Genomic DNA, 70,414 nt, shown 5'->3' with positions numbered 1-70,414 from the left:
TTTATCAATGAAATTTATTTTTTCAAAATTAGATTTTAAGATATTTGAAATAAAGCAAAAGACATTATACATATACAATTTATTAAGAATTTAATTGAAAAATATTATATTTTACATTCTAAAAATATAATTAACAATTTATCTTTGTAAGATATGTTAAATAATATATTTTACTAAGTTCATATATACATAATACTTTGATTATAGAATTTTAAAAAAATAATGTAATATTATTTTTCTAACTCGTAATATTTTAAAATTATATTTCACCATACAAGTAAAAAAAATTCACAAAATATTCAAGACTATATTGTCACATAAACTATAGCTAAAACAATGCATAGTTACATTTTAAAAAGAAAAAAATTGCTTAATAATTTCGGGTTAGTAAGAATAGAATCGATGGAAAATTTTATTTTTCAAATATATATTTTTAAGGGAATTTACTTATTTGGTACCTTATGTTTTTGCAAAGTATCATTTTGGTACCCTCTATTTTCAATAATGCTCATATGGTATCCTGTATTTTAAAATTATACATATTTGATAACTTAGACTCAGATTTGATAGATAAAATTTTGTCAATATGATCAAACTGTCATCAGTTATATGTAATTAAGTAATTAAATTTAAATTTGGAACTTACATAATTGACAGCAGTTTGATTAAATTGGTAAAATTTTATTAATTAAATTTGAGTTTAGGGTACCAAATATGTACGATTTTAAAATACTGAGTACTATATGAGCATTATTAAAAACAGAGGGTACCAAAATGATACTTTGCAAAAACACAGGGTACCAATGGTTACCTACCCTTTATTTTTAATTAAATATTTCATAATAGACCAAACAAGAGTAACAGTTAAAAAGACAGAATATTTGCTTAAAAGATTTTGGATAGAATCTCATATCTTCCATCTATTCTCTATGGATGTTTCCTACTGTATTGATTTAATAAAACAAACAGTTTTGTAAACATTTTAACAAGAACACATGCAAATGATATTGAAAAGGAAAAAAAAAGTAATTTTTAAGAAAATAAATTGAAGAGTGATGGAACACCATATGTTTATTCATAGATTTTGAAATAGTGACTACTTATAAAAATGTCTTAGTACTTGTTACATGATAAAAATTATATTTACACACGTGGCATAAATGAGTCAGCAAAATTATTTTAGATTATTCTATGTATTATTTTATTAATATTTTTGTAACATAAAATTAGATAAATGAGTCTATATTCCAATTTAAATAATTATAATATTGTAATAAATGATAAGATATTTATAATATTTACATCTCCCAAATTACTAAGTTTATTCATATTCTTCAGTATAAATAGAGTTGGAGTTCATTTGTAAAGATACTTAAATGTTAATTCTCAGAGAGCATTATCTCACAATTCTCTCAATTTGTAATAATTTTTCTCTATAGTAAAAATAATGTGTATGCTGGAGATTATAGATGAACTACTATAAATTCCTTATGTTCTTTATTTATTTTCACAAATTTTACTTTGATTAGTTTTTTTTTTACAAGTCTTCTCCTAGAAGTTTGTGTACATTTGAATGACAATATCACACGTCAAAAAACTGGTACTAAAAGAAGGGTCTTGTTCCTATTTTCAAGAGCAAGACTTTAGATAAACACTAAACATTGTTCTTATTCTCAAGAACATGTCAACAACCACACCAATCATGTCACCAAAAGGTCGCAAATCTACTTGTCGTACCTATACAACTCCTCCAACTACGACAGGTGCAATAGAAGCTTCAACTGAAGTGTTAGTCACTGAGGCACGATTTAATGAGGTTGTTGGAGTTTAGAATTATTTGATTTATTAGATCTTGAATTTGAATGAACTAATTTTTGCTCTCAATAATTCATATGAATTTTCGAAATATAATGACTAGAAGAGCTAGTGATAATAATGATCCGCATAAAAGAGCTGCATAGCTCAATACCATCATACTTACGTGCATCATTAACCAATGGGATTGAAGAGCGAGTACTAATATTTCGGATTGATTCATTTCATTTGTATGAACCAAACCCTCAATACAATTATGCATCATCTTGATGCCATAAGTAAGCAAGATCTGCAAGAAGAACCAACAGGAGGAAACTGGCAAAATGAAGTTCCACCTGAGAAGTAGTGTGCAAAAATCATCCAATCCAATTAGAACCGACCGATCCAATTACAATCGACCGCTAAAAATTGGATACCCAATTATGATTTGATCGGATCAGATTTTAAAGATCCAAATTGGATCGGATCGGTTGTTGGATGATATATACAAAAATCCAATAAAACCAAACCGATCCAATTTTATATACATTTTAAAATATATTTATTTATTTAAGATTATGATTATAATTTATGTTGTATTAGTATGGTGTTGTATCACTTTGAACAAATTAGTCTTTCTATTTATAATATTATAAATTATTTGATGGATCTAATCCAATCAAATACATAAGCAATGGGATACATCAAATGGATAAAACCGATCCAATCCAATAGATAGTCGGATCGGATCAGATCAGTTGAGATAAGTTAATTAGATTGGATCAGTTGTAAAAATTCAACATCCAATGGAAAATTGGATCGGATCGGATAGGCCTAAAAACATTGGATGTGATCCAATGAACACCCCTACTGAGAAGAATCAAGACAACCAGTCTGAATGTTCGCAGGCAAATAGTTCAAAAACTAGTGAACAACACAAAAATACTGGAAAAGATCATGATGACCGCAAACCTGGAAGGTCTCACGACAAACACATACCTGAAAGGTCCCATAAAGATCGGGGACCTATAAAGTCCCATGATAATCGCCAACTTAAGAAGTCTCGTAATATGTTTCGGTCTAAACATGATGACCCACCTGCATGTGGATAAAATGCCTAAATGTTTTTTATAGAATAGGAAAGCATTGTGCCTCGCCCGCTGCACAAAAAAGTGATACGAGAGATCACTTGAATGAAAAAAGACATTCTCTTGAAAAAGTGTTAAGGGTTAACCAAAATTAAATACCACTGGAGAACCTAAGAACAACTTTGGATAAGCTCGCAACAAGAGAATATGAACTAGTTGTGGGATATAAGGACTCAAACTTTAGTCATACAATAAGGGAAGCAAACCTCCCTTCACACTTCTAGTTTTCACACGTTGACTTATATGAAGGGAAAACTAACCCTTAAAAGTATTTAACGATCTAATGGGCCATCAAAAAGTAGATGACTTCGCCAAATATCGGTGTTTAACAATTACACTCGCTGGAGCTACAGAAAGATGGTTTAGGCAACTCCTACATGGATCCACAAACTCGTGGGGGAAATTTTCTCAGACAATATCAAGCCACAAGGGAATTCTCTGTTCCGATTAATCACCATGGGTTACATCAGACAGAGACCAGGAGAGTCATTGGCGTCATACCTAGATCGATTCTCCCAAGGACGTGCAAAAGCACTTATGCTTCAAAAGAATCATTCTATGCTTTAATTGTTAGAGGAGTCCTTCCTCAATCACACTTCTAGAAATAGCTGCAAGGCGAATAATGTAGAACCCTTGGTCATTTTTACAAGATGGCATAAATATACCAACGAATAGAAAGCTTTATTCCTGCATTGGGAACCACGGATGTGAAGCCAAATGTCTCTCCACCCAAGAATAATGAAAGTAGAGTAATAAGAAGAATGGGGAAACTTGGACTAACAACCCAAAGAGGCAACGAGCAGAAGAATCAAAGAAAAATCCTGCCCCATTTCTTTGTTACACAAATTTTACAACTTTGATTTCACCAATAGAACATATCTAATCAGTCTCAGAGAATTTGAATCTTTTTAGTAAACTACCCTCTATGAGAGGAGAAAAAACAAAGCGGGATCCAAAAAAGTATTGTCATGTAACGACCCAACTATTCTAAACTTTGGACCATTAATGACTACTATACTAATCTTAAGAAAATGTACATATGAAATAACCATAGCTTTATTTAAAAACTGTAAAGTAAAGGTTAAATACATAAAAATTCATTTTGGATATGGGATCCCATTGTTTTGAAAACAAAACAAAACTTAAATAAATTGGTTACAAAATTAAGTGCGGAAAAATAATACATAGAAATCATAACTAAAAGACTTAAAAACTTCATCCTCAAATCGAATGCGCAATCCACCGATTCCATCCTGCCTCAATACACATCCTCAAGCTGCCAAGAATCTTTCCACCGCCATAACTATTTTCCTGCACATATAAACATAAAGGAATGAGCCTAATGCCCAGCAAGGAAAAACTACTAACCACATAAACATACACATAAAATCATATCATAACATATGCTAAAAAAACATATCATAGCATATACTATATAAGACTATACTAATAATGGCCATTATGATATGTGATAAACCATCTACGTCCCCTGTCTAATATTTGAGGTAGGGTAAATCATAACATAACATATAAAAACATAAACTTATCATAACATATTAAACATAACATAACATAAAAACATAACATATCATACAAACATACAAGATCTAGCCTATTTTCCTTACCAAAATACCGGGATATGAGAACAGTTTTGAGACTTTGGAACACTCCTAAAAACCATAAATGGAAGGGTGAGTATACTAAAGAGAATGAGATGAAAAGAATGGAAGAACTATACCATTAAGAATATACTTACCAAAAACCTTATGTTCAAGAACTTAGATTTCCTATCCAAGAATAAAGAATAAAGTTAGGGGCTGAGTAGAAAACTATAAGAACTTGAAGAAAATAATACCAAATGAACTAGAGTTTTGGAATACCTTGAATGATTTATGACCAATCTAAACCTTGAACCGAAATGTGTTATAAACCTTACTTCCCAAGTGTTTGGTAAGCTTAAAAATGATTAAGCTTATAATCTCCAACCCAAGTGTTTACACTCTCACAATAACCTAGCAACTTGTAGCCTCTGAACTTAGCTTGATGAATGAAAAATGCTTGGTGCTAAGTCCTATTTATAGAGTTCTAGGAATAAAAATCTTCTAATTATAATCCAAATTTAAATTTAAATTTAAAATAGAATCCTAAGGAATAAAAATCTTCTAATTATAATCCAAATTTAAATTCAAATTTAAAATAGAATCCTAAGGAATAAAAATCTTCTAACTTTCTAAATCCCGTAACTCTAAACTAACCTACAGTAAAATCAACATATCTGGAGCTGTAGGACTCCGATTTAGAATATCTTTATACCGTTAGAAAGCTAATTAAATTATCTACAACTTTTTAGAAATATTATTTTTCGAAATTCATAACATAACTGGGTCAAAAATAGGTCAGAAGTTACAGTACCCTAAAGTTACGAAAAATCTATTTAATTATCTAAATCACAAATAAATAATATATCTAAATCACAAATAAATAAAATTGTGAGTCTAAATATCATGCTCCTAACAGATTTTGGTGAAGACTAAGTCTTATATTTCCCTTATTAAAATAATGACTCCTTAATAATCATGCATATGACAAGTGTCATAATCCTATTGGCTCTATCTAAACCTTAGGTTATAATAATCATCATATTAATAACCAGCAATATTAATCAAACCTTATGTTATAATTAATATTCTTAAACTATAGGTTAAACTTATAAAATTCATAACTATTGTTAGGAGTTTCCAACTAAGTCCCGGCTTGAACCAAAATCCACAGTAATGAACATACTATAACTAATACTAGCTATTACTACTACTACTACTACTATCTAACTAGCTAAGTAAATTCTGGGACTCTACATGTCAATATCGCCAGGATATTGGACATGACACTAGCAAGTGTTATGTCCTGAAGAACATGGTTGAAGATCTTATTTGTCGAGGATATTTGAAGGAGTTTATCAACAAATAATAAGCATCTGATCCAAAGCAACCCACCAATGAAGAGTCAAACACAGAGAGGACAGTAACCATAGTAATTTGCATGATATTTGGTGGCCCGCACATTGCAAGATATTCTAAGCGAGCCTAGGACAGGTATGCCAAGGAAGTTCATCAAAAACTGCTCACAAATGTTTATCATTTAGAGCAACGACCACCCCATACAAATGCTTATGTAGTTGTTGCAAAAATAGCTAATAACACAATGCATCGAGTTCTTGTTGATAATGGAAGTGCAATTGACTTTTTGAACGCTTCCACATGTCAGAAAAAATAGGATTTTCTTAATCAAACCTAAAGCATGCTCCTACTCCATCATATGGTTTTATTGGATATTTCATTATACCTCGAGGATCATTAGCTCTCCCACTCATGGTATGAGAAAGTCTGCAATCTACTGTCATGACAGAGTTCTTAGTTGTAGATTGCTCCACAACGTTCATGTTGTGCTTGGCCACTCTTCCTTGAAAGCATTGTGAGAAATCACCTTAATGCACCATTTGACAATGAAGTTTCCAACCCCAAATGGTATGGGTTATGTAAGAGGTTTGTAGTAGAATGCAAGGGATTGTTACAACAAATCCTTTAAAATTGTAGATAAAGAAGGGAAAATACAACAAGCAATGGTCATTGAGCATGGTGAAGTAAATCAAGAACCTCAGGAAGGTACACGTGAACAAAGAGCACCAGGTGAGTAGCCTCCTACTAGATTTCTATAAGACATGCTTGATCCAAGAACACTGGATGAGCAACCTCCCATTGGACCTGTTAAAGACTTAGTGGAGATACAAATAAATGAAAATGACTAAACTCGAGCATTGAAAATTAGGAAGAACCTAAGCACTAAGCTTGCTGAAGCAATAACTACATTCTTAAGAGCCAATCTTGATGTGTTTGCATGGAAGCATGCTAATATGGTTAGAATTCATCCTGAGGTAATGAGTCATAGATTGAATGTGAATCCAGATGTGAAACCAGTTCGACATAAGAGAAAAGTTATGGATGAAGATCGTTATCATGCTCTTAAAGATGAAGTAAGCAAGCTCCTCGATAATGGATTTATTTGAGAATCATTTACCCTGACTGGCTTTCCAATCCAGTACGTGTACCTAAGCCTAATGGAACATCACGAACCTGTATTGATTTTATAGATTTGAATAAAGTATGCCCCAAAGACAATTTTCCTTTACCTTACATTGATCAACTTGTCGATGCAACATCAGGATATGCATTGCTGAGCTTCATGGATGCTTATTTTTGTTACAACCAGATACAAATGTATACTCCAGATGAGGAGCACACTTCCTTTATTACAAACAGAGGGTTATATTGCTATAAAGTAATGCCCTTTGGATTAAAGAATATTGGTGCCACTTATCAGCGTCTTGCTAATTGAATTTTCACTGGACAAATCGGGAAGACAATGGAGGTATATGTGGATGATATGCTAGTAAAGTCCAAGGAAGCAGTTGATCACATCTTTCACCTTAGTGACATGTTCAAGGTTTTGAGAAAGTATAGAATGAAGTTAAATCCACTTAAATGTGCTTTTGGGGTGAGCTTAGGGAAATTTTTGGGTTTTTTGGTGGACCAACATGGAATAAAGGTCAACCCTTAGAAGATTCAAGCATTACTCAATGATAACTCTACAAAATAGAGTTATTTTACCATATTTTATATGCTAATTGTTGCTTAGTTCTTGAGTTTTTAATTAACTTATTAAGTTTTTATGTAATTTTTAATTTATTAGTCTTATTGTAGTTCTCTAGATTTTTATATGTTTTTATAGATATTTTATTATAATATATTGTAATTTAATTATTTGAAATTTGTATTGTTAAGTTAGAAGTTAAAAGTGTAATTCTTGTGAACTTAAATGCTATATTAAATTAAGTTATAATCAATATTTTCAAATAATTAATATGATTTATTTATATTTGAAAATATTTGATTGTTATTTAATTTATTTTTATCTTGTAGGAATTATATTGTAGTTTTGGGAAAAAGAAAGAAAGAAGAGTGGCATTTATGAAAAATAAAAGAAAAAATTGGCACAAGGCCATCTCCTTCAGCAGGCCCACTCCAAGGCCCACGCCGGCCCAGCCTTGTCCTTCATTCAGCCCCAACTCCTCCAACAATCTACTCCAACGCCAGATGCATGCTGCTCATAAATCCTTCCCAGTGCTAGCCGAAGCATCCACGCCATCTCCTTCAGCTACATCACCCAGCAGCCACCATTATGCCAAGCATCAAATTCTGCCTAGCCAAGACCACTGTGGGCCTGTCTTCTTGTCCAGCCCAACCGGCCCAGGTCCCCAGCTCGCCCAGCAGGCCCCAAAGCTCCCCAGCCGCCTGTTACTGCCATACAACACCTCTTGAGCCCATCATTTTGCATTTTGTCCCCTATGACAAAATTGCCAACTTTTTACCCTTTTGTCTACACATTTTTCACCACAACATCATCATTACACCTGTTGACCCAAGATTTGGCCAACTGACACGGAGTCAAAATATGCTTGATATGAATGAATATGATGAGAAGAACGCAATGACAAAAAATGAATAACAACACGATATTTTTATAGTGGTTCGGCCCCAGGATCTGGTAATAACCTACGTCCACTTAGACTGTTATTGATATAGAATCAAAGGAGTGATCAAAGAACAAGGGTTCAATGAGTTTCACTAACCTCTGATGAACAATACAATATCACAAGGAGAATTACTATAGTCTCAAATAATTCGAAAGCTCCAAAGTCCCTTCCTTGAGCTATCTTTTGCTATTTATAGGCTCAAGGGGATTACAAAAGATTGTTACAGATATTCTTTCCTGAATCATCGGATACTCAGGAGATTGTGTGAGATAAATTCGGGATTTACAAAGATCTTCTCATAAATTTTGCTTTGTATGCGGAACTATCGACCAGACTGGTAGCAGGTAAGACTGGGCCGCTTACTGCTTCTAATGCGTCTTCTAGTCGATACTCTAGCAGAACGTTTCCAGGTGTCAGCCACGTGTCCAGGGATCACTTGCCACGTCATTAATGCTAATTTTTTGGATAAAATTTTCCCCCCAAGTTTATTTATCACGAGCAATAAATAAACTTTCGGACGAACGACTCTTCGGTAACCCCGCCTTGCGTGTTAGAACCCTTCGTGCGTTCTTGGAAACAGTAACCTACTCCTGTCTAATCATGTCTTTTCGGGTCCCCAGAAATATTTCGACGGCCATTCCGCTTCCCCATACTTTGAAAAAGGGAAACTGATGATTACACATTTTTAATGCCACAGACAAACTTATATAATACCTTCGAAATTTTCCTTTTCTTTTTACGCACGCCATTATCTTCACAAGAAACCCTAAAAACCAGAGCTTTACTCGTCCCAGGAGACCGTTTCTTCTGTATTTCCAAGACTCAGACCTAGAGTTCCTTGATCTCCGAAGGCCCTTTTTCCATCTCCACGATCATTTTCTTGGTAAGTTTTCGAATTCTTACGCTTTAAGTTTTCGTGGTGCATGCTTCTGTATGTTGACTGTATGAGTCCATCTGCTTCTGGTTTGAGATGCTTGTGAGTAGAGTGTTTTGTAGGCACAAAAGGTTACGAGTTAGTTTGATTAGTCAGGATCATGCTTTTAGGACGTAAGATCGAAGTTAAAATTTGACCTTTAGGCTAGTTGGAAAATAGGTTTTTCCCGCCCTAAGGGAAGTTGAAAAAAGCTTTCTTGAAAAACTTTTTACTTTCACCCTTTAATCCGTCTTTCAAACTGTTCGTATGGAACACTTTAGCTTTTTGTTAGAATATTGTTGTATAAAATCTTGTCTTTTTATACTCGTCCAACGTTATTCTAAAAAGCTTTTAAAAATTCTCTATCCTCACCTCCCCATTCTTCTGTTTGCAGACATTGATGCCAGATTTGTGGGGAGGTGAGCGGCCCATTGACGACGACCTTCTCACCCAGCTGCTCGAGGGTGAAGAACAACCGGCCGACCGAGTTCAAGAGATTCCCTTTTCACGGTTCTCTACTAGACCCCGTCCTTCTCCTCAAATGGCCCGTTCAAAATCATTAGGCAAGAAAATACCTGAGTCTGAAAACAGTCCAAACCATCCTGCCCAGCCTGATCCGCAGGCTAGGGCTCCCTCGACCAGTGGTCGAGAAAATCCTATCCCTGACCCTAATATCCAAACTAGGGCCCGCCCTCGACATCAGAATCTGCCTGATGTCGAGTGGTATACTGCTCCGACCAGTTCAGTGACCATGCGGATGGTTGCTAACTACTTTAGAAAATACCCTCTTACGGGGGTTTCCATTACAATTCCTTCCGCAGACCAAAGGGCTAATCTCCCTGGGGGCATATTCAGTGCCTGGTCTCGGTATCACTTAGAGGTGGGAGCTTACCTCCCTCTTCATCCTTTTTATGAGGGGGTGGCCAATTATTTCGGTGTCGCCCCCTTCCAAATTACTCCAAACGGATATAGAATGCTGGCCGCACTCTATATCCTGTACAAACTCAAGAAATGGCCAGAACCCACCCCTCATGAGGTCAACTATCTTTTTGACCTTAAATCCAACCCGCAACAATACGGAACGGGTTTCTTCCACTTCTGCCACCAGGAGACCAACCGGACGTTCCTGAGTGACACCACGCACATATCGAACGTGGGGCAGTATAGTAAGGAGTACTTCCTTACACAGAACATAACCAGCAACAACCTAGCCTTCGCTCGAGGAGGTAAGTGCTTGTCTTCGACTGGTCGATACTTTTAATCAAGTTGTTCTCTTTCATTTTTCTCAAACTGGAATCTGTCTTTCAGGCCCATGGTTACGTCCGACCCCAACACCAGACATGGTGTTGAGGTCCAATACTTTGGCCAGGATGACCGACACAGCAAAAAGCGTCAAGATCCTGGTCACTGATGAAAACCTGAGGCGGTCTGGCCTCCTGGCTCCTCGCCATGAAACAAGAGGGTCCGTGGTAGACGATGCCACTGCCGAGGGGATTCCCGAACAGCAACCTCCTGCGTCCCCTCCTCGGAGGAGGCCAACGGGGGTTACTATCAGGGAGCCCACGGGCAATCCAACCGCAGAAAGGCCTTCTGCTCCCCAAGGCAAGGGGAAACAAAAGGCCAAAGAGCCAGTTGTGGACTTGGGGGAGTCTTCTGATGAGAACGGTAACACTATTTTGCTTTTGAATAGTTTGCCAATTCCCTGTCACTTGTTTGACGGGGAGGGCAACTTTACATATACTCCAAAATTAGGGCCAGAATTCTTCATGCCAGATAGTGAATGTATGACTAATAGAGTCAATAGTATAGCGACCAGTAGTTGTAGCTCGGGTATTCACTTTGTGACCTCTTTTCTGTTGCATAACGAATTTTCATCTGCCTTTATCTTTATTCTTATGCATGCTTTTTCTTGTGTGCAGATATGGCTACTCTCAACGTCTTTGATCTATACAACGTTGAGGAGGAAGAAGAAGTTCCTCAGCTCTGAAGGAAGTCGTCGCGGAGGCAGGCCGGCGGAACAAGCCAGAGACCGGCCAAGAAAATCCGAACGGAGGACCCTCCCAAGGACATGCCAGCTGGGCAAACTCCAATTCATCCTCCGGTCCCTGCTGAGCAAGAGACTCCTTCCACTCCAAGAATCCATCCTCCAGCGCCAAAGAATCCTCCTCCGGCTGCACCCAGCAGAGAACAAGATAGGCGGGAAGAGAGCCTTGGGGCCAAACTCTCGGATTGTGCCGTGCGAGCAGCGAAGGACCGTATTGCGCACATCAGGAAAAACGACCGTGTCAAGGACACAATGGTCGAGGCAGAAAATATGACGGTCGACCTGATCCTGAACAGGACCTTGAATGAGATTTCCAGCGTAAGTACTTCTTTGCTTCTTAAGCCTTAGTCCTTTATTCTTCACGACAGGTTCTAACTTCTTCCTTTATTCACAGGCCTTGCTGTCTGCTACTACTGCTCGTACCCGTGCCTAGGCCTCCATCGAACAGGCTAAGGCAAAGGCCATTGAGGGGTATCAGGTGAAGGCAGCCGAGGAGCTTTTGGCTGCAAAGGCCAGGCACGCCAAGGAGCTGGAGGCTATGGCTCGAGAGAGGGAAGCTGTGGTGACAAGGTTGTCAGAGGTTGAGGCTGCAAAGGAAGCTGCTATAAAGTCGAGGAAGGACTATCAAGATGCTAGCCACACCCACTTTCGCGAAATCAGAAGGTTGGAAGAGGTGCTCAAACCCAAGGACGAGGCCATTGCCACTCTTGATGGCAAACTGAAGCAGCTGGAGGTTGAAAACTCGCAAAAATCTGGAAAGGTACAAGAAGACGACGCTTCGATGTTTCTACATTTTCTGGAAACACAATCAGGGAGCCGACTTCAGTTATCTTTCAGAGGAGATCAGGGCTGCTGAGCTGGCTCGCTGTGCTGCCCAACTGGCTGAAGAGGAGGCTAGAGCGAGGATTCCTGCCTCCCCAAGCCTGGCTGGTGCTGAAGAAGAAAGCGCTGCTGTCACCCAGAATGCTGCCAAGGACCCTCCGGCCCCAAATGCCTCTTGAACTTTTTCATTTATTTTTTCTTTCCTTTTGATTACACGACCCACGGGTCATGATGTAAAGGCAATATTTTCGTTTTAAACTTTGCTGCACGGGCAGTAAATCTTTTTTCTTTTACTTGAACAATTACATCCAAGCAGTGATGCTTGCGGTGTAAAAGATTGCACAATGCTATAATATTTTCATTTATTATAACATTTTTCCGTATGACCGAACTTAGCATAGTACTTTGGCATGATTTAACAAAATATAAATTTTGAAAAATACTCTAAGTACCCTAGCATGCTTTCACTCATTTTGTTCATGTGTTTACATACCTCATGGTACGCTTTGCTATCGATGTGCCTTATATGCCCCCCAAGTGATCGAGGAGCTTTAGGTCCTTGGTCACTTGCCTTGACCATGACCTGTTCGAACATTCTTGTTCGTGTGCAAAAATAATACTTGTAATACAGCAAAACAACACACGTAATGAACAAATACTTGTAAATATAAATTCACAAAGGTTGGCAAGAATGACTGGCTGTGCACAGTCCCTTATAATCTCGTATTAAAAATGGACTAAACATGTCTTTACGAGTGATTCTGAAATAGAATCTTACATATACGAGCGATTAGCCATACAACGTGGCTAACCCTCTTTGCAAAACTTGTAAAAAGTAAAATTTAATACAAGCCAGTCCTTTAAAAAGGAATGTTCATTGATAATACTTGCGCAGGTGTTCTCCATTCCAATAACGTGGAATGAGATCTCCGTTTAAGCGTGCAAGTTTGTAGGTGCATGGATGAAGGACTTCTTCAATCTGGTAAGGTCCTTCCCAATTAGCTCCGAGCACTCCAGCAGTAGGGTCGCGGGTATTTAAGAAAACTCGTCGTACCACCAAGTCTCCGACGTTGAATTTTCGTTCTTTAACTTTGGAGTTAAAGTACTGGGCGACTTTTTGTTGATATGCAGCAACTCGGAGTTGGGCCTTCTCCCGTATCTCGTCAATCGAGTCTAGGGATTCCATCATTAGTTGGCTGTTCTGGTCCTGGTCGTATGTGAGACGTCGATGTGAGGGGGGATCTAACTTGACAGGTAACATTGCCTCATATCCATAGGCCAAGGAAAATGGGGTATGTCCTGTCGCAGTTCGGTGAGACGTTCTATAGGACCAGAGGACTTCAGGCAATTGCTCCGGCCACGCTCCCTTAGCTTCTTCAAGCCTTTTCTTCAAGGTGTCTTTAAGAGTTTTATTCACGGCTTCGACCTGCCCATTCGCCTGGGGGTGTGCAACTGAAGAGAAGCTTTTAATGACTCCATGTCTTTCGCAAAAATCGGTGAATAAATCGCTGTCAAATTGGGTCCCATTGTTTGAAACTATCTTTATGGGCAGACCATATCGACAGACAATGTTCTTGATAATGAAGTCAAGGACTTTCTTGGTCGTGATGGTAGCGAGCGGTTCAGCTTCGGCCCATTTGGTGAAGTAATCGACCGCCACGACTGCGTACTTTACTCCGCCTTTCCCTATAGGTAGGGATCCAATCAAATCTATCCCCCATACTGCAAAAGGCCACAGACTTTGCATCTGTTTCAATTCGTTTGGAGCCGCTCGTGGAATCTTGGAGAACCTTTGACATTTATCGCACCTTCGTACAAACTCCATCGAATCCTCGTTCATAGTTGGCCAGAAGTAGCCTTGCCTTAGAATCTTTTTTGCCAAACTCTGCCCCCCAGCGTGATCCCCACAAAAGCCTTCATGCACCTCTTTCATGAGTTCCTTAGCCTTTTCTGGTGTAACGCATCTGAGTAGTGGCAAGGAATATCCTCTTCGGTACATAACACCGTCGACTAGTATGTACCTACAGCTCACCTTTGTAGAGTTCTGGCTTTGTTCCTATCTGTTGGCAGCGTACCATTTTTCAGATACTCCAAGAAAGGCGCCATCCATGTGTCCTCCATTCGAATCTCCATACTGGATTCCGTTGCTTGTATGCTCGGCTTACTTAGTTTTTTTACTGGCACAATGTTCAAAGTGTCAGCATCCTTTGCACTCGCGAGTTTGGCTAAGGCATCTGCGTTTGAATTTTGATCTCGCGGGATTTGCTGGAGGGTGTACTTCGTGAACTGGGCTAGTAGGTCTTTTGTTTTATTTAAGTAGGCCACCATCTTCAAGCCTCACACTTGATATTCTCCTAGGACCTGATTCACCACCATTTGTGAATCACTGTAGATATCAAGCGTCTTTATGCTCATATCCTTTGCCATTCTCAATCCAGCGAGGAGTGCTTCGTATTCCGCTTCATTATTTGATGCAGTGAAGTCGAACCTGATGGCGCAGTGAAATCAATGCCCTTCTGGCGTTATCAATATCACTCCCGCTCCAGCATGGGATTCGTTGGATGAACCATCCATGAATAGCTTCCACGAAGGAGCTTTGTCTTGAGGCTCGGGCGCTTCAGGCTGTTCGCACTGCTCGTTGGCTGGGAGTTCGGTGAACTCTGCAATAAGGTCAGCCAAGACTTGTCCCTTGACTGCTGCTCGCGGTGAATAAGTTATATCGAATTGTCCCAGTTCGACTGCCCATTTTAATAATCGCCCAGCTGCTTCCGGTTTTAGGAGGACTTGCCGAAGGGGCTGGTCAGTTAGAACTATAATAGGATGGGCTTGAAAGTAGGGGCATAACTTCCTAGAGGCCAGGATCAAGCAATATGCTAACCTCTCAATTGGTGGATATCTTAATTCTGCCTCAATCAGTCTCTTGCTGACATAGTAGACTGCTTTTTGTACGCCTTCCTCCTCTCGCACTAATATCGTGCTGGCAGCAACTTCAGTAATCGCCAGATAAATAAACAAAGTTTCTCCTTCAATTGGCTTTGATAAGATGGGAGGCTATGCCATATGGGCTTTCAAGGCCTGGAATGCCTGCTCGCAGTCTCCTGTCCATTCAAACTTCTTATTTTCCCTAAGTAGATTGAAAAAAGGGACACACTTGTCTGTGGATTTTGAAATGAATCTACTTAGGGCTGCGATTCTTCCGCTTAAACTTTGTACATCTTTGATCTTTTCTGGAGACTTCATGTCGATCAGGGCTTTTATCTTATCGGGGTTGGCCTCGATTCCTCTTGAATTTACAATAAACCCCAAAAACTTCCCTGATCCAACTCCAAAGGAACATTTGAGGGGATTTAACTTCATTTGGTACTTGTTTCGCACACTAAAGCACTCTTGTAAATCCCTCACATGCCCTCCTGCCTTCTTGGACTTTACCAGCATGTCATCCACATATACCTCCATGTTTACACCGATCTGCTCCTTGAACATGTGGTTGACTAGCCGTTGGTAAGTCGCACCTACATTTTTCAGTTTGAAGGGCATTACTTTGTAACAATATAAGCCCGTATCGGTCCGAAAGCTGGTGTGATCCTCGTCAGGGGGATGCATGCTAATCTAGTTGTAGCCTGAATATGCATCCATGAACGAGAGGATCTCGTGTCCTGCGGTTGCATCGACCAGCTGGTCGATCCTCGGGAGTGGGAAGCAGTCTTTTGGGCAGGCTTTATTGTGGTCTGTAAAATCCACGCAGGTTCGCCATTTGCCGTTAGGCTTGGGAACCAGCACTGGATTGGAGACCCACGATGGATAAAATGCCACCCTGATGAACCCATTCTCCTTTAGTCTTTCGACTTCTTCTTTTAAGGCTCTTGATCTGTCTTTATCGAGCAGCCTTCTCTTTTGTTGCACAGGTGGAAAGGTCTTGTCTATATTCAGGACATGGCTGATTACCGCAGGATCTATCCCAGCCATGTCTTTATGGGACCAGGCGAAAACCTCCTGGTTCTTTCGCAAAAATTCCACCAGTGCGTTCTTCGTGGTAAGCTCTAAGTTTCTCCCAACCTTTACGACTCTGGTTGGGTCTTTTTCGTTGAGTTGGACCTCCTCCAGGTCCTCGACGGGTCCAACATTTTCTTCAAAATCCCCAAAGCGAGGATCTAAATCTCCATCCTCACTTTGGGAAACACCCTATTTGGTGACTTCATCACCAGATTAGGCTTGTGTATCAACTGCCATCTGCAACCTATCTGAGGCAGCGCTCTTCGACGTCCCACTCTTCGCCTTTGTGATCGAGGCATTATAGCACTCCCTGACTTCCCTCTGGTTTCCCAAAACGCGTCCTACCCCCGCGTCTGTTGGGAACTTCATGGCCAAGTGCCACATAGAGATGACGGCCCATAGATCAACCATTATGGGCCTTCCAATGACGGCATTGTACGCCGAGGGAAAATCGACCACTACAAAGGTGGCGAGTAATGTCCTCGTCGCAGGCGCTGTACCCATCGTTACTGGGAGTTTGATCAATCCGGCGGGGGCGAGTCCTTCTCCAGAGAAGCCGTATATCGTTTGGTTGCAGGGCTCCAAGTACTTAACGGACAATTTTATGCGTTCCAGTGTAGATTTATACAGGATATTCACTGAACTTCCTGTATCGACCAGTACCCTCTTCACCATCATATTGGCCATCTGGATGTCCACGACCAGCGGATCGGAATGTGGGAACCTGACGTGTTGGGCATCGACATCAGAGAAGGTTATTTCACCCTCGTCTGACCGAGCCTTCTTTGGTGCACGGTCCTCCACAGTCATCATCTCGATGTCCTGGTCGTGGCGCAGAGTCCGAGCATATCGTTCTCTGGCCTTTCTGCTATTTCCCGCGAGGTGCGGGCCTCCACAGATGGTTAAGAGTGTTCCAGCCACGGGGGCAGGCTGTAAGGGTGGCGAGCGTTGGCGCGTAGACGCTTGCTCGTTGTAACGCCCTGGCTACCCCAGAACAGTTACGGAGAATGGTGAACCGGAAATTTGACCCGTTACCCGAGTCCTTTGGTTAAAAACATGATCTAAGTGTTATTAACAGGTTAAGGTGGAAAACCAGTAAAAAGGAAAGGGTACTTTTCATTAAGTAAATAAACTGCTCATGAGCCTTTTAAAATGTTTACAAGTAGTTCAAGTTACAAAAGTGTTGCTACAGTTCCAGATATACAATCCCCGCCGGCCTAAGCGGCAAAAATAGGGTAAACCCCTAGTCCCTCTGAGAACTCCTTGACCGTGGCAGTCAAGCGGCCCTGTATGTACATCACACCGCCCAAGCTCTCCACTCAAGGCTGGCCAAGCTTTTCCTTCCCTTTACCTGCACCACATAGCACCCATGAGCCAAGGCCCAGCAAGAAAACATAATAAAACATGATATAATATCAACAACGATCATAATAACCATTCAGGACTATCAGTCCAACAACTAGGTGACAATAGCCAAAAATCACAATAATGAGCATCGCTCTTTCTAGCCATGTGACGATAGGGTCACCAGGGCTTAACTGAGAAATGAATCTTTCATAAGTTGTTTAGGACAGGTGTATGGTGATTGGTCACCAACATAACCTTCCTCACGACTCTAGAGTCGAAACTATGGACAACGTCCCTTAGCCTTGTGACAGACAGTCACCGGGGTCATATACCTTGGCTATAATCATCTGGTCGTAGACCAGGCAAGCGCTTGTAAGTTTCTCGACCCTAGGGTCGGTCTGGCATTAATGCTATAGAGCCATTCAATGCGTGATTCTCGACTTTAGAGTCGGTCCCTGACTAGTCAGTGTCTCAAGCAGGTAAACAACGTTCAACAGCATTCACTAGCACTTAATATGCAATCCATGTCCACATATATCAACCAGCATGCCTCAGATATCAAATCAAACATGCCATATACCTGTACAGGGTGCAACTATATTCATACACTGTTTTCTTACCTCTGGTTCAAGTGAGAATAATTATATGAACGACCCCTGAGAACGATCAACCTTTAAATTCCTCGACGGTCACCTGGTCATAACCAAAATATAGGATTCGTAAATAAAAATGATAATTGAGGGTTCCCAAACCAAATCCCAGCCCCCGAGACCTCAAATACTACCCAACCGGGTACTAGGTCCAACCCCCAAGGCCTATGGTTTGAATCCCTAAGCTAAAAACCATTTTTAGCAAAGTTTGGCCTTATGGGCCGCGGCCCCAAAAATCCGTGCCGCGGCACGCCCCCAAGCCCTATCTTCCAGACGCGCATGGGCCGCGGCACACAAAAGCTGTGCCGCGGCACCCAGCCCAGTTCAGCCAAAACCCCACGCTCAAACCAGATTTCCCCCTGTGCGTTTTTCTCTCAAACTAGCCTCTCAAACCATCATAAAACCTCCTCCAAACATGTAATTAAACCCCCTTACAACATCCTTATCTCACTCACACCAAACCCCAATCAACTAACACCAAAAACCTCCTTTGATTCATACTTCCCACATCAAGAACATGAATTGAAAACTATAAACAAAAACAGAGTACCAGTTGTGATTAATGGAAAAACTCACCTTGAAACTTGTCTTGAACCTTCCACACAAGCTAACACAAGTCTCCAACCCAGCCCTTAAGTTTCCCTAGCTTGAATTATCACCAAGAACACAAAACCACCAAAGGAGCAATGAAGGAGATGAGGTACGGGTAAGGGAGAGGCAAAACCCTGTTTTTGTTCTGTTTTATTCTACAGCCTTCAACCACTAAACATCATATAAATCCTCCCTAAAATGACCAAAATGCCCTTATGTCATCTTAAGCCTCTAAAGTCACCCCAAGGGCAAAATTGGTACTTCTAGCTTAACCCGTTAATCATAATTAACGCTTCCCAATTCCCGCTAATCTCAATATCCTCGAACGCCAATATTTCACAACCCGTTACCCTAAAATCCCCGGTAACACTATAACCTTTAATATCACCCCGAGACTCACCCCGAGCCCCGAGCTCAGACCTGTTATGACCAAACCGATAAATCATGTTTAAAGATCGTCTCATGTCGAAACTATCGAACCAATCCACATTATAATGTGGTCTCACAATATATCATTATCGCACATACAAATATACAATTATACCCTCAACGGGCCAAATTACTATAATACCCCTGTAAGCAAATGTGGACTCACATGCATGCATTTAACATCATATGATAATATAATTCTCATAAACATGCATAAACACATTTAATGGCATAATTAAACAGTTATGGCCTTTCCGGCCTACTAATCCAGCCATTAACCATAATAGGGAATCCGGGGCATTACACTCGTTGCCACCCGGAGCTTCTCGTTGGGAATTTCCCGAGGCCTGAACGTATCTTCTCAAGTGTCCTTGTCTAATAAGGAACTCGATTTCATCTTTCAACTGGTTGCATTCATTGGTGTCATGTCCGTAGTCGTTATGATAACGACAGAACTTGGTAGTGTCCCTCTTCGAAATATCTTTCCGAATTGGGCCAGGTTTTTTGTAAGGCACACTAGAACTTGTGGCCTGATAAACCTCCCCCCGGGACTCAACGAGGGCAGTGTAGTTAGTGAACCGGGGTTCATAACGATTACCCTTGGCTCGTTTGTTGTCGGAGGTGGAAGGCTCGTTATACGGTCGTTTTCCACCATTCTTGCCATTGTCGTTCCCGTTGCCTTTGCCGTTGCCATTAAGTTTGGAACCATTGGCGGGTTCGGCAGCCTTCTTACCTTTGTTTAAGGGCTTTCCATCATCAGCAATGGCTTCTTCGAGCTTGATGTAGCGATCAGCTCAGTCTAAAAATTCTTGGGTAGTTCTCACTCCTTCTTTTCGGAGAATTTTCCATAGGGGAGAACAACGTTTAACCCCTGCGGTAATGGCCATCATTTTGCCTTCGTCCCCCACCGTTTTTTCTCCAGCCGCCGCTCGCATAAAGCGCTGGACGTAATCCTTTACTGACTCCCCATCCTGCTGGCAGATTTCAACCAGCTGGTTTGCTTCGGTTGGGTGCACACGACCTGCATAGAACTATCCGTAGAACTCCCTTACGAACATTTCTCAGGAAACTATGCTTGCGGGAGGGAACTTAAAAAACCATTCCTGCGCAGCTTCAGAAAAATGTTGCAGGGAAGATCCTGCACCGAGCGTCTTCAGACACTTTCTGAATGTCCATTTGAATTTCAAACTTGTTGACATGAGAGACTGGGTCTCCATACCCGTCAAAGTTTGGGAGTGTAGGCATTTTGAACTTGCTTGGGGTTTGGGCATTACCTATCCTCTGTACGAAAGGAGTGCCTTTCCTCCTATCGTGGTCGATGTAGGATGTCCTTCCCCCGACCAGCTGTTGCACTTCCTGGTTGAGGGCGTCTATCTGGGCCTATATAGCGACAAGAATCGCTGTGGCCCTTGTTGCCGGGGAGACGTTCTCGCCGTGCCGCTCGCGGCGATCGTTAAGTACGTCACGCAAATCCTCGTCTCTTCTCCGCTGCTCGCTACCCCCGAGCCGGTTGAAGACATTATTTTGTCTGGGCTGCCCCCTGGCATCCCATCTATTGGGTTGGTCATCTTGATGTACCTAGCTCTTGCCTTTACCTCTTTCTTCATTTCTTCGGCCAACGTCCCCTTTTCCTGAGTCAGCCTCATTATATCCATGGCCATCTCTGAACCTCGACTGGCTATGGTGGGATCGACTGTTCCCTCGATTTCCATTCCTGGCTGAAACGTTCCGAGCGTTAGAGGGCGCGGCCTGCGCTGGTCGTGGTGTCCCCGTGCATCATCGTGCCGTGGGGGACCCCGGACCGCAGAGCCTAACTCTAAGTCCCTCCTATTACCAGGGGGATACTGACCTCTGTTCGGTAGGTTTGGCTCATCGCCCCTACGACGTCTAGGACTACAAGGCTGATGCTCGGCCCTATTCTGCCTTTGTTGCGGGGGATCGTCGCGACCAGCCTGGGATGGTGGCTGCGCCTCAGGGTTCAACGGGGCGTCGTCATGGGGCGCTTGAGGCTGCTCGGGCCTTTGCGGACTCGAAGGCTGGATCGGTGGGCTTGGATTAGGACCCCTTTGGGGTGGCCCATTGCCTGGTTGGTTAGGTTGCGAAGCAAGTGCGGGCCGATTCCTTGCCAGCTGCAAGGCCACTTCGAGGGCTGCCATGGCTTCGTTCTGGCGGCGGTCCATCTCCGCCTGCCTTTCGCTTAGCTCCGCCCACTGCCGTTCAATCTCCTGCTGCTGCCGTGCCACAACTCCGGCAGCAGTCTCCTGACTGGCTCTCAGATTAGCCAGCTCTTCTTGCAACGCGCCCAGGGTACTCTTCAGCGTTGCATCATCCATCTCTTCCTCCTCAAAGTCCAGATGTGGCTCATCTTCCGCCACGCTTGCAGGAGGAGGAGGAGGTGGCGGGTTTGACGATGCAGCGGCGGCCGCCTGTCCAGTTTTCTTTGTAGCTTTCGCCATTGGTTTTCTCAGCAATGATATGTCAAGCTCTCAATGAAAGCACCAGAATGTTGACCCAAGATTTGGCCAACTGACACGGAGTCAGAATATGCTTGATATGAATGAATATGATGAGAAGAACGCAATGACAAAAAATGAATAACAACACGATATTTTTATAGTGGTTCGGCCCCAGGATCTGGTAATAACCTACGTCCACTTAGATTGTTATTGATATAGAATCAAATGAGTGATCAAAGAACAAGGGTTCAATGAGTTTCACTAACCTCTGATGAACAATACAATATCACAAGGAGAATTACTATAGTCTCAAATAATTCGAAAGCTCCAAAGTCCCTTCCTTGAGCTATCTTTTGCTATTTATAGGCTCAAGGGGGATTACAAAAGATTGTTACAGATATTCTTTCCTGAATCATCGGATACTCAGGAGATTGTGTGAGATAAATTCGGGATTTACAAAGATCTTCTCATAAATGTTGCTTTGTATGCGGAACTATCGACCAGACTGGTCGCAGGTAAGACTAGGCCGCTTACTGCTTCTAATGCGTCTTCTGGTCGATACTCTAGCAGAACGTTTCCAGGTGTCAGCCACGTGTCCAGGGATCACTTGCCACATCATTAATGCTAATTTTTTGGATAACAACACCCTATAATTTACCTCTACATACCATATTTATTTTATTTTATTAATCTAATCAATTTAATTAATTTAAATTGATTATTTTAATAATCTCATTTTGGCTATAAATATGGAGTTTCAAGACCATTTTAGGGTGCTTAATTTTTGGTTACCATCTTTTTTCTCCCATTTTCTCTCTACCATTCTCTCTTCCATTTGGGTTTTTCAAGAGCATTTTGCAAGTATGTATGTCTTTTATTCTGTAATTTCTACTCTAGTTATGTGCTTCTAATCTTTTTCATAAGATTATTAAGATCATGATGACGCAACTTGTAACTAGGTAATATTTATGTGTATGTTGATTTCCCTTGTAATGCAACAAAGTTTATGGGTTTTTCTTCTTCATATATTTCTTTCATCTTAAATATCTTGTATTTTAGATTGTTAGAACATATTTACACTTTGTTCTTCATTTGTGCATAAACATAATATTCTTTGTGTAAGATGTGTCATTAAATTGTACACATCCATGCTTAGAACAAAAATATTATGTTTTGCCTTATAAATAATGTTCATTGATTTATTTGTTATTTCATTAGATTGATTTACACTAAATGCTTTGAAATTATAATTTTGAAAAGTGAAGAAAAATCCTATCTTTTTAGAAGTAATTTGTGCTTAACATTATAAATCTATTTAGAAAATGATAGTTTAAATTATTTTAATTATCACTAAAACTTGGGAATCAATATACTAATAAATATTATTAAACTTACATTTTGTGGATTCTAGTATCTTAATAATCTCTTCTTTTAACACTTATTTTCAAATCATTATTGGTTTATTTTCATTATCTTAAATAGCTTTATTTTTCAATATTTTATTTTATGTTCATAATATTAAAACTCATCAATCTTTGGAACTAGGTTAGAATTTATTACTTTTGATTTAAAATAGTTTTCTTTTTTATTTTAGACAACTCCTTTGGGTTCGACCTCGTGCTTACACGAAAACTATTCTATAAATACGATTCGTGCGCTTGCGAGTATAAATATTTAAAACATACCCGTTTTGGGTTTATCACTCAACATGACTTCGCCTACAAAACCAAAGCAAGTTCAAAGCCTCACCGAAAGAGTAGCCACTTTAAGTCATTTCGTGTCTCGAGTAACTAATAGGTGCTTACCATTCTTTGACTCACTTCGAGTAGCTAAAAAGTTTATGTAATGCCCCAAATTTCCTAATAAGGTTTAGGACCTTGATTAGGAGGCCGGGAGGGCCATAATTGATTTATTATGATATTTAATGATTATATGCATGTTTACGTGAGTTACATTATTATATGATGGTGAATGCATGCATATGGGTTCATATGTTAAATATGAGGGTATTTTGGTAATTTGGCCTGTTGAGGGCATATTTGTAAATTGGGTGCATATTGTAATTTGTGAATGAAATTTCATTATTATGGAGATATATTCGAGGTATTCGACATGAGACGGTCATATATAATGGATTAGCGGTTTTGTCATAACGGGGTCAATTTTGGGGTAATAGAAATGTTTATTTGGTGATAGATTGGGAATATTTGAGATCATGATGGAATTCTGGAAGTTTCGACTATAGTGTCCCCGGGGGTGTTTTCGGGACCCCGAGCACTAGGTTTTATATAAGGTTACTTAAGCTTGAAGTAGCTTGACAGATAAGAACGTACGTTAGAAACTTCTCGTTCTCTCTCAAAACAGACCGTTTTACCGTTTGAGCCTTTTTGAGGAAATCTTGAGTTCTAGGAGTCGGAATCAAGCGAGGGTCGAGGCATAGCGATCCTAGGAAAGATTAGAAGCTTATTAACCGAAGGATTTGACGGAAAACAACCCAATCAAAGGTAATCTAAGTTTGAAGTTTTCAGTTTTTACAGTTTTAAAGCTTAGAATTGGACTTTGTTGATTGTTGAGTTTTTGGTCGGTTTGAGCTTTGGGTTTTGAGGGTTTTGGAGTATTGGGAAGCTTGGGAACTTTGATTTGATGATTGGGGAATGTTTGGGTATGTTTTTGAAAGATTTGGAGTGTTTAAAACGCGTTTGGGAATGGCCCAGGGTTGGGGGCCGCGGCTCTGTTCTTGTGCGCCGCGGCCCTAGTTCGAAGAAGCAGGTGTCAGAAAGTGAACCTTGCTGGGCGCCGCGGCCCTATATGGAGGGCGCCGCGGCCCTTACCTCAGAGAACCCTGGGGGCCGCGACCCAAGGTGCTGGGGCCGCAGCCCTTGCCCTGTTTTCGCCCCGTTTGCTCGTTTTGACCCCGGGAACTTAGTTATGGGCCTCGGGAGTGTCCCTACTACTTGGATTAGTTTGGATTGATCTCTTGGGGGCTAGACATTGGTGTGGAACCTTTGATTATCATGTTATTAATGGTGTTCCATATATGGTTATGATTAGGTGACCGCTAAGGACTAAAAGGTTGACCGTTCTCAAGGATCGTTCTTATATTGGTACTAGCTCGAATCTGAGGTAAGAAAACTGCACCCTGTGTATATGTATGACATGCATGGTTATTATGATGCATGTTGGATGATTATTATGTATGACATGCATTGCTATTCTTGATGCATGTTGGTTGACTATTAAATGTGACATGCATGGCTGTTATTAGCGCATGTTGGATTGCTGGATATATTTCGTATGATGCATGAGAAACATGCGTTTGGGACGTGCTTTATATACTGAGTATGATACTGTTCAGAGCTTGAGCCTCTGTGTTTATGCATGGCCCTAATAACACTAATACCTGTTTAGTAAGCATGCTAAATGCCTCGTTTATGGATATGGAACATGAAATATGTGATTGGTGGCATGTCTTACTTGTGATTGACACTGACTAGTCAGGGACCGACTCTAAAGTCGAGAATTTCGCATTGAATGGCTCTATGGCATTAATGCTAGACCGACCCTAAGGTCGATGATTATGCATTGAATGGCTCTATAGCATTAATGTTAGACCGACCCTAAGGTCGAGGAACTTATAAGCGCTTGCCTGGCTTACAACCAGATGAATATAGCCAAGGTACATGACCCCGGTGACTGTTTGTCACGTGGCTAAGGGACGTTGTCCATAGTTTCGACTCCAGAGTCGTGAGGAAGGTTATGTTGGTGACTAATCACCTTGCACCTGTTCTAATCAAGCTTAAGTCGAGAATCATGCATTGAATGGCTCTATGGCATTAATGCCAGGCCGACCCTAAGGTCGAAGAACTATTAAGCGCTTGCCTGGTCTACGACCAGATGACTATAGCCAAGGTATATGACCCCGGTGACCGTTTGTCACATGGCTAAGGGACGTTGTCCATAGTTTCGACTCTAGAGTCGTGAGGAAGGTTATGTTGGTGACTAATCACCTTGCACCTGTCCTAATCAAACTTAAGAAAGAATCACTTATCAGTTAAGCCCTGGTGACCCTATCGTCACATGGCTAGAAGGAGCGATGCTCATTATTGTGACTTTTGGCTATTGTCACCTATTTGCTTGGACTGATAGTCCTGAATTGTTATTATGACCGTTGTTGATATTATATCATGCTTTATTGGGTTTTCTTCCTGGGCTTCGGCTCACGGGTGCTACGTGGTGCAGGTAAAGGCAAGAGGAAGTTGGACCATTCTTGAGTTGGCGAGCTTAGGTGATGACGTGTACATATGCAGCTGCTCGTCCACCACGGCCGAGGTTTAAAGTGGAACTAGGGTTGAACCCTGTTTTGCCGCTTAGAACGGCCTGTTGTAAATGTTTTCTGTAATAGACTCTGAAACTTTATTTTCGGGATCCCAATGTATATATTAAACGTTCTAGTGAAACGTTACATCTTAACCAAAGTTTTTAATCCCTAAATCGCTAATCATACTTAGTTCACGATTTTGGCCAAATGACTCGATTAGCGAGTTTAGCACTGTTTACAAGGCACACCGTAACGGTCCCAGGAGTTGGGGCGTTACAACTTGGTATCAGAGCGAGCCAAGGTTTATGGTTCCTGAAGACAAGCTGGGCATGTACACTCATCACTGAAGATAGCTTCACTCAAGGGATGGTAATCATTTCTGTAGCTATGTGTATAGCTGTTTGAATAAAATGTGAATGCTTTACCTGTACATTGTATTAGGGAGCATGAGATTCTGATAGAGCCTGGCTCTTGACTATATGATTATATGCTCCGTGAATATTTATATGACTGTGATCATATGTTTGCCTGCTCCATGAATATATAATTGTGTTATTTGCATGCTGGGATTGGAGGCATGGTTTGAGTATTGGAAGAGCAGGGAATATGAGTAAAGTATGAATGCCATGGGCATGTTTGCAACACTGCAAGTAGACTATGATTGTGGTGTGGTAAGATTTATCCCGTGGGGAAAGCCCTTGATATGGTTATTGTGACTAATGGGTCAAGTTATTGACTGCAGATTCAATCAGCAGGTTTATATTCAAGGCAGGTTATGAGGCCTGGTGATAGTTATACAGGGGTTGGGAGTTACGGCCAGGGTATTGGTTCTTCGTCTGCAACTCTGAATGTTCAGCAGACGCTTACAGATTTGCAATTAAGATTGCAGAGGCAGGAGGAAGAGATCAGGTATTTGAAGCAACAACGGAGTCTGTTGGGTGGTACCTCTTCCTTTGCTATGCCAGGGGTGGCATCAGTTTCAGCTCAGCCTAGGGTTGAGAATAGATGGGAACTTCTCTGTGGAAGATTCCTGAAGTTTTATCCTCCAATCTTTGAGGGAGGCCTAGATCCATTCAGAGCTGAGCAATGGATGGGCATGATCAGCTCCATTTTTGATAATATGGGACTGGTAGGTCATGATAGAGTGATCTGTGCTACATGTGTATTGCGGGATGATGCCCGGACATGGTGGGAGGTAGTATCCCAGACACGAGATACAGCTGTGATGGACTGGAAAGAGTTTAGGCAGCTGTTTAATGAGAAGTATTATTGTGATGTAGCTAAGACTGCCAAGATGAATGAGTTTCTGAATCTTGTTCAGGGAAATGCATCAGTGACTGAGTATGTTACTAAATTTGATGAGTTGGCCAAGTTTGCCTTAGACATGGTACCCACAGATATGGTTCAGAAGAAAAGGTTTATTCAGGGGTTGAATCCTGGAATAGCTCAGGGCATTAGAGTTGCCCCAGTGCATGAAGTCTCTACCTATGCTCAGGTGGTAGAGAAGGCTCTTGCTGTTGAGAGCATCAGAGATGAGGAAAAGAGTTCCATGAGGCATGGAGCCCAGATAGTGGTACCTCCACTTATTGGAGCAAGTAAGAAGAAAAGCTAGCAGACTCGTCCAGTATGCACGCGGTGCAAGAGGCGTCATCTGGGAGAATGCCGAGCGAAAGCATGTTTCCTATGTGACATGGTTGGACATCTCAAGAAGGATTGCTCAAGGCTAAGGGAGCTTGAGCATATGAGGATAGACAGCTCAACTCCAGCTCGAGTGTTTGTTCCAGGGCGGTCAGAATCTGAGACCGAGACTAGTTCGTTGGGGATGACAGGTCAGTCTTTTTTGTTCTGAATTATGAGTTATGCTGGTTGGTTTTGGTGCCATGCTTTTCCCTTGTTTGTTGTATATAGAGAGGCATAGAGTTGCTATGCAGATCACATGGTTATGATGTGATGAGGAATGTAATACATTATTGGTAATCCAAGGGACGAGTTAGATTATGGAAAGGACTCATCGTTGGTTTAATGAGTTAGTTATGACTGGCTATGGTTGATCTAAGGTGTGGATCGGTTAAATAATTTTAGAACAGTTTTGAATAGCAAGGAAAGTATAGTAATTCTTGAGCTTGTTAGCAGAAAGTCTGGTGACAATTGGCACTGTGCATGGATTCAATATAATTATGATACCGGATGTGAGGGCTGAAGTTTGTGCAGGGAGGTGCATGTTGGCCTAAGGATTCAACTAAGGATGTTGGCCTACTAAATGTTATACCTTAAAAAGCTAAGTATAGATGAAGAAATTGAACAAGCTCTTCTCGTGGGAAACACTACCTCGTGGATGGATCTGATAATTGATTACTTGAAAAATGGTACTCTTATAGAAGATAAGGTCGCTGATAGAGCATTCTATCTGAAAGTATCTCGATATGTGTTATTCGATGATAAACTTTATAGACAAAGTTTTAGTCTACAACTTTTAGGGTGCGTAGGAGAAGAAGAAGCAACACGTATACATAAAGAAATTCATAAATGCATTTGTGGAAATCATTCAAGGGGGACAATCATTAGAAAATAAAACTCTTCGACAAGGGTACTTTTGACCAATTATGAATAAGGATGCGCATGACTTTGTGTGTAAATGTGACAAATTCCAAAGATTCTCTAATGTAAGTAAAACACCCCTTCAAGAGCTCACTACTATGACTAGCCCCTGGTCATTTGCAACATGGGGGATCGATCTAATAGGAGATTTTCCAGTTAGAAAAGGAGGTGTAAAGTATGATGCAGTGGTTGTGGATTACTTTACTAAGTGGGAAGAAGTAGTGCCACTTTCCACCATCACCGCTAAGCGACTGAAGACTTTGTCTACAAATTAATTGTTTGTCATTATAGAATACAACATTCTACAGTTTCAGACAATGGCAAACAATTTGACTGTGATGAATTTAAAAAAAAAATTGATGACCTAGGGATAAAGAAAAGTTTCTCAGTTGTCAATGGATCACAAACAAATGGACAAGTAGAAGTTGTCAACAAGACAATAAAGCATAACTTGAAGACCAAGCTTGAAGAACTCAAAGATGCATGGCCAGAAGAGTTACCAGAAGTCTTGTGGGCATTCAGCACAACTACTAGAACTCCAACAATGGAAATTCCTTTCTCCATGGCCTATGGATACGAAGCAAAGATATGGTGGAAGTTGGCATGAATTCATTATAGAAGGAAACTTTTGATGAAGAAAGAATGACGAATTGATGAGATGCCACCTTGACATGTTTATAGAAATAAGAAAACAAGAATTGTTGAGAGTAGCATTCTACTAGAAATTTGTAATATGTTACTTCAACTCAAAGGTCAAGCTTCGTGATTTTTCTGTTACTTGGTGCTGAGGAACATGATGCCCAATAACCACAATGCAAATGTTGGAGCTCTAGGTCCTAACTGGGAAGAACCATGTAATGTCCCAAATTTCCTAATAAGGCTTAGAGCCTTGATTAGGGGGCCAGGATGGCAATTTTTGGAAATTATGTGATATATATGTGTGTAATTATGTGAGTTATATGATAATATGACTAGATATGCATATTTAGGTGTATTAAATATGCATGTGGGCCCATTTTTTATTAGAATGACAATTTTTTTAATTTGGCCCGTTATGAGTATATTTGGCATATATGTGATATGTGCGTGAGACCACATTATTATGTAGATATATTTGGGTTACTCAGCACGAGACGATCTTAGGGAGCAAGTTAGCGGAGAAGTCACAACAGGACCTCATACCCGACTTAGGGTGAGTCAAGGGGTATTTTGGGTATCTAGTTCATTGACGGGTTATCAGGTAACGAGAATGAATATTCGAGGATATATTTGGTATTAGCGAGATGATGAGGTAATTCTTGGAGTTTTGGCCATTTTGCCTTCGATGACATTTTTTGTACTCAAGCCTCGGGATTCACTTAGAGTTACTTAAAGCCTAAGTAACCTCACAATTATACAAATACAGAAAACAGAGGAAAAATACGTTCTCCCCTTTCTCTCTCTCGGCTACACACTTTTTCTTTAAATTTCTTGAGAATTATTGCGATTTAAGGGAAATCGAGGCTAGTTTAGGCTCGGGATTGCTTGGGGAAAGACTCACCATCGATTGAGGAAACAGAGGTAACAATTTCCAGCCCTAAATCTTTTTGTTTTCTGATTTTCAGTTGAGTTTTTGGAGTTTAGAGTAAAGGGATATTTTGGGTATCTAGTTCATTAATGGGTTATTTGTTGGAAAAACTTATACAAGATCTTTATTTATTTTCATGTATATCTAATATTAAACAAATTAATACGAGAAAGCCTAAAACATGTTTCTAAAATTGAATTCAAAGAGAAACAAATAATATCATACTTACAGTATACGCAGCGGAATTAAAGAGTCCTTCCTTCAGTTTCTCTAACTCTTGTATCCTTTCTGTCGCAGAGTATTATCAAGAAACTGAACTGATCTTCTATTTTCTTCACGATCTTCCAATGTATCCTTAGAACCACCTAGACTAGTGTGGGCAATTCTCAACACATGAGATAGATATAGAGAGAAGAAGAGAAAACAACAAAGTGGCTTAGAAAAGGACTTGTGTTTAGAGAGAATATAAAACTATCAGAAAATCTGACTTGTGACTTATCTGTCGTCTCTTAAATCTTCTCTCTAAGCACTCCTTTTATAAACTCAATTAGGCCATTTAATTTAATTAAAAAATCAATAAAATAACAGCCATTTTGAAGCCCTAGGTCGAAATTATCATGGGCTATAGGCCCGTGAAATTTCCCATTTGATTATAAGCCCATTGGACTTAAAATCAAGGCATGTATTATCTTCTATTGATTTAATTAATTAAATAATTATTTAAATCCTTTATCAAATTAATTATTTATAATTTGAACCTTGATTTAAACTTATTTATTAATTTAGATACCAATTTATCTTAATTAATAAATCTACCATAATTTATCTTTTCTTCTCAAAATTACACAACTCTGTGAAACTATCCAAAATTGACCTGGTCAACTTTGATAATTCTAATTGATGATTAAATCAATTAATTGAGACTATCTAGATGATTTTATCCAAGGTACAATGGGGACCATGGGCCTATGAAATCAAGCTCCAATAAGTTATCATAAATTTAACAAATAAATTTACTAACTTATTAATTCCTCGTGACTCCACTATAGACTTGGAATTGCACTCTTGAATTCATAGAACGCTCTATAACAAATATAGATACGCTATTAATTATCCATTGTTACAACCATAATTGTCACTCAATCCTCTATAGACGGTCTACAATGAGATAGGACTAAAATACCGTTTTACCCCTCATTGTATTTTATCCTTAAAACACTTAGTTCTTTGTAAATGATATTTCAGTAAACTAATTTAATTACTGAAATGAGATCTCTATCATTTAACACCTTGAACCAAACTAAAAGGAAACCATCGTTTCACTTCTTCATCAGAAGCTATAGATGTTCATATCTATGATTAACACTCCCACTCAGTTATACTACCGAGTTCCCAAGATGTAAGTATGGGCTAGTCCGTAGGGTAAGCTGGTAACGAACAAGTCAAAGAACTCAAATAATACAATCAGTTAGAATACTAACCACTCAGAATTGAGATTGAATTGACCTATAGTCAACTATATGATATGACTAGAATAGATAATAACGGTATGTTTACTTATCTTATCAACTGTCAATATCGGTCCTGTCCGATGTAACAAATACATCCGATCTTATCTACTTTGCTAATGTCCTGGAAAGAACATAACACTGTAATGTGTAAGTAGATCATATCGTAGATTGGCAAGTCAGTGTAAATCTGGTGCACTGATTAATCTTAGGACTAACTTATTTTGAACATATAATCATATTTATATTCCACTGTGATTACGTCACTATAAATAAGATTAGCTATATGCTCGGGATTTAATAGAATTTTATATTAAACAAATAATCATGAAAATAAAACATGTGAGCAAAGTGATTAACCAAGTCAAAAAATGATTTCTATTCTTTTATTGATAATAAAATGAGATTACAAAGAATTTGGGTTTTAATTAGGGCATAAAACCCCAACATTATCAGGTAACGAGAATGAATATTCGATGATATATTTGGTATTAGCGAGATTAGGAGGGAATTCTGGGAGTTTTGACCATTTTGGCATTCGAGGACGTTTTTTATACCCGAGCCTCAGGATTCACTTAGAGTTACTTAGATCCTAAGTAACCTCACAATTATACAAATACAGAAAACATAGGAAAAATACATTCTCCCTTTTCTCACTCTCGGTTACACACTTTTTCTTCAAATTTCTTGAGAATTCTTGCGATTTAAAAGAAATCAAGGCTAGTTTAGGCTCAGGATTGCTTGGGGAAAGACTCACCATCGATTGGGGCAATAGAGGTAACAATTTCCAACCCTAAATCTTTGTGTTTTCTGATTTTCAGTTGAGTTTTTGGAGTTTAGAAAACTCAGCTCTAATGTTGGGATTTGAAGGGGTTTTGGCCAAGCTTTTGCTTGGGTTTTGTTGGGTTTGAGCAATTGAATTGATTGGGGGCTTTACTTTTGAGTTTTAGCTATGTTGGGATAGGTTTTTGGAGGGATTTGGCTTGAAGAAAATGAAGGAAAAACAAAGTTTGCAGGTTGAGTCGCGGCCCTGTTCTTGGGGCACCGCGACTCTCTTGAACAAAGGATAAGCGGGTGGCTGTGGGGCTTTTGAGTCATGGCGCCTGCTAGGGCGCAGCGCGACGCGACGCTAGTGCAGGCAGGGAAGAGGCTCGGGCCTCTGACTTGAGTGGGTCGCGACTCAAATGTTTGGGGGCTGCAGCTCTTAAGGGATTTTGGGCCTTGGGGAGGTTTTGAGTGCGGGAACTCAAACCTAAGGGCTTAGGATCAATCCTACTACTCGATTTAGTAGAGTTCGACATCCAGGAGACTAGGAATTGGTCCTGAAGCCTTTATTTGCTCATTTTGACTAGATTCTCTATTGGTTTTGACTAGGTTTTGACTAGGGGATCAAGACCAAGATTGTGCTCGAGGGTCGTTCTTAATATGCTTTGCATTCAGACCTAAGGTAAGAAAACTGCACCCAATACGTGATGTATATGATAGGGCTTGGCCCGCTTGTCAGATATGGTTATGGTTAGGGCTTAGGCCCCTGTAAATGAGCATGATTATATGTGATTGTCTGTGTGATTAGGGCTCGACCCCATTAAGGAACATGGTCATTAATGTGATTGTGTTTCATTGGTTGAAATATATGAATAATATGTATGCATACTTGTATTATCTGAAGTATGCTTAATGGTATTTGATTATCTGTTTGTTAAGTATGATTGTGAATAGGGCTCAATCCCCCCTGAGAATAAACATGATTATGAATAAGTCTGTGATTGATTGATTAAGCATGCGTGAATGCTCTATTTTAGGATAACTGTTAAAGAGGTATACTTGTTTGCATTATCTGATTGAAAAGTCTTGGCTTATAAGTCAAGGGTGGCAATAGCGCTCTAAGCACTGGTCAATATGGTTAGGCCTAACTAGGAGCGCATTATACGCTTGTCCGACCCAATGGTCGTGGAAAATTACAACGCCAAGTACGTTGGGCCAACTCTAAGGTTAGTGATACAGAGGATAGGGCACAAGTCCCCCAGGGTGACTCATTAGTCCCAGATCCTAGGGCGTTGGGCCCCAGTATGACTTATTAACCACTTATTCAGGGAAACAGGCCCTGTTATGACATAATAGTCATTTATTTATAATTGCATGCATGCATTAGTAGGTTATTACTGCTGAGCATGCTAGATGTGTATTTGGGAATCTTTAATTATTGTTCATGCACATGCTTAAGTTTTCTTGCTGAGCCTTGGCTCATGGGTGCTATGTGGTGCAGGTAAGGGGAAAGGAAAGCTGGACCAGCCATGAGTTGGAGAGCTTCCATGGCGGCGTGTACATATGCGGCTGCTCGTCCACCACGGCCGAGGATATGCCAAAGGAACTAGGGTTGTACCCCTTATTTTCCCGCTTAGGTCGGCTGGTTGTAACTTTTAATTAGTATATACCCCTTTTAAATTTCTATTTGTAATGTTTTGGGATCCCATGTGTGTATGAAACTTTCAAACGAAAAGTCAATGTTTCATTTGACCAAAATTTTTAACCCTAACCCTTGAAATTAACCTTAATTACACGTTTATAACCAAATGACTTGATTAGCAAGTCTGACACTACTTAAGGTACACAGTGTAACAGTCATGGATTAGGAGGATGTTACAAACCATATAAAATTTAAAAAGTTTGGCGACTAGGAACCTACCAACTAGCTCACCACAATAGAGAATCGATACCAAGAGCTTGGAATGCAGAACATCTCCAACGTTATTATTAGTATACTTGTTGTTTTTAGTTAGTTTATGTTTCTGAATAAAACCATTAGAATGCTACTTTGTTTTAATTTTTTCTTTAATTATTTACTTAAGACAATGAATTAGTTGAATTATTCCAAAAAGTTCAAAGTTTTATGTTCTTTCATTATCTCCTAAAACTTGGGGGCATACCATCTACATAGCTTATATTTAGTGACTTTGAAACTTTTACAACAATAATACACAAAGACAAATACTCCCTCCCAAGGAAAACAAACAAAAAAATAAATACATTTACAAGGTCTCTTGTTAACAAATGATGCATACAAGAATGACTTTCTTTTTACAAAATCTTTTTTGAGCAGATGATGCTCACTTGAAGGAATAAGAAAGATACTAGAGGGACTCGACCTTAGGGTGTCTTTGTATCTTCTAGGAAAAACTGAATATGCTCATAATCCCCCTTCGGGGTTTTCAAGCATTGCAGAAGCTGCCTTGCAATGTGGTGTGGCATTCTCATTTCATCCTTATATAAAGGTTGTATCCCTGTGAAGAAAACACCATGTGATGAGACTTCAATTGAAAATTATATGCAACCTCCTCAGGAGTAGATGCTTCGTAGCCAAGTTCACTATAAGCTACGAATAATCCAATCATGCATCTATGAGCATTAGAGGTCAATAAGAAAATAGCAACACTAAAGTAATCTAAAACAACCTCTATATAAGGATGAAATGGCAATGTCATGCCACATCGCAAGGCAGCTTCTTCAATGCTTTGAAACCCCAGATGAGGAATATGAGTAGATTTAGTTTTCCTGAAAAATACAAAGGCACTCTAATGTCGAGTCCCTCTAGTATCTTTCTTAAATCCCGGGGAGAAATGCTAGAAAATTCTCACAAGAAATATTATTTGTCTTGCCTACATAAACTTCCTCACAAGCCATTTCAACTTCATCTAAGATAAAAATTTGTTCATTGAAAGATTGTGTAACGCCCTAAACTCCATGGACCGTTACGGTGTGCATTTTAAACAGTGCTAAACTCACTAATTGAGTCATTTGGCCATAACCGTGTAACTAGGTATGATTAGCGGTTTAGGGTTAAATTTTTTTGGTTAAGATACAACTTTTCACTAAAACGTTTACCATATACATTGGGATCCCAAAAAACATAATTTAAAGATTAATTACAACAAAATATTTACAACCAGTCGACCTAAGCGGCAAAATAGGGTTTAACCCTAGTTCCTCTTTAAACCATTAGCCGTGGTGGTCGAGTAGTGGCATATGTTGTTGGTTTTTATTGATCAAATCAGAGATTATACACAGTGTTGACGCCGTTTTTCGTCAACAGATAAAAGAAGAGCACAAAAACTATGGACGACGATGGCCAAACGGAACAAACAAATCAAACACACAATTTTTTACGTGGTTCAGCAGTTAATTCTGCCTAGTCCACGAGTCTCTGTTATTAATCTTAAGATTATCTCTGAACAATTCTTTAGCATGAATTCTCCAGAGTTTTCTCTCAAGGATCAGAATTTTGGTCCCTTACAATGGTGTATGGCTTCTCTATTTATAGAGAAGGATGCAGAATACTACCCACATCTTTTGGGTAGTTACTCTTTTGTGAATAAAATAAATGCCTTTAAATGCCTTTAATCAGATAAAAAAGGAAACGTTCCTGAAGACCAGGAAACGCATAACTGACTAGATAATATCCCATGATTCTTGGGGATTTACATCAATAAATGAGGGTTACATCTCATGTTTACAATATTTGTAGATATTCAGGGTGGTCATAGCGTATCTCCAAGGCTTCAGCATCTCTGGTTTAACGTCATCTCGCGAGCCACTGACATCTCCCGAGCTAACATTGCTTCCGAGATAGTACACCGAGCTCAAGATCCCTGCTCCGAAGTTCCTGAAGATGAAGGTGTTCTCGGAGCTACCTTTCGAGATCGAGATCATTTCGAGGCCACCGCATTCGAGATCATATATCATACCTTGTAGGATCGATTTACAATCGTAGAGCATACCCTAACCCTCACAAGACCATTTAATGCGAACTCATCTTTCGAGGTCATATTTACTATGGCTCGAAATCTGGGTATAACATCTTGCCCCCTCAAAAGTATTTGTTCGAATCCTAGGAGAAGGAAACTTTTGAACTACTTTCTCTGGGAACCGTACCGTCATACGCTCTTGAAAACGGACACGTGCCAGATGGGTATTGCTTACTTTAGGTACTTGAGTACCTTGGGAACACGCCCACGATCGTCCGTCTGACAACTTTTCGACGCCATCTTGTCATTGATCCCCATCCGTTTGATCTAGTGAAAATTCCATTCGACGCTCCTGATTAATTCCATTTTCCCACCTATATAAACAAGACCCCCTCTTCGTCTTCTTCTTTACGTTTGTTCATCGTAAACCAGAAAGAAAAAGAAAAACAAGAGAACCAGAGACTTCCCCAAGAAGCTTCCGTCCCGTGCATGTTTTCTCGACCCAAGAAACAAAGAAATCCTGGTCTGTTCGAGTCAGTGAGTTCTTTCTTGCAACCTCTCCTCCAATCAACGATTTCGCTGCAATCACCATCACTGTGTAAGTATGCCATTTTTGTTTTCAACTTTTTACCCATACTGTTCTTGTTGTGTATGCTAGTTTACGTTCTTAGAATGATACGATAGGAAGTTTTGAACCAATGGGCTTTTATGCCTTCTAGATTCTCATTTTGGACGTTCGTCTCTGGTTTGTACCCAGTTTTGTTGTTTGAACGAAGTCTCAAATTTTTGGGTTTTGAAAATTTTAGACCATGTTTCTTGTATACTAAGTTTTCGGGTAAAAACCCTTGTTCTTGACAATTGCACGAAACCCAAAAATGCCCTTTCCTGGCTAACCGCCACCTTTCTTTCCCTTGAATTTCGGGATTTTTAGAAAATCATCCACGCTCCTTTTCTTTCCTGTGGAACACACGCTCTGACTCTTTAGTAAGGGTCTTAATACTTAGTTTCTTATCCTTACATCTCCGAGTTCATCCCATCGAGCTCGTGATTCTTGCATGCATGGCCCTCACCATTTTTTCTTTCTCGTTAGATGTCACAGAATCTGGAAAGACGGTGGGGGTCATTACGAGCAATCCCTTACGAGCCCAAATCTCCGAGCCCGGAATCGGTCTTTGCCCGGACCCAACGTCGGATAAAAGAATACGAGATCGCACGCGAGCAAGAAGACATTCGAGCCCACTATCGTCGCCAGATAGACGAGGTTATTGAAAAGAAGAGAAGAGTTCTTCGGGAAGCCATCTATCCGGAGCCCAACCCAGGACCTAGGCCAGTTCCCCTCGACCCTGCGTTAAAAGTCACGGTTGCATACCAACCAGGGGAACTCCAATTTTCCTTAATGGCGGAGCCTTCGTCTTCGCAGCCTAGGAGGGAGATGTTTGAAGCCGAGTTCTACCAGAGCTCGGTTACCACCAGCGACCAAATAACTGATATCTTGGCCCTCCATGGCCTTAGTTCGTTGGACACACTGAAGTGTCGAGCTCCGACTAGGCATGAACGGAGCTGTTTCGCCCCTGGGGGCCGCGATTCCAGTGTAAAATACGCGGCCTGGAGCCAGGAACATATAAAGGCGGGAGCTTTACTGCCCCTGAAGTCCTTTTTCAGAGACTTCATTGATTTCGTTGGGTTGGCTCCATTCCAACTCAACACCAATTCATACAGGGTGCTGTCTGCCCTGAGGTCCTTGTTCCACGAGCTGGAGTGGACAGGGCCTTCACCCCAAGAGATTTTATATCTCTTTTGTTTGAAGAGTAATCCCTCCCGAGCTCGGGGAGGAGATGGTTTTTACTATCTTTTGAGCTACCCCAAAGAGACGAAGATCTTTGAAGATCTTCCGAACCACCCTCCTGACTTCAAGAAGGCTTTTTTCTGGACAGACGGTCTGTCCCCGTCTCGACATCGTTCGTTTAGGCGGATTCGTAAGTATTCTCGTTACCTTCTATTTTTGAGCTCGGAATTTTTAGCCCTTAAATCCATATTTTGTTGAAGTGTATCTCGCCTTTCAGCTAACTTTCAGCGTCCCACCCCCGACGAGACAATGAAGGGGCACAGAGAGACCTTGCTCCGGCTCCCTTACGGCAGGAGATCTCTCTCATTTCTACTACATGAGGACAAGCTACGAGCTTGTGGGTTGTTGGGACAGGGCCAGTCAACCTCTGACTGGTCCAGTAAAAAATATGAACGCTGGGAGGAAGTGCCACTGCCCACAGGCATCCTTCCTCCGAGGAGGGAAAGGAGGGCCCTTCTCCCAATTCGCTCGAGAAGTCCGCGGTCGGGGAACGAGACCAATGACGAAGCCTCGAGTTCGGACTCAGATGGAGGTAAAACCCTTCCTACTTCGCGAATGTGGTCCCCCACTTTATTAAAACACAGGCCCAATAGACTAGTCTCGTGCCCACAGGATAGATACCACTTCTACATATGGAGTTGGGTAGACGACTGTGTCCATAGGTTTGATAGTGGGCTCGGGAAATACGATACCATGTACACCATAGACGAGGTGTGGAATGGGATAGCGGTGCAGTACGGGACCAGTGACTATAGGGACCTCTCGAGGTTATCCCCTACTTATAGGGAAGGCACTCCCCCCGCCTCCTCTGAAGACGGGGGAATTTCATGGTCCCCAAGCTCGAGCTCGGGGGAGAGTTCCAGTTAGGTTTTTTCTTCAACTGGTTTCCATCTTTTTTCAAAGTTATTATTATTGTTTAACTCACTGTCATTGCGCAGGTGCCATGAATCCCGACCTCGACGCCGTGCTTTTTAGCGATGGGGGAGCTGGCGCCCAAAAAAGTAAACGCCCGAGGATACCAAAGAGATTCGACCGACCGTCCAAGGTACCTAAACATCACGAGACGACTCCCTCGGCCCAGATCACTGCGAACACCTCCAAGGAACCGACTGCCCAGATTGATGGGTCAGGCCCGACTGCTTCCATCTCGCTGCTTCCCACCGAAACTCGGTTAACAGTTGTTCGGCCCCCAAAGAAACCTTCTACCTCAACGGTTCAGCTGCCAATGGCCCGAACCCACACTGAGGAGTATGTACTTGATGGTGCCGCTGGGACAGAAGGGGCTTTACTCAGCTCGGACGTCCTTTCTCGGGTAGGTCAGAGCTTTTCTGGCTTCGGCGTCGACCACTGGGATCTCGTGCGCAAGGCTTCGGACTGCAACACTCTTTATGAGAAGAGTATCGAACTCACCGCCGCGGTAGCCTTCTCAACTCTATTTTAAGTATTTATGCCTTAATTCGCAATTCTGATTCGTTCTTTGTGTTTCAGGCCCTTGTTGTTTCAGCACAGCTCAACTATAAACTGACCAACGAGGTGCAAACGAGCTTGTCTCTGGCTCAGAAGTCGAAGGATCTCGAGCTTAAGATGGTTGACGAGCTTAAAGAATCAAAATCTGAACTTGAAAAACTGAAGACCCGTCTCGAGGAGCTGGAAAAGTCAAACGCTGAGCTCGAGAAGGCCAATGCCAATCTCGAAGAGGAGAAATCTGCAACCCTCGACCTCATGGAGCGCGAGAAGGTCCGCCTCCTGGACGAGTCTAAGGAGCAGAAGGAGAAAGCGGTCGACCAGGCCATGTACAAACTTTGGGCCGACAATGCCGACCTCGACACCAGCTTCCTGGGCCCTCTCGAAGCCACATATGTTGAGCGGTGGAATGCCCGCCTCGAGGCAAGTGTGGCTGCGCGAGAGGCGGCCCAGCAGGATAGCCATGTTATTCGTCCTGGAGGATCTGGTGATACTGATGTTGAAAAGGCCAAGGATACTCCTCTCCCTTAAATCCGATCTCGGAGAAATCAGTTATTGGGGCTGCCTCCCCTTATTTTTGTAACTTTTAATTTATGCCCATGGGGCTGATACAATTTATTTTAACATTGACTTTTATATGCTTTACATTTCTTGGCTCGAAATATTTTGCACATTTTTATATTGATGAGCTAGTTATGTTTATTTAATTCATACAAACACAATTTGGATTTAGGCTCGAAATTCGATGCATTCATGCATAGTTTATTCGAATTATCCGCTTCCGACCTCGTTATTTATCAAGGTCGGATATTACTTTAACCATGAACTGAAAAGTACTTATGGAATGTAATATGAATGATTTGGTTATCTTTTTAGTCACTTTTCCTCATCCTCAGTATTTTGGCTCCGAGGTTAAGAGTTCGAAACTATTTTTCTAAGATATTCCAGCCTCGACTTTGACTTATCTCGCAATAGGTTTAGGCTCCCATTTATCTTCGATCGATTAATTTGGCTGGTTTGTTCCAAACCTGTTAAGCTTGCACATCTGGTTAACTCCAAACGTTTTAGGTTTTTGGTAATTCGGTTTTGTCCGAACTATCTAAGCTCGCTCGGTTAAGTCCGAACTATCTAAGCTTGTGTATTTGGTTATATCCAAATACTTTATATATTTTTGATAACTCGGTTAAGTCCGAACTATCTAAGCTCGCTCGGTTAAGTCCGAACTATCTAAGCTCGCGTATTTAGTTATATCCAAATACTTTATATATTTTTTATTTTTTAAGCTGGTGGTATGTATACCAATGATGCCCCCTTAATATCCTATGAGTGTGACCATAGGTTATTAAATTAAGAGAGATTGCAAAAATAAAAATAAATTACATGTGAAACAAAGTAGACCTTTCATTTGATGAAATTCAAAAATAAGCTAAATACAGATAGAATATCATGGTTACAGGCGACACTTTTTACACTATTGATAATATGGTCTAAGGTGTTCGCCATTCCATGCTCGAGGTATCAGGCTCCCATCTAATCTCGCAAGTTTGTATACACCAGGCCGGATGACTGATTCTATCTGGTATGGTCCTTCCCAGTTCGGCCCGAGCACCCCAGCTGCTGGATCTCGGGTTGCCAAGAATACTCGTCTCAAAATCAGGTCTCCTACTCCGAACTTTCGATCTCGAACCCTCTTATTGAAATATCTCGTGGTTCGTTGCTGGTAAGCCGCATTTCTCAGCTGAGCCTCTTCTCTTTTTTCTTCGATCAAGTCTAGGGTTTCCTCGAGCTGAGTATGATTGGAACTTTGATCGTAAATCTGAGTTCGGATCGTCGGAATTTCGACCTCGATGGGCAACATCGCCTTGTAGCCGTACGCTAGAGAGAACGGAGTATGTCCTGTCGAGGTCCGAGCTGTAGTTCTATATCCCCAAAGGACTTGGGGTAATTCCTCGGGCCATCGTCCCTTTGCCTCCTCCAACTTTTTCTTTAGAGAACTCTTGAGAGTTTTGTTAACGGCTTCGACCTGACCATTCGCCTGAGGGTGAGCCACTGACGAAAAGCTCTTTATTATGCCGTTCTTGTTACAAAAGTTGGTGAATAAGTCGCAATCGAACTGGGTTCCGTTATCAGATACAATCTTTCTTGGTACTCCATATCGGCATACGATGTTCTTTACCACGAAATCAAGGATCTTTTTCGAAGTCATGGTCGCCAATGGTTCAGCCTCCGTCCATTTTGTGAAGTAATCAACGGCGACCACAGCATATTTAACTCCGCCTTTGCCAGTTGAGAGTGATCCTATGAGGTCGATGCCCCATACCGCGAAAGGCCATGGGGATGTCATCATGGTCAGTTCGGAAGGTGGAGCTCGGGGGATCGTGGCGAATCTCTGGCATTTGTCGCATTTTTTCACGTACTCGAAGGAGTCCGTTTTAATGGTTGGCCAGAAATATCCTTGGCGTATAATTTTCTTGGATAGGCTATGCCCCCCGGTATGGTCTCCGCAGAACCCTTCATGAATTTCTTCAATGATCTTCTTAGCCTCGGGAGGAGTTACACATCTAAGCAGCGGCATGGAGTACCCTCTTCTGTATAACCTTCCATCCAGAATGGTGTAACGGGGAAGTTGATACATCAACCTACGAGCTTGATTTCGATCTTTCGGAAGAATCCCATTTTCGAGATAATCGACTATCGGACTCATTCAGGTTGGTTCTGTTTCAATCATACACACATATTCCTCGTCTGGCTCAGTAATGCTGGGTGCTGATAGTTGTTCTACGGGTATAACATTCAGCTCTTCATTTTCGGCGGAAGTGGCGAGCCGAGCTAAGGCATCTGCATTTGAGTTTTGTTCTCGGGGAACCTGCTCGATTGCATAAAACTCGAAATACTCCAATGCGGATTTTGCCTTCTCCAAATAAGCTGCCATTTTTGTGCCACGAGCCTGGTATTCTCCCAAGATTTGATTAACCACGAGCTGGGAGTCGCTGTAGCAATGTATGGCTTTGGCCTTTAGCTCTTTTGCTATTCGTAGTCCCGCGAGTAGAGCCTCATACTCAGCTTCATTATTAGATGCCTTGAAGCCAAATCTTAAAGCAGAGTGAAATTTGCTCCCTGCAGGAGTGATCAGAATAACTCCTACCCCCGCTCCATTTTCATTTGACGAGCCGTCGACGTAGAGTTTCCACAGCTCATGGGCCGTGGTTATTACCTCGTCGTCGGCTATACCAGTGCACTCCACTATAAAGTCTGCCAAGGCTTGTGCCTTAATGGTCGTTCTCGGATGGTAGGTGATCTCGAACTGTCCGAGCTCAATAGCCCATTTAAGGAGTCGACCAGACGCCTCTGGTTTAGACAAGACTTGCCTTAGTGGTTGATCTGTTAGTACATGGATAGGATGTGCCTGAAAGTAAGGGCGAAGCTTGCGAGATGAGTGGATTAAACTGAGGGCGAGCTTCTCCATCAGTGGATATCTTGATTCTGCCCCCAATAATCTTTTACTGATATAGTAGACGGGTTTCTGTATTCTCTCTTCTTCTTGAACGAGCACCGCGCTTATCACGTGTTCGGTAGTTGAGAGGTATAGGAACAGTACTTCTCCCGTCTCAGGCTTCGATAGGATGGGTGGTTCGGCTAAGTGCTTTTTGAGCTCCTGAAAGGCTAGCTCGCACTCGTCTGTCCATTCGAACTTCTTACTTCCTTTCAATAAGTTGAAGAATGGGAGACCGCGGTCCGTTGACTTCGAGATGAACCTGCTCAGAGCTGCCATCCTGCCATTCAAGCTTTGAACATCTTTATGCTTCCAAGGCGAAGGCATATCGATCAGGGCCTTTATTTTGTCGGGATTAGCCTCGATCCCACGAGAGTTGACAATGAAACCCAGAAATTTTCCTGAAGACACCCCAAAAGTGCACTTCTGAGGATTCAACTTCATGCTGTACTTTCTGAGCACGCCAAAGCACTCTTCGAGGTCATCAACATGGTTCTTGTTAAGTTGAGACTTTACAAGCATGTCATCAACATAAACTTCCATGTTGTTCCCTATTTGCTCTGAGAACATCATGTTTACGAGCCGCTGGTACGTGGCTCCGGCATTCTTGAGTCCGAATGGCATGACATTGTAGCAGTAGAGCCCTTTATCTGTGATGAAGCTCGTATGCTCTTGGTCGGGGGCGTGCATGGGAATCTGGTTATATCCAGAATAGGCATCCATGAACGACATCAGGCCATGCCCCGCCGTGGCATCCACGAGCTGGTCAATTCTTGGCAGCGGAAAACAGTCTTTCGGGCAGGCCTTGTTGAGGTCCGAGTAATCAATGCAGGTTCTCCACGTCCCATTGGGCTTCGGGACCAACACTGGATTGGCTACCCAGTCAGGGTAAAAAGCGTCCCTGATGAAATTGTTTGCTTTCAGCCTGTCAACTTCCTCCTTTAGTGCTTTCTTTCTATCCTCGTCCAGCTGTCTTCGCTTTTGTTGCTTCGGGGGAAAGCTTTTGTCTATATTCAATGCGTGGCTCGCAACATTTGGGCTTATCCCCACCATGTCTGAGTGTGACCATGCGAAGACATCCTGGTTTTTCTTGAGGAAGCAAATTAATTGCTATTTTGCTTCGTCTTGGAGGTGTTTTCCGACTTTTACTTTCTTCGAGGGTTCAGCATCGTCGAGCTGAACTTCTTCGAGCTCTTCCAATGGTTCGAGGTCAACCTTCTCCTCGATCCTTGGATCGATTTCCTCGTCAATTTCTAAAACCGTCCCATCCTTATTTTGTATGATAACGAGTGCTTGAGCGTTCGTTTGTTTCTTTCCCCTCAAAGAGATTCTGTAACACTCTCTCCCTGCCAATTGATCTCCTTTCAATGTTCCGACCCCGCTCGGAGTTGGGAACTTAAGGGCTAGGTGCCTTACAGATGAAACCGCCCCCAGCCCGACCAGGGCGGGTCTCCCGAGCAGTACATTGTAGGCAGATGGTATCTCTACTACCACGAACTCCATCATCTTGGTCACCGAGACTGGATAGTCTCCCAAGGTCACAGGGAGTTCGATGGACCCCATACAGGCGGTTCCTTCTCCAGAAAAGCCGTACAAAGTGGTTGCACAAGCCTTCAGGTCGTGAAGGGAGAGTCCCATTTTCTCTAGTGTTGCTTTATAAAGAATGTTAACTGAGCTCCCATTGTCTATGAGAACTCGGCGCACTCTTTTGTTGGCAAGCTGCAGGGTGATGACTAGTGGATCGTGATGAGGGAACTGGACATGGGAGGCATCTTCCTCGGTGAAGGTTATAGGTTGAGTTTCAACCCTTTGGCTTTTTGGTGCCCTTGGTTCGGGTTCATAAGGAGACCCGTCCCCCGTCTTCAACTCATTCACGTATCGCTTTTGAGCATTTTTACCCCCTCCTGCGAGATGAGGCCCTCCCGAGATGGTTATTACATCCTCTCCATCAATCGGTGGGGGCCTGTCATCTTCCCGAGACCGGGAGTTATTATTCTGTGCCGCCGGAGGCGCGGCTATTCTCTGGCTTGCAGTGGTCTGTCCAGTATTCTGGTTTTTGACATACTGCCTGAAATAACCTCTCGAGATCAACCCTTCGATCTCGTCCTTCAGCTGTCGGCACTCATCAGTTGTGTGTCCGGTATCTCTATGAAACCGGCAATACTTACTGGAATCCCTCTTGGACTTTTGATTCCTCATTGGGTCCGGACGCCTGAAAGGGACCTGGTTTTCATTAGCCAGGTATATGTTTTCCCGAGACTCGTTGAGCTCGGTGTGCACTTTATATACGGAGAAATACCTTTCTCCTTTCTTCTTCTTTCCTCCATCAGCCTCGGGGTTATTTCCCTCGCTCTTTTTCCTCTTGGAGGGATTCTTCGAGGTAGGCTGTGGAGCTGCTGGGTCAGCCGAGGTTGAGGTGGAGTTAATGTTTATCGTTGTAGTTTCGGTCTGCGAGGTCGCCTTGAGCGTTGACCTCGCCTCCTCTACATTGACAAATCTCTGCGCCCGTCTGTTAAACTCGGTTATCGACCTCACCGATTTCCCTTGCATGTCATCCCAAAGGGCACTGCCGGGTAAAACACCAGCTCGGATAGCCATTAGGTGCCCACTGTCATCCACATCTCGAACTCGGGCGACCTCAAGATTAAATCTTGTCAGATAGCTTTTCAGTGGTTCGCCCGGCTGTTGTCGGACGTTGGTCAAAGTGGATGCCTCTGGTCTGACTCCCATCATAGCCCGGAACTGCTTCTTGAAGTCCCTAGACAACTGATCCCATGAGGTTATCGAGTGTCTCTTGTACTTCTCGAACCAAATCTTGGCAGGTCCGGCCAATGATGTTGGAAACAACATGCATCTGAGCTCGTAACCCACGTTACTAGCTCTCATAATAGTGTTGAATGTACTCAGGTGGCTACATGGGTCGGTTTTTCCCTCAAACGCTGGGACGTGAGGGATCCGGAACCCTTGGGGAAACTGAGTGTTAGAAATATTGGGAGCAAACGGCTCGAGCTCCTCATCAGAGTCCTCATATCGACCATTCCCTCGTTCATTCTTTAAAAGCCTAAAGGCTTTTTCGAGCTGATCAATCCTCTCTTGGATTGGGTCCTTAAGCGGTGCCTGGAATTGCCAGTCATTGATTGTGATGCCAGGCTCGCGTCTCCGTGAGGGATCTCTACGCCCATTTAGGTGATTCCTTAGGTCCGGATTCGTCTGATCTCCCTTCCCCCTGCTCTGATTCAGATGATTCCTCAGGTCGGGACGGGTCTTGCGGCTTCCAGTATTTTTGCGACCTCGGTCGCGTTTACTGACGGACCTGGTTTCTCAGGACTCGTCACTAGTGAAACTTATTGATCGGTCTTTTCGAGATGGGTTCTTCCCATGTCGCCTTGTCTTCGCAGTGCGAGACCGGGACGTCTGACTTCTCTCAGATTGTGCGCCTCTCTGCTCCTGGAAAGTCTCCCTGTGTCCTTGCCTACCCCCCGTACGCCCTTGATCCTGATTCTGAACAGGTTGAGCGTTTTTGCGGGGAGGTGAAGGATATCTTACAGGAGATGGTGGGAACCGTATAGGTGACGGTGGCTGCCTCCCTTGCTTCGGCCTAAAGGGTCCAGAATTTGCCCGAGATGGGCCAGTCGCGTTCGGTGCGCTACCAGGAATCTGAGTCCGAGCCTCGGTAGGAGCTCGGTTATTCTCAGTTCCTGCAGGTGCTTCCGCAGGTGGATTAGGCGGGACCCGAGCTTGGGTACTCCTCTGGGGCCTAGGAGGAGCGGATGGCTCTGCTGGTGCCGGAGGTTGAGTCGGCCTCCTCATGGCAGCATCTTTTCGTGGTCGTCCACGGGGCCTCCGGGGAGGAACATGCACGTCCCTTGGAGGAGGGACTTGGTTTTCGCGCGAAGGCGGGGGCTGAGCCACCTGCGCCTCCGTGGCTATCCTAGTCAACTCCTCATTACGTTTGTTGGCTTCTGCCAACAACTGTTTCAGCTGCCGATTCTCCAATTCTACAATAGGGACATAACGCTCAGGATTGTAGTACATGTTCTCATCCCTCGGTTGTGGAGGTGGTCCCCGGGAATCAGAGGACCCACTTCTTTCATCGGACTCCGGGTTCTCCATTGGTTGTTTCCCAGGACGTCTTGGGTAATTTTCTTCAGGAGTGTTCTGATTGTTTGCAGCCATGAATCTCTCAGGGATGAATGCTTGAGGCTCTCAATGAAAGCACCAAACTGTTGACGCCGTTTTTCGTCAACAGATAAAAGAAGAGCACAAAAACTATGGACGACGATGGCCAAACGGAACAAACAAATCAAACACACAATTTTTTACGTGGTTCAGCAGTTAATTCTGCCTAGTCCACGAGTCTCTGTTATTAATCTTAAGATTATCTCTGAACAATTCTTTAGCATGAATTCTCCAGAGTTTTCTCTCAAGGATCAGAATTTCGGTCCCTTACAATGGTGTATGGCTTCTCTATTTATAGAGAAGGATGCAGAATACTACCCACATATTTTGGGTAGTTACTCTTTTGTGAATAAAATAAATGCCTTTAATCAGATAAAAAAGGAAACGTTCCTGAAGACCAGGAAACGCATAACTGACTAGATAATATCCCATGATTCTTGGGGATTTACATCAATAAATGAGGGTTACATCTCATGTTTACAATATTTGTAGATATTCAGGGTGGTCATAGCGTATCTCCAAGGCTTCAGCATCTCTGGTTTAACGTCATCTCGCGAGCCACTGACATCTCCCGAGCTAACATTGCTTCCGAGATAGTACACCGAGCTCAAGATCCCTGCTCCGAAGTTCCTGAAGATGAAGGTGTTCTCGGAGCTACCTTTCGAGATCAAGATCATTTCGAGGCCACCGCATTCGAGATCATATATCATACCTTGTAGGCTCGATTTACAATCGTAGAGCATACCCTAACCCTCACGAGACCATTTAATGCGAACTCATCTTTCGAGGTTATATTTACTATGGCTCGAAATCTGGGTATAACACACAGCGGAACAACAATCAAATTATCACTTTAATCCCAAAAGATTTCTAGATCTACTTCTTCACATGCATATATATATTGAATGAAGGACATGAATAGAAAAATTACCTCAGGTCCTTCCTTGCTGCTATCTTTTCGTATGGCTAAATCCTCGAGATCTCACACCAAGATCTTCCAAAATGTTCTCAGGCACACAAAGAACGAGTGTGGGCTCGCTATACAAACAATAAGCAATAAACTATTTATCAGATGTTCTCAACACATGAGATATGATAAAGTTTGGACCTAGGTTTTGTGAAGAACAATGACTTTTGATTATGACACTGTTCTCTTTCTCTGAGGGAGATTTCTAGATATTTTTCTATCCCTGAAAAGTTACGTTCTGTGAAAAACTAATATCCTATATATTAAAATATTTGTTATTTTAAACAAATTCAAAATAACTTATCACTTATCAGATTTTTGTTTAAATAATAATATTTTAATCATATTAAAATATCTCATTATTTATTTAATATTTAAATAACTAAAATTGTGGAATCAAGAGACTGAGTACACTCTCTTATGCGTGTAGTGCCTTGCACTGTGCCACACGTGTACCACATACCTGTGATGGCATGTGATTTTTCCCAATTTTTATTATTATTTAAATACCAAAAATCCCAAAAATAAATTAATTCAAAATTAATTATACTTTTGTTAAATCAAATATTTAATTAATTAATTACACATAATTAAGTAATAATTATATTTGATACATAGAAAAATATTTTACTTATCACATAAGTCTTTTTTGCCCATTTTTGTATTTACCTTTGTTAGTGTTTGTTTGAGCCATTTCGGGGACCATAGACCTATAACATTAAGCTCCAATAAATAAACTAATAATTAAACTCTTTGATTATAATAGTTAATTTATTAATTCTGATATTACTCCACTATAAATTTAGAATTGCACTATTTATGTTATAGATATATTTTTACAGAAATCTTTTCTTAAGTCGTCCATTGATATAACCATCTTTCAATAGTTCAACCCTCTAGTTAATTAGTTCATAAATTAGAATGGAAGAATTACCATTCTACCTTTCTAATTTACTTCTTATTCCTTAAGTACCATTAATTCACTAGTGAATAATTAATCTATAATCTAATTATAGATTTGAGCTCAAAATCATTCAGTTCCAGAATTAACCCTTAAGGGAACTAATATACGATCTGTTAGGAAAGATTAGATTATGTATTGTTGATACATGTTCCCAGCCATCCATGATATTAAATCTCCAAAACAAAAGTCATTAGCCTCATTCTTTGAAGAGACCTTAACGAATGAATCAAAAGATTTAATAAACATGAACAGGAGTTCATGAACACTCAGGATTTAGGTTGATCTATAAATGATCATCAGTTATGATATGAATTACAAGTCTTTATTATTAAATGGTTTTTGGATAAAGACTTTAATTCATATCGGTCCATGTCATATATAATCATATTATATAAAGCACTTTTACCGAGATGTCTTTCCACATCAATAATTCGAATCTAGATTATTTATGTCATTATGATACTCAGTAAACCGTACTTACAACTCCAATTAAAGAATTTCATAACTTTAATTTGTTGTTGTTGACTATTTTTATTCATTCATGTGATCTTAATTCTCTCATACTAATACAAGATCACATCCTCAATAATGAATATGGAATTTTTCTGATATTTACAAAATTATTCAAACAATAATTTAACAATCAAAATATGACAATAATAATAAACCATTGTATTTATTTATTCACAGAAAAAACAAATGTCTTTACATGCTTTTAGGACACACTCCTAACATATGTACACATCGTCACCTAAGCTCTCCAACTCAAGGATGGTCCAACTATCTTTTTCCTTTACCTGCACCACATAGCACCCGTGAGCCGAAGCTTAGCAAGAAAACTCAATATGCTCATGAACAAGTAATAACATGTTACTAAGTCACAACAGGCATGCCTAGCTGTAATGACCCAACTACTCTAGACTTTGCACCATTAATGACTACTATACATAGACTCTAATCTTTAATAAAACTCACAAGTGAAATAATCATTACTTCATTAAAACTTGTAAGACAAATGTTAAACTACATAAAATTTAAAGTAGGATATGGGATCCCAGTGTTTTTAAAATAAAAACATAACATAACTTTAAATAAATGGATTACAACATAAAGTGCGGAAAATACATATAAAGCATAATTTTTAAAAGACTAAGAAGTGACTTCATCCTTGAACCGAACGCTCAATCCATCCATTTCCATTCTGCCTCAATACACAACCCCCAAGCTACCAAGAACCTTTCCGCCGCCATAGCTAATTTCCTGCACATATAAACATAAAGGAATGAGCCTAATGCCCAGAAAGGAAAATCTAACACATAAATCATATAAAATTCATATCGCAACATATACTAAAACATATCATAAACATATGTCACATATACTATAATGGCCATTATTACTTGGGGCTCGTAAACTAAACAAGTCATATGCCCATTAGATTTGCGGGGCTTACTAGCTAAGCAAGTCATATGCCCAAGTCTACAAACATACATAATATAACATAACACATAAATCATACGATAACATATAACATAACAAATAAAATCCTATCCTATTTTCCTTACCAAATATACCGGGATATGAGAACAGGATTGGGACTTTGGAACACTCCTAAAAACCATCAAAGAAAGGTGAGTATACTAAAGAAAAAGGGATGAAAAGAATGGACCAACTATACCATCGAGAGTATACTTACCAAAAATTTTACGTTCAAGATCTTAGATTTCCTAACCAAGAATAAAGAATAGAGTTAGGATTTTGAGTAGAAAACTATAAGAATAACACAGAAATGAACTAGCATAATGAATACCTCGAATGCTTCTATAACTGAACTACACCTCGAACCGAAAAATACTATGAACCTTACTTCCCGAGTGTTTATTAAGCTTATAAAGTTAAAGCATATAGTCCCAACCCAAGTGTTTAAGCACTCAAAAATAACCTAGCAGCTTGCAGACTCTGAACTTAGCTTAATGAATGAATAAATGGCTGGGTACTAGGTCCTATTTATAGAGTTCAAGAATGAAAAGATCTTCATTTAACTTGAATAAAATAATGGCTTTTTAAGTGAAAAATATTTGAATTATCGTTCAGCAGAGGCTGAAGACTCGGTCAGAAAGATGCTGGACTTATCAAGAGGTTAAAGATTAAAATGAGCTCGGTTTTAAAAACATTCAAAAATCCTTCAAATGAGTCGATATATCGCCTAGGCTAATATGCCCGAGGCTCGTCGAGGTGTTCGTGCGAAGCTACGTGTTTTTCGTATCCCCGTATGGCGATATATCGCCCCTTATAGCTGCGATATATCGACATACACTGAAATATTAAACACGAAATTGCACATTTTCAGCCTAATTTGAATTGAGTAAACAGCCTTGACTAAGTCCTCTAACGATTTCAAAGCTGCTGACAGACCCTAGGATATTCAAATATTACTCTTAATAAACTCATTCCTCAAAAATACTTAATTATCATTAAACATACACAAGACAAGTGTTACTATCTTATTGGGTCTATCTAAACCTTATAATATAATAAATATCACCATCAATATCAGTCATATTAATCAAACCTTAGGTTAAAATTAATATTCTTAAACTATAGGTTAAACTTAGAAAATCTACAAGTGTTACTACGAGTGTCCAACTAAATCCCGGTCTGAACCAAAATCCACAGTCATAAAAATACTACAACTATTACTATTGCTACTACTATCTAACTAGCTAAGTAAAGTTCTTGGACTCTACACTAGCAGTAATAACCCTACTCATGCATGCAAGCAGGTACAAATAAATGTTTGTGAAGTCCTGCGCTCTGAGTAGATGACTAATAAGTCTGCTGCTCTAAGGTAGATGACTAATAAGTCTTTCTAAGGTAGATGACTAATAAGTCATTCTCCGAATAGATGACTGATAAATCTATCTCAGTTAGATGACTGATAAGTATATCTCTGTATGGATGACTAATAAGTCCATCCCGGTTAGATGACTGATAAGTCTATCTCGATCAGATGACTTATAAGTCTATCTCGGTTAGATGACTAATAAGTCCATCTCAGTCAGATGACTGATAAGTCCATCTCGGTCAGATGACTGATAAGTCTATCTCTGAGGTCACATACCCTCCTAGCCATGTTACGTGTAGGTCACCTTAGCCTTTTGGCTCTGGCTCTAAATAACTAGCCTTTAGACTGGACAAGCACTTTTGGTTTTCATTGAACTTAAGGTCGGTCCGACATTAATGCTCATGATGAGTCATTCAATGCTGATGTCAATTAGATCTAATCTTTATCGGCTTGCATTAAACACGCTAAGACCGTTCTTGACTTATGAGTCAACACCATACGACCAATGCTCAGTACTACTGCCGAACTTGACTAATGAGTCACAGCTTCACGGTCAATACTGACACCAATGCCGATCCCTGACTAATAAGTCAGTGCTTTCTCAATAAGGTAATGCAAACAGACATATATCATATGTAAAATTTTCAGATATAAGGCATTTAGCATGCTTAATCAATAATTAGAAGCATAATTATAATCATGCACAAATACAGAGACTCAAGCTCTGATCAATCTCAACTTCAACATTCATGCCATGCCCTAATCTCATGTATCTTATGCATCACATACTGGGTGCAGTTTTCTTACCTTTGGTCCAAGCACAAGTTACCAATAAATGAGCCACAAGCATGATCCTGATTCCAATCCCCTAGAGATAACCTAGTCATAACCATAATATAAAACCTCATCAAAATGAGTAATAAATACTTCCAAACCCAACCCAAGCCTCCGGGACATCGAATCCCACTCACATGGGTAGTAGGATCGATCCCAGGTCCTTAGAGTTAAGTTCCCACGACCAAAAACCAAACCTGGAAAACTTTTCCCTTAACCGCCGCAGCCCGCCTCCAAATAGAGCCAACCTCCTCCTTCTTCAAGCCTGGGTCGCAGCGCCCTAGAACAGGGCCGCGGCCCAACCACAAACCAGCCCAAAAACCTTATTTTTACCATTTTAAAACCTTCCAAAAACCTACCCAAACATCTCCAAATTCCAAAATAAAATTTCCCTACACATCCCCATGATCCAAAACCAACAAAACCCAAGCTTCAATTCAATCAAAAACTCATCAAAACACAAAATCCAATTCAAGCTTACAAACTTTAAAAACTTAGAACTTACAACTTGAATCACCTCTGATTGAGTTGTTTCCCAACTAAATCCTCCGGCTAATAAGCTTTTAATCTTCCATAGAATCGCTATGCCTCGATCCTCGCTTGAATCCGAGTCCTAGAACTCAAGTTTCCTTTGAAAATGTGATCGGATGTTGAAAATGGAACTTTGAGGGAGAGATAACGTTCTGAACGTTCTTTTTATTTCTTAACAGGTTACTTCAAGCTTAAGTAGCCTCAAGCAAATCCTAATGCTCGGGGTCCCAAAAACGCCCCTGGGGTAAAATAGTCAAAACTTCCAGAATTTCTCTTTGATCTTACTAACTCCCAATTTATCATCAAATATTTATTCCCATTACCCAATATCTCGGTAATGTGCTAAATATCCCTTGACTCACTCCGAGTCAAGTATAAATCCCGTTGTGACTTTCCCACTAGCTTACCTCCTAGGATCGTCTCGTGTTGAGTAACCCTAGCATAATCAAATAATAACGAAGCACCACACACATGCCACATATGGCCAAAATATGAAAATCACCCAATTAATCAAAAATGAGTTCACATTCATATTTAATACACCTAAACATGCATATTATCATTTAATTGCATAATAAATCAATTATGGCCCTCCCGGCCTCCTAATCAAGGTCCTAAACCTTATTGGGAAATTTTGGTTATTACAGATTGGTCAACAACAGCATGACCATCATTAATCCAATCAGACATATGAGATAATAAAAAATGGCAACGTTAGTACACAAAACATAAGAAGTGCACACATGAGTTTTAAGCAAAATCAAATTACAAGCTACTATTCTCTAATTTGAAGACTTGACTAGAAAAAACCCGAGCATAAACATTTTGTGTCTTGAATACAAGAGCTTTGCAAAGTGAGAAAATTCATGACAAAGACGAACCAGTGGTACAACTACATGTTTGCTGAAGTGCAAACTCTTCTCTACAAAATATACTAAGTGTGGAGGTGCATTTTTCTTAAAAAAAAATATTTCCTAAAAAATGTTAAGTGAATAAGAGCTTCGCGGAAGTCCCACCAACATTGTCAGAGAAGCTTTTCATTAATTCAATAAATTTTCTTTACTTTTTCTATGAGAAATATTCATATAAATATATATAGTATAAAATATAGATATATGCATGTATAATATATATATGTATGTATGAATATCTCTTCTATATAAAAAGTGTATTGATAATAGAAATTATTAGTTTTAACGGTTTGTTTTGTTAACTTTAACTGTAACGTCCTGGTTACCCCGAACAGTTACGGTGAACGGTGAACCAGAAATTTAACTCGCGACCCGAGTCCTTTGGTTAAAAACGTGCTTCTAGGTATTATTAACATGCTAAGGTGGAAAACCAATCAAGAGGAAAGGATATATTTTATTTAAAACATAAAATTGTTCATGGGTCCATCAAAACATTTACAAGTTATTTACAACTCAAAATGGTCATTACTGTTTCAAATTTACAACCCACCGACTTAAGCGGCAAAAATAGGGTAAACCCTCTAGTTCCTCTGCGAACTCCATGGTCGTGGTGGTCAAGTGGCCGCATATGTACACAGCACCACCTAAGCTCTCCACTCAAGGCTGGGTGAGCTTTTCTTTCCCTTTACCTGCACCACATAGCACCCATGAGCCAAAGCCCAGCAAGAAAACACAATATTGCAAGAATATAATATCAACAATGATCATAATAATCATTCAGGACTCTCAGTCCAAAATAAAGGAGTGACAATTGAAAAGTCACTAAGGTGGGTTCCGTTCCTTCTAGCCATGTGACGATAGGGTCACCGGGCTTTACAAATAAGTGATCCTTTCACTAGCTTATCAAGATAGGTGCTTGATGAACTAGTCACCAATATAACCTATCGCATGACCATAGAGTCATAACCATGGGATTCCGCTCCCTAGCCATGTGACAAGTAGTCACCTAGGCCTTAGGCCCTGGCTCTAAGTAACTAGTCCTAGACTAGTCAAGCGCTTATAAGTTTCATCGACCTTAGGGTCGATCCAGCATTAATGTCCCTAGAGTCATTCAATGCTGATATCGATTAGATTTAATCTCTAATCGGCCCTGCGTTCAGGACGCTTATGCCGTTTCTGACTCTCAGGTCAGTAATATGCGACCAGTGCCGTCCCTGATTAATCGGTGCCATACACAAGTAAGCAAGCTCTGCCAAGCATTTAATATGAAATAAATGTCCACATTTAACAATCCAACATGCCTCAACATCAATCATGCATGTTATATACACAGGGTGCAGTTTTCTTACCTCTAATTCGAGCGAGAAATAAAACAAGAACGACCCCTGAGAACGATCGACCTTTTGATTCCTTAGCGGTTACCTAATCATAACAAATTATAACCTCCATTAATGAAAAACAACCATAATAGGATCTTGACCTAAACCCACTCTCGGGACCTCGAAACGTACCCACATGGTGAGTAGATTCGATCCCGGGCCTCAAGGATTGAAACCCCGAGCCAAAAACCCTTAAAAACACTCAAAACGAGATTATGAAGGAACAGAGTAGCGCTACAGTGCTACTCACTAGCGCCCCAGTGCTATTCTCAGAACCACAAACCGCCCAAGACAACCCTGGGTAGCGCTATAGCGCCCCCTTGTGGGCGCTGTAGCGCTACACCCAGCCAGATCCACCCCTGAAACCTCTTCCTTCGACTCCTTCAATTACAACTCGATTCAAATGCTTCCAAACCTCATTTTTGGTGCCAAGTGAACCCAAAAACCATCCCCACCAGCCCTAAGCATCACAACCACAAGAACCCTACCCAAAAACTCTCAACAAAACCAATCATCCAACCTAGAAACCTCAACTGAAAACCAAAGCAAGAACAGAGAAAACAAGGAATTTTAATGGCTTGAAACTTACCTTGAGTTCAGATTATGATGCTCTTCAATGGTGGAACACACTCCCAAGCTCTCAAGACTTATTTCCCAAGCTTGATTCCCCAACTTAAGCTCAAAAATCCAAAGAGAAAATGAGAGAAAATAGGTACGGGAGAAGACTTAGAAATGCTCTGTTTTTCCCTTCCTTCTACAGCTTTCAATGGCTTAATACTATCCTAGGGGTGAAAAGACGAAAATACCCCTAGGTCAAATAAGGATTTCTAAAGGCTCCCAAGGGCAAAATTGACATTTTCCACCTATTTCGTTAATCATAGATCACGCTCTCCAATTCCCGCTATTCTCAAAATACTCAAACACCAATAATTCATATCCCGTTACCCTTTAATTCCCGGCAACGCTCTAATCATTAAAATCACCCCGAGACTCGCCCCGAGCCCCGAACTAAACCTGTTATGACTAAACCGCTAATTTATATTCAAAGATCGTCTCATGCCGAATAGCTCGAACAAATCCACATTATAATGTGGTCTCAACAATATGTCACCAACATGCATACAAATATACAATTACGCCCTCAACGGGCCAAATTACCAAAACACCCCTGTAATGAAATGTGGACCCACATGCATGCATTTAACATCATATTATAATATAATTCACATAAACATGCACATTATCATTTAATGGCATAATAAAATGGCCCTCCCGGCCCATTAATCTAGCCATTAAACCGCATTAGGGATTTCAGGGCATTACATTAACATAATATTCTAAATACTTAACATAATATACTTTTAAAACTAACTAAAACTATATATTTATTAATTATATTAATATAAATTCAAATATTATAAAAATATTATTATTATATTAATATTTAATATACGACTACATATATAATAATTATATTTGTTATCCCCATTTCCTCTCAGGGTTTTGGGCCCTCGCCCCGGCCCATGGTCAGAGGGGGCCGGTTCGGTATTTGGGCCCAACCCGCGGACTACGGACTGGGCCTGTGTAGAAAGGTCCGGGAAGTGCCTCCGGGTTCATGATTCGGCTCGAACGGTCCCGGCACTGTCCGGAGTGCCCCGGATCATCGCGGCCATCGCGTCCCGCTCCCGGGCCCAGAATGGTCCGGGCCCGAAGTAAACGCAGTGGGCCCAAGGTAAACTAACCTGGACCGCTTCATCCCCAGGCTATGGGCCAGGCGTCCAGGACACTGAAGCCGCCTCATTTCGCGTGGGTCTTGTCCCCCCACTTTTCACCTGCAGAAAGGGTCTCCTTGGGATTGTCTGCTGGCGTGTCAGGACTGCGCAGCCAAGTACTCTGACCGGTCTTGTCCCCTGAATCTGCCTCGTGATTCGAAGTGGTCAGAGCCAAAGTGCCGTTTTGTCGGGAGAATCCTTGCATCTCAGGGTAACTAATTGGGCCTGAGCTGGTTTGGGTTTGATGTACTATATATCTTTTTAGCTCGGACCTCTACTAGGAAGGCCCCCTGTACACATATTCCAAATGGGCCCGGGTCAGGCCCGGCCCAAACCTGATGTCCCCCTCATTCTATAAATATAAGTTGTAATGCTCCATAGAAAAGGGGGAGAAGGCAGAAACTCTGCTGAAATACAGTTAAACAACTCCATTGTAAAAGCTTATTCTAGCTCTAATACAGACTTATATACAGATTCGTGGACTAAGGCTAGTTAACGCCCCAACCACGTAAAAACCTTGTGTCGATCCTCTATTCTCTTTATTATAATCAGTAAATATCCTTCTTTATGATAGTTGCCGAAAATCTCGGTTAACAGTTTGGTGCTTTAATTGAGAGCTGAAGGAAGCTAGCGCCAACGTCAGGCCTTTACTACGATGGTGAACACTCGTAACACCACCTTCTCAAGCCTTTGCTACGATTGGAACATGGGAGGAGATGACCAAATCTTTCTTTCTGAAACACTTCCCCAGCCATAAGACCAACAGTCTAAAACGACAGATTTCCACATTTTCCCAAAAAGACAATGAAACGTTCTATCAAGTCTGGGAAAGATTCAAAGATCTTTTAAATCAGTGCCCGCACCATGGCTATGAGAACTGGCGCTTGGTCAGTTACTTCTATGAAGGCCTCACGAGTCGTGAGCGCCAGTTTGTAGAGATGCTATGCAATGGTGAATTCCTCGAAAAAGAGGAAAGGTTTCAAGAATCATCCATATGCTTGCTTAGTTACTTGGTTACTTGATTTAAAAATACACAAGTAAATAGTTCACATCCCAACATTTACTTGGAAAATCTAACATTAAAGTCCATAGTTTTTCTAACAAAAGTTCATTTGAGTTATAAAGTTCTTTACTTTAAAAGTACAATGTTAATCTTATGAAAAATCTAAAAATGACAAAATACCCAAAGGCAATAATGTAATAGAAGATTAGACATAAAATTATGTATCAATATTACTTTTACTAATTAGAAGCACATAGAAAGAGCATGACTAATCCTATATACTATTAGCATAAGTAAATAAAGATAGCAAAATAAAGATAGAGATGAAAGAACATAAATAACTCAAATATATTACATTAAGAACATAGTAAATCAAAGTAGCAAAATAACATCACTTGCATATGGAATCATCCCTAACCTTCCTAGGAAGATTAGGCCATTATGCTCATGATTCTCACAAAATTCTAAGAAGAAAATATGAGAAGAAAGTGAGTAGAAATTTTGCTATAGTTTCATTACTCTAAAAATTACATTCCAAATGTGAAGAAAGTGTCCCTATTTATAGATGGGGAAAAGGACTAAAAAGAAATTAAACAACAAAATGGGGTTTACAAAATAAATCTGCAATATTAATAATAAAATATGATTTTGAAAAATCAAATCTTATTATTAACATTACCCTAGCTATTTTGGTGTATGGTCAAAATGTTCTTTTTCTAAATACCACAAAAAGATGAGTTTTAAGCTCAAAATAGGAGTTTTGCAAGGCCCAAAGTGCTTGAAATATTGGGCTGGGAGCACTGTAGCAGCTGGGGGGAATTTGGGCCGAAATTTGTTGGGAGAGGGAGCTGCTGACACACGCGTCAGGCGCAGCAGCGTGGCAGGCGGCGCTGTCAGGTGGCAGGCGCTGCAGGCGTCAGACGGCAGGCGCAGAGGTCAGGCGGCAGGCGCAGAGGTCTGGGTGGCAGGCGGCTCGGTTCGGTGGCGTGGCGGCGCGGCTCGGCTCGGTTGAGGCTTGGCTGCGGGCTGCTGGACCGTGGGCCTCCATTGGGCCTCAAATGGAACAAAGAAAAGGAAGTTACTACAATAATATCATTTTTAGCACTCATTTTTCAAGTTTAATTCTTTTCTATATTTTTTTCTTTTAATTAGACTCAAATGCATTATAATTCATATAAAATATTTTTAAATTAAATTAAAACTAATATTTTCCATTTAAAGAATATATCATAATAAATTCAAGAAAATATTATTTAAAACTTAATTTAATTTGAACTTAAACTTGATAAAATGACATCTTTTGAGCACTAATCACAACCCCCAACCAGCTTATTGCTAGTCCCTAGCAGTTCAAGCGAAAAAGAAAATTGTCAAGTTGAATAATCAAGTCAAACCAAGCAAAATCATCTAAGCATTTTCAAATTATCAGCAAGAAGTCAGAAATTACTATCTAAGCTACTATAGTTGCGATTTCAGAGTTGTGTGTGTGTGCACCAAACCATATTCTTTTTCTCACAAGTCATAACACAAATAGTATCGACAAATCTCAAAAGTATAAAGATCTCAACTCCAAATTCCTCACGGGCATTGAAAGTATTGTATGGGAAGGATTACACTCTTGGAGTTGGAAATGTAACAGTTTACGCTCAAATGAGAAAAGATAAACTTTTTAGGACAAGCAATTTGAACAAATATCGATCACAAGATAGGCAAATCAACTTATTGGAATTCAAATGACAAACAACCTTTGGGATTTACATGAGAAGGCTCTAAGAGCAAAATGACAACTAACTAACAATGATAAGAAAGTGAACTATAATGATAATAGTTTTTTTTTTTATTTATTTATTTATTTTTATTATTATTATTTTTTTTTTCAACAACTACAAAGTAATAGAAAGAAGTGTTGCTCTTGTTCTCTTTTTTTTTCATTTCTTTTTTCTTTTTCTATTATTTTTTTTTCTTTTGTTTTCTTTTTTTTTTTAAATTTTTTTTTCCATTATTTTTTTTGTTTTTTTTTGACAAGAGACAACACAAAAATAAAAAGGAAATTACAAATACAATACAATAAATAAACACAAATTTATTACAAAGACTTTTCTTAAATGAAAGATATCCCTTTAGTAAATGTCATGTCTTAAATTCCAAATATGTGACTTTACCAACTCAAATGATCAATAAAAGTTCAAAAAGTTGTTTTCTCAACTCTCACAACTCACCAAGAAATGAAAAACTTTAAACTTGAAATTTCTCTCAACTATTTATGTTAACAACCAATTTATTTATCATATGTTTGGAAAGTGCACAAAATAACTCTGAAAATCACTTCTTAATAGCTTAACATAGTAAAAACTGACTCAAACCAACAAATTATACTCATGCTTGGATAATTTTGAGAAAATTTGACTTAAAAATTCAACAAGACAATAATGTTTCCCAAATGACTGCTAATGACGTAACAATAAGATTTTACAAATGAAAGCCAATGCATGTTCACCACCCCCAACCAAAAATCAGACAGTGTCCTCAATGTCAAAATGAATAAGCAATGAAAAAGATAAAGAAAGAGAACACCTGGATGATGACCATGTCCATGAGGTGAGAGCGAAAATAGCCTGGTAACAAAACCCCAAAACAAAATACAAGAACGAAAAGCATACAAAAATAAAAGAAAGACAGAAAAATAAAGCTAGGGAAAAATAAAAATAAAAAGAACAACAACAAACCATTCAGAACGTCAGAGTGTATAGATTGGGTCCTTAAGAAGGACCTCTTCAACACGACTCACACTCTCAATGTAATGCTTCAGTCTTTGGCCATTGACGCGAAAAATTCTCCCATCGGTTGGGTCCTCAACCTCCACCGAACCATTGGGAAATACTTGCTTCACTACAAATGGACCAGTCCATCGCGATCGCAGTTTACCGGGATGCAAGTGCAAGCGAGAGTCGTACAGATGCACTTTTTGATTTGGCTCAAAGTGTTTTCGCAGGATTTGTTTGTCGTGAGCGATTTTCAATTTTTCCTTATAAATCCTGGAATTGTCATATGCATCGTTTCTCAACTCCTCAATTTCGGACAACTGGAGTTTGCGATTGATACCTGCGGCATTCAGATCAAAGTTTAGGGCTTTGATAGCCCAATATGCTTTATGCTCGAGCTCGACAGGTAAATGACAGGCTTTTCCAAAGACGAGCCGATAGGGAGACATCCCAAGAGGGGACTTGAAAGCAGTGCGGTATGCCCAAAGAGCGTCTAGAAGTCGTGTAGACCAATCTTTGCGGTCGGGATTTACCGTCTTTTCCAGAATGTGTTTTATCTCCCTATTGGCTAACTCGGCCTGACCATTGGTCTGTGGATGATAGGCATTTGCAACTTTATGAAGTACACCGTACTTGCGCATAAGAGCCTCAAAGGATCGGTTGCAAAAATGAGTGCCTTGATCACTGATGATAGCGCGAGGGGTACCGAACCTTGATAACACATTTTCTTTCAAGAATTTGACAACTGTAGCGTTATCATTGGTTCGACATGGTACAGCCTCGACCCATTTGGAAACATAATCCACAGCGAGAAGAATGTAAAGGTAGCCAAAAGAAGGTGGAAACGGTCCCATAAAGTCTATCCCCCAACAATCAAATATTTCGATGACAAGAATTGGGTTCAAGGGCATCATGTGCCGACGGGATAAGGATCCTAAATTTTGGCACCTTACACAAGAACGACAAAAATCATTGGTGTCTTTGAACAAGGTGGGGCAGTAAAGGCCGCATTGTAAGATTTTTGCAGCGGTTTTCTTCACAGAGAAGTGACCGTTGGTCTTATGGCTGGGGAAGTGTTTCAGAAAGAAAGATTTGGTCATCTCCTCCCATGTTCCAATCGTAGTAAAGGCTTGAGAAGGTTGGAATTACGAGTGTTCACCATATGCTTGGGCATCACTTGGGCAGCTGGGTCTCTTGGGCATCACTTGAGCTTTGGCGTTGGGAGCAAGGCTTGAGAAGGTTGGAATTACATATAGAGGAGCTTCAGTAGGCGTGAGATTGAGGGGTGCAAATGCTGTTGGCGGCGACGTGGCTCGGCAGGATTGGCTGGCAGGGAGGTTGGCAGGGAGGCTGGCAGGCGGTGGCTTGGCAGGGAGGCTCGGCGGCTCGGCTCGCGGCTCAGCTCTCAGGCGGCTCGGCTCGGGCTGGGAAGGAATATGGAACCGTGGGCCTCCATTGATTGGGCTTCAAATGAAACAACAAAAAAAAAGAAGTTAACTACAATAATATCATTTTTCAGCTCTCATTTTTCAAGTTTAATTCTTTTCTTTTCTATATTTTTTTCTTTTAATTAGGCTCAAATGCATTATAATTCATGTAAAATATTTTTAAATTAAATTAAAACTAATATTTTCCATTTAAAGAATATATCATAATAAATTCAAGAAAATATTATTCAAAACTTAATTTAATTTGAACTTAAACTTGATAAAATGACATCTTTTGAGCACTAATCACAACCCCCAACCAGCTTATTGCTAGTCCCTAGCAGTTCAAGCGAAAAAGAAAATTGTCAAGTTGAATAATCAAGTCAAACCAAGCAAAATCATCTAAGCATTTTCAAATTATCAGCAAGAGGTCAGAAATTACTATCTAAGCTACTATAGTTGTGATTTCAAAGTTGTGTGTGTGTGCACCAAACCATATTCGTTTTCTCACAAGTCATAACACAAATAATATCGAAAAATCTCAAAAGTATAAAGATCTCAACTCCAAATTCCTCACGGGCATTGAAAGTGTTTTTATGGGAGGGATCACACTCTTGGAGTTGGAAATGTAACAGTTTACGCTCAATTGAGAAAAGATAAACTTTTTAGGACAATCAATTTGAACAAATATTGATCACAAGATAGGCAAATCAACTTATTGGAATTCAAATGACAAACAACCTTTGGGATTTACATGAGAAGGCTCTAAGAACAAAATGACAACTAATTAGAAATGATAAATAAGAAAATGAACTATAATGATAATAGTAAATTTTTTTTTTTAATACAATTACACAAAATAATAGTAATAGAAATATATATACTATTATTTTTTTTCTTTAACAATTACAAAATAATAAAAGGAAGTGTTGCTCTTGTTCTTTTTTTTCATTTATTTATTATTTTTTTTCTTTTTCTTCTTTTTTTCTTCATTATTTTGTTTTGTTTTTTTTTGTTTTTTTTTTGACAAGAGACAACACAAAGATAACAAGGAAATTACAAATACAATACAACACAAACTTATTACAAAGACTTTTCTTAAATGCAAAACATCCCTCTAGTAAATGTCATGTTTTAAATTCCAAAGATGTGACTTTACCAACTCAAATGATCAATAAAAGTTCAAAAAGTTGTTTTCTCAACTCTCACAACTCACCAAGAAATGAAAAACTTTAAACTTGAAATTTCTCTCAACTATTTGTGTTAACAACCAATTTATTTATCATATGTTTGGAAAGTGCACAAAAGAACTCTGAAAATCACTTCTTAATAGCTAAACATAGTAAGTACTGACTCAAACCAACAAATTATACTCATGCTTGGATAATTTTGAGAAAATTTGACTTAAAAATTCAACAAGACAATAATGTTTTCCAAATGAATGCTAATGACATAACAATAAGATTTTCCAAATGAAAGCCAATGCATGCTCACCACCCCCAACCAAAAATCAGACAGTGTCCTCAATGTCAAAATGAATAAGCAATGAAAAAGATAAGGAAAGAGAACACCTAGATGATGACCATGTCCATGAGGTGAGAGCGAAAATAGCCTGGTAACAAAACCCCAAAACAAAATACAAAAACGAAAAGCATACAAAAATAAAAGAAAGATAGAAAAATAAAGCTAATGAAAAATAAAAATAAAAAGAACAACAACAAACCATTCAGAACGTCAGAGTGTATAGATTGGGACCTTAAGAAGGACCTCTTCAACATGACTCACACTCTCAATGTAATGCTTCAGCCGTTGGCCATTGACGCGAAAAATTCTCCCATCGGTTGGATCCTCGACCTCCACCGAACCGTTGGGAAATACTTGTTTCACTACAAATGGACCAGTCCATCGCGATCGCAGTTTACCAGGATGCAAGTGCAAGCGAGAGTCGTACAGATGCACTTTTTGATTTGGCTCAAAGTGTTTTCGCAGGATTTGTTTGTCGTGAGCGATTTTCAATTTTTCCTTATAAATCCTGGAATTGTCATATGCATCGTTTCTCAACTCCTCAATTTCGGACAACTGGAGTTTGCGATTGATACCTGCGGCATTCAGATCAAAGTTTAGGGCTTTGATAGCCCAATATGCTTTATGCTCGAGCTCGACAGGTAAATGACAGGCTTTTCCAAAGACGAGCCGATAGGGAGACATCCCAAGAGGGGACTTGAAAGCAGTGCGGTATGCCCAAAGAGCGTCTAGAAGTCGTGTAGACCAATCTTTGCGGTCGGGATTTACCGTCTTTTCCAGAATGTGTTTTATCTCCCTATTGGCTAACTCGGCCTGACCATTGGTCTGTGGATGATAGGCATTTGCAACTTTATGAAGTACACCGTACTTGCGCATAAGAGCCTCAAAGGAGCGGTTGCAAAAATGAGTGCCTTGATCACTGATGATAGCGCGAGGGGTACCGAACCGTGATAACACATTTTCTTTCAAGAATTTGACAACTGTAGCGTTATCATTGGTTCGACATGGCACAGCCTCGACCCATTTGGAAACATAATCCACAGCGAGGAGAATGTAAAGGTAGCCAAAAGAAGGTGGAAATGGTCCCATAAAGTCTATCCCCCAACAATCAAATATTTCAATAACAAGAATTGGGTTCAAGGGCATCATGTGCCGACGGGATAAGGATCCTAACTTTTGACACCTTACACAAGAACGACAGAAATCATTGGTGTCTTTGAACAAGGTGGGCCAGTAAAGGCCGCATTGCAAGATTTTTGCAGCGGTTTTCTTCACAGAGAAGTGACCACCACAAGCATCATTGTGGCAAAAATTCAGCACACTAGACACCTCATCGTCGTGGATGCATCTTCGCATGATTTGGTCGGGGCAATACTTGAATAAGTATGGGTCATCCCAAAAGAAATTGCGCACCTCGACCAGAAATTTGCGTTTGTCTTGTGAACTCCATTCAGATGGGAGTTCACCTGTTACTAAGTAGTTTACAATGTGAGCGTACCACGACAACTTAGCAACAGAAAGCAATTGTTCATCGGGGAAATCATCATGAATAGGTGGACCGTCAGCGGGATCGCTGAATTCAAGTCGGGACAAGTGGTCCGCGACGACATTTTCAACACCTTTCTTGTCTTTGATTGTTATATCAAATTCTTGCAGGAGAAGGATCCACCGTATTAACCGCGCCTTAGCATCCTTTTTGGAAAGGAGACACTTAAGGGCGGAGTGATCAGTGAAGATCGTAATAGGCGATCCAATCAAATAAGATCGGAATTTGTCAAGGGCAAAGACAACGGCAAGCAACTCTTTTTCAGTAGTGGAATAGTTCATTTGAGCACTATTGAGAGTTCGGCTTGCATAATAGACAACAAAGGGTTTCCCCTCCCTTCGTTGCCCTAGCACAGCTCCCACAGCAAAGTTGCTGGCGTCACACATGATCTCGAAAGGAAGACTCCAATCGGGTGACTGAATGATGGGAGCGGAAGTGAGCGAATTGACAAGCGCTCGAAAGGATTCCTCACACTTAGGTGTCCACTCAAAGGTAACATCTTTGGCTAGGAGGTTGCTCAGCGGACGAGCAATCATTGAAAAATTTTGTATGAACCTCCTATAGAACCCAGCATGACCAAGAAATGACCTAATGTCTTTGACAGTCTTAGGAGTCAGCAGGTTGGAGATAAGGTCGACTTTGGATTGATCAACCTCAATTCCTTTTTCAGAAACAATGTGACCTAAGACTATGCCGGAAGATACCATGAAGTGGCATTTCTCCCAATTGAGGACAAGTCCCTTCTCGATGCATCGTTTTAAAACAGCTTCAAGATGAAGAAGACATGTCTCGAAGGAGTTGCCAAAAACGGTTAGGTTATCCATGAATACTTCCATTGATTTTTCAATCATGTCACTAAAGATGCTCATCATGCATCTTTGGAAAGTAGCTGGTGCATTACACAAGCCAAATGGCATACGCCGGAAGGCAAACGTGCCAAAGGGACAAGTGAAAGTGGTCTTATCTTGATCCTCCAATGCAATCTCAATTTGATAATAACCAGAGTAACCATCAAGAAAGCAATAGAAAGGATGACCAGCTACGCGTTCAAGGATTTGATCAATGAATGGGAGTGGAAAATGATCTTTGCGGGAGGCAGCATTCAATTTTCTATAATCAATGCACATGCGCCACCCCGTCACCGTTCTTGTGGGGACAAGGACCCCTTTTTCGTTTTGGATAACGGTGACACCAGATTTCTTGGGCACAACTTGAGTTGGACTTACCCATTTGCTATCTGCTACTGGGTAAATAATACCAGCATCTAGCAATTTCAAAACTTCATTTTTTACAACTTCCTTCATCGTGGGATTCAGTCGCCGTTGAGGGTCTCTTCGAGGGATGGCTTCGTCCTCCAGATTGATTCGATGGGAGCAAATTAAAGGGCTAATACCTTTGATGTCAGCAAGCGTCCAACCTATCGCAGATTTATGCGTTCGCAGTAGCTCGAGTAACTGCAATTCTTGAGAATTTTGAAGGTTGGATGAGATGATAACTGGAAAGGTTTCACCGTCTCCCAAGAAGGCATGTTTCAAACCCTCGGGAAGTTGGGTCAATTGAACAGTTGGAACCTCTTCGGCTGAAGTTTTCGGCTGTGCCCTCTCGCGAGGTAGCTCTTCAAAGCGAGGTTGCCAAAACTGAGTCCTTCTATTGCGTGAGTCTATGCGATCTGATATTGCAAGAGTAGACTCAATAGAGCTTGGACTTTCGTTGTCGGACAGAAGGAGGAGTTCATCAAGATTATCAAAGTTGTTGCGCAATTCAACCTCCTCGGGAATTAAAGAGTCAATCATGAATGTTTGATAGCATTCATCATCTTCTCAGGGTTGTTTCCCGATGTGGAAGATATTGACTTCAAGAGTCATGTTTCCAAACGATATCTTCATTAGACCATTCCGACAATTGATCAAAGCATTTGCAGTAGCAAGGAATGCTCTTCCGAGGATTATAGGAATTTTAGACTCCATGTTCACCACAGATTGGGTATCAAGAATAAGAAAATCCACGGGGTAATAGAATTTTTCAATTTGAACCAATACATCCTCAACGATACCCCTAGGCTTTTTGGTGGAACGATCAGCAAGCTGTAGTACAACAGTTGTTGGCTTCATTTCTCCAAGACCGAGTTGCGAGTATACTGAATAAGGCATGAGATTGACACTCACGCCAAGATCAAGTAAGGCTTGGCTGACTTCATGGGTCCCAATTTGGCAAGAAATGGTGGGACAACCGGGATCTTTGTATTTTGGCGGAGTCTTTTGTTCAATCACCGCACTCACTTGCTCGGTCAAGAAAGCAGTCTTCTTGACATGGTGCTTCCTTTTTGCAGTACAAAGATCCTTGATGATTTTGGCATAAGCGGGCACTTGTTTAATGATGTGAAGCAAAGGAAGATTAATCTTCACTTGTGTCAAGTGCTCAAGGAGTTCAGCTCGGTTATCAGGAAGTTTCCCAGCAGGTTTCAAAGCCTGGGGAAATGGTACCTTTGGAGTGGCATTGAGTGGTGGATTTTCAGGAATGACTTTTGGAATACTGGGAGAATTGGATTTTATGGGTGGGTCTGGCAAAGTTTTGCCGCTTCTCGTTGTGATGGCATTTACTTCCTTGACGTTTTGATCATTAGAAGTTGAAGATTGGGCCATGTGTTGGCCTTGAACATTGAATTTCGGTTGGGAAGGAAGTTTGCCTTTTTCAAGAATGGCCAAGGATTCAGTCAATTTTGAGAATTGACATTTCATTTCCTTAATTTCTCCCATCATTTGGCGATTCAGTTTGGATTGTTCCTCCATGAATGCATGAAGAGTATTCTCGAGAGAATTTCGTTGTGGATGAGCATTGTAATGAGGTGCAGAATACGCCTTTGATGGTTGAACTTGTTGCTCACTTCTCCATTGGCCTCCAGACGATTGAGCTTGGTTGGAATCTCTCCAACTGAAATTTGGGTGGTTTCTCCAACCAGGGTTGTACGTATGGGAGAATGGCTTGTTATATGCCCCTAAGGCATTGCATTGCTCCTCATAAACCCCCCTCATTTCATTCAAAGCTAAGCAGTCCTTAGCTACGTGCTCCGTCCCTCCACAAACAAAGCAAGGTTCTTGCGGTTCCGCTTGAGCGATCATGTGCGAATTTTGCCCATTTTTCGTCATCAAGACCTCAAACTGCTTTTTCAAAGCTTCAAGTTGGGCCTTAATGCTATCCTCTTCTCGAAGTTGATAGATCCCAGATGGTTTGTGTCGGTTGGTGCTGTCAGTAGCACTTGGACCAGTCCAGGTGTGAGATTTTTTTGCAGTTTCTTCGAGATATTCAAGAGCATCGTCTGGCTCTTTTTCGAGGAATTCACCATTGCATAGCATCTCTACAAACTGGCGCTCACGACTCGTGAGGCCTTCATAGAAGTAACTGACCAAGCGCCAGTTCTCATAGCCATGGTGCGGGCACTGATTTAAAAGATCTTTGAATCTTTCCCAGACTTGATAGAACGTTTCATTGTCTTTTTGGGAAAACGTGGAAATCTGTCGTTTTAGACTGTTGGTCTTATGGCTGGGGAAGTGTTTCAGAAAGAAAGATTTGGTCATCTCCTCCCATGTTCCAATCGACCTAGGTCTCAAAGAGTACAACCAGCTTTTGGCTTTGTCCTTCAAGGAGAAAGGGAAGAACTTCAGTCGCACAGCATCGGCATTGTCGGCTCGGTTATAGAACGTGGCTACCACCTCCTCGAATTCTCTGATATGCACGTATGGGCTTTCGTTTTCCATTCCATGAAATGTAGGCAAGAGTTGAATCATGCCAGGTTTAAAGTCTAATGCGGGCATATTAGGAGGGAAGATAATGCATGAAGGTGTGGAAGTGCGAGTAGGATGGAGGTAGTCATTGAGAGTTCTTGGTTGGATTTCATCATTGCGAGCCATTGCGAATGAGTTATTATCAGCGAAAGTTTGTGGAGAAGCAGGATTGGTGGACGGAGTTCCGGTATGAGTGGCAGATGAATTGGAAGAAGTGTCACTGGAAGTTTCGTGATGACTCATCCACCCTCGGGAATCAGAATTAGATTTATTTTATGTCTTTTCCTTTTTTTTTTTTTTTTTTTTTGATTTTTTGAATTATTATTTTTTTTTTTTTTTGTTAAACTTGTTCCCAGGTAGATTTGGAGGTTTTCGGGTGATCTCCAACGCCTTACTAGAACTCCCCGAGGTTACTAAGTAAGTATGGTGGATCACAAGTCAACCTTTTCGACCAAACAACCTTTAAGCAGAGTGGAATTGCTTATTTTGACAGAACAAGCTTGGTTTTCTTATAGTAATAAGTTCAACAATGTAATAGTGCAAATGTAGATGCTCGAAATGTTCCCAGGCCGATTGGGAAGGTTGCCAAGGTACCGCTTTAGACCCACACTTGCCTAGACAGAACTGCCCGAGGTTCCCAGGTAAGTGTGGAGGGTAACGCTATCACAAACCTTA

General features: G+C 40.7%; 2 non-coding genes across 2 annotated transcripts; one reads left to right on the top strand and one right to left on the bottom strand.

The window, feature by feature from the left end:
- Positions 1–58,459: 58,459 nt before the first annotated feature.
- On the bottom strand, positions 58,460–58,566 carry LOC133820747 (small nucleolar RNA R71). The gene has a single exon (XR_009887147.1). It is a non-coding gene; the product is annotated as a small nucleolar RNA R71 (small nucleolar RNA).
- A 10,811-nt stretch (positions 58,567–69,377) lies between these two features.
- LOC133820766 (small nucleolar RNA R71) lies at positions 69,378–69,484 on the top strand. Its single transcript, XR_009887165.1, has one exon. It is a non-coding gene; the product is annotated as a small nucleolar RNA R71 (small nucleolar RNA).
- The last annotated feature ends 930 nt before the right edge of the window (positions 69,485–70,414 follow it).

The sequence above is a fragment of the Humulus lupulus genome, chromosome 2 (genome assembly GCF_963169125.1).
Source record: "Humulus lupulus chromosome 2, drHumLupu1.1, whole genome shotgun sequence".
Lineage (NCBI taxonomy): Eukaryota > Viridiplantae > Streptophyta > Magnoliopsida > Rosales > Cannabaceae > Humulus > Humulus lupulus.
Note: the sequence above shows the minus strand (reverse complement) of the source record. Positions and strands in the feature narration are given on the sequence as shown.